The 72089-nt window shown below is 32.6% G+C and overlaps 2 protein-coding genes, 1 long non-coding RNA gene and 2 pseudogenes across 5 annotated transcripts; 1 reads left to right on the top strand and 4 right to left on the bottom strand.

Annotated features, from left to right (window-relative positions):
- Positions 1–9715: 9715 nt before the first annotated feature.
- LOC114181067 (dynein light chain LC6, flagellar outer arm-like) lies at positions 9716–13485 on the bottom strand. The gene is made up of 3 exons (XM_028067398.1): positions 13391–13485; positions 12808–13170; positions 9716–10105 (listed from the first exon to the last, which is right to left on the bottom strand). The coding sequence occupies exons 2-3, from the start codon at positions 13033–13035 to the stop codon at positions 9947–9949; spliced, it is 387 nt and encodes a 128-aa protein (XP_027923199.1). The 5' UTR covers positions 13036–13170; positions 13391–13485; the 3' UTR covers positions 9716–9946.
- An 8228-nt stretch (positions 13486–21713) lies between these two features.
- Positions 21714–32805, bottom strand: LOC114182601 (exosome complex component RRP42-like). 2 transcript variants are annotated; one of them, XM_028069498.1, is made up of 9 exons: positions 32503–32805; positions 31346–31454; positions 25108–25241; positions 24015–24071; positions 23776–23868; positions 23390–23468; positions 23149–23273; positions 22352–22495; positions 21714–22176 (listed from the first exon to the last, which is right to left on the bottom strand). In XM_028069498.1, the coding sequence occupies exons 3-9, from the start codon at positions 25231–25233 to the stop codon at positions 21940–21942; spliced, it is 861 nt and encodes a 286-aa protein (XP_027925299.1). In that variant the 5' UTR covers positions 25234–25241; positions 31346–31454; positions 32503–32805; the 3' UTR covers positions 21714–21939. The 2 variants fall into 2 exon arrangements, with proteins under 2 accessions (XP_027925299.1, XP_027925298.1); XM_028069497.1 differs by lacking the exon at positions 31346–31454.
- An 8528-nt stretch (positions 32806–41333) lies between these two features.
- LOC114180293 lies at positions 41334–42399 on the bottom strand (annotated as a pseudogene).
- A 1477-nt stretch (positions 42400–43876) lies between these two features.
- Positions 43877–46057, top strand: LOC114181315. Of its 2 annotated transcripts, XR_003603792.1 has the most exons (5): positions 43877–44491; positions 44570–44708; positions 44923–45702; positions 45802–45894; positions 46045–46057. It is a non-coding gene; the product is annotated as an uncharacterized LOC114181315 (long non-coding RNA). The 2 variants fall into 2 exon arrangements; XR_003603791.1 differs by having other exon boundaries at positions 44923–45894.
- Positions 46058–59071: 13014 nt separating this feature from the next.
- On the bottom strand, positions 59072–65708 carry LOC114181225 (annotated as a pseudogene).
- Positions 65709–72089: the final 6381 nt, after the last annotated feature.

Genomic DNA, 72089 nt, shown 5'->3' with positions numbered 1-72089 from the left:
CGTTGCCGGGGAATACGGTTAGTATTTCTTTTATTTTGATTCTGTTTTTATTTATTTATTTTATTTTATTTTATTTGTTTATTTTTATTTATTTATTTACTTATTTTACGCATATACGTTTAATATAGTTTGTTATTTTGTAGTCTCTAGTTTTCTTTTAATATATTCCAAGCAAATTTCTATTTTTGTTTTGATTAAGAATTTCTTTTAAGAAATTTTTTTGAGACTAGTTTGGAAAACTCTGTCTAGGAAAGACTTGGTATTTAAGTTGTCCACTGTGACGCACCTCTCTTTCCTGGGAGTAGACCCAACGACATCTTAACTCATTTCTTTCTTGAAATCTTTCTCCAAAACAAGACTAGGAAGAAAAAAAAAACACACAGGGAAACACTTTCAGGTGGACTTGCATAGTGCATGACTCGGGCCAATCCGGGTCAATTTTATCAACTTGATTCAGAACTTGAAAGGAACTTGCGTAAATCACGTAGGAGACTTGAACTCAGGTGTTCTACTGAAGGAGCACCATCATCATCTGAACCTACCACGGAAAGTGTACCGCTAGAATCACCTTCGGTGATTAACATATCTTTTGATCCATCACCTGAACCAGAAATTCAAGAAGATAGAATGGAAGAAAGAACAATAAGAGAGTTGGCTTCACCGGATGCAGCAATTACACAAAACATGTGCATCCAATATCCAGATGGAGAATGTGAGCTTAAGTCTGGGTTAATCCATCTTTTACCCAAATTCCATGGATTAGCAGGAGAAGACCCGTACCATCATTTGAAGGAATTTCATGTTGTTTGTTCATCCATGAGACCTACAACAGTGACAGAGGAACACATCAAGCTTAAGGCTTTTCCATTCTCATTGCAAGATGCCGCTAAGAATTGGTTATACTGCCTTCTGCCAGGATCCATCAATACATGGGAGACTCTGAAAAGATTATTTCTGGAAAAGTTTTTTCCAGCATCTAGAGTTGTTACTATTCGCAAAGATATTTATGGGATAAGGCAACAAGAAAGAGAAAGTCTTCACGAGTATTGGGAAAGATTCAAAAAGTTATGTGCTTCCTGTCCTCATCACCAAATAAACGAGCATCTCCTCATTCAATACTTTTAAGAGGGATTGAGTATCATGGATAGACAAATGATAGATGCTGCAAGTGGAGGGTCATTGGTGGACAAAACGCCAACAAATGCAAGATAATTGATTGAAACTATGGCGTCGAACCATCAACAATTTTCCACAAGGAGTAATTCTATAACTCTATTGAAGGGAACCCATGGAGTAGAAGCTTTATATGTTGCAGATCACAAGAAATTAGAAGGGAAGTTGGATGACTTAGCGGCAATGGTAAGGACCTTGACAGACTTACAGAAAAGCCTATCCCTTCTACTTTATGTGGAATTTGTGCTTCTACTAATCATCCTACAGAGGCTTGTTCTATGTTAAAAGAGACAGGGACGTTAGACAATGAACAACCTCAAGCATATGCTGCAAACATCTATGGCAATAATAGACCACCTCGGCAGCAATACAACCATGATTTGTCCTCCAACAAGTACAACCCAGATTAGAAGGAATATCCCAGCCAGAAATGGGGAAATCAACAGCCTCAACACTAACAAGTCTATGTTCCACCTCAACAGAGGCAACAACCACAACCAGCTGCAACCTCTGGTGATTCAAACATGGAAGCAATGATGAAAATGATGGCTGACATGATGAAGGGACAAATCAATGAGTTGAAATAGACAATGGAAGCAACCAATCAAAATTTGCAAAATCAGATTGGACAAATGGCAAATTAGTTAAATCAGATAAAGTCTCAACAAGGCTCAAGCAATTTGCCTGCACAAACTGTAATCAACCCGTGAAATGTAAGTGCTATTACTTTAAGATCGGGTAAGCAAATACAAGGTCTTGGGGATGCCCAAGAAGATGAAGATAAGGACAATGAAGTTGTACCTAATGATGAAAGAGGAAGATCAGATGAAGCAACACAAGCAACATCTGAAATACCTGCACCCAGTGATAACTCCAGGTTGGTATTCCCTAATACTTCCTTTGAAAATTCTTCTCCTTATTCTCCTCCTCCTCCCTATCCAAACCGTTTGAAACCAAAAACTAAAAAGATGGAGGAGTTAGACAAAGAAATCCTGAATACTTTCAAGAAAGTGGAGATAAACATCCCTTTGTTGGATGCTGTGAGACAAATTCCTAAATACGCCAAGTTTCTCAAAGAATTATGTACACATAAAAGGCGTATTATGGACAAAGAGGTAGTGAACATGGAAAGAAATGTCTCTAGCTTAATTAAGAAGCCTGTAGTCAGAATGCCGCAAAAGTGTAAGGATCCAGGTATCTTTTCTGTTCCCTGCATTATAGGAAGTACTAAGTTTGACAATGCTATGTTAGATTTAGGAGCTTCCATTAATGTAATGCCTTTATCTATTTTTACTTCACTTCATCTTGGACCTCTTAAGTCTACTGGTGTGGTCATTCAATTGGCCAACCGTAGCACAGTTAACCCTGCAGGTGTGCTAGAAGATGTGCTTGTCCGTGTGGACAAGTTAATTTTTCCTGCAGATTTCTACATCTTGGATATGAAGGATGATGAAGGAATGAGTTCAACCACAATCATCTTGGGAAGACCATTCATGATGACAGCACGTACCAAGATAGACGTGCATGCAGGATTCTTGACTATGGAGATAGGAGATGAGAAGGTGCAGTTCAACGTGCTAGAAGCCATGAAGCACCCAATTGAAGACCATTCTTTGTTTTGTATTGATTTATTGAGTAATGTAGTAAACAATTATGCTTTTGGACTTTTGGACGCTTTATCTGGTTTTTCTTCTTCTTTGGATTTTTCTTTTTCGAATGTTTCGGGCTCAATTATAGACGAAAGAGAAAATTGTAAAACAGGTGATGTTGAGGACGCGGTGTCACTATTTGATACCTCTGTGGCGTCCAAGTGTGATGCTGAGGTGGCTGAAATTACCTTAGGCAGTAAAATGTTGCCATCTATGGAACAACCACCCACTTTGGAGTTGAAACCTTTACCATCTCATTTGAAATATGTTTATCTTGAGAGGGATGGGAAACTCCCTGTTATTATATCTGCCTTGCTTACTAACGAGCAGGAACAAAAGCTATTGCAGGTTATCAAAGATCACAACCGAGCAATAGGCTGGACTTTGGCAGATATTCCTGGTATTAGTCCTTCTTTCTGCATGCACAGAATACTCTTGAAGGAGGATGCTAAGCCAGTAAGGCAACCTCAGAGGAGACTGAATCCTCAACTGATGGAGGTTGTGAAGAAGGAAGTCACCAAGTTGCTACAAGCAGGTATTATATATCCCATTTCTGACAGCACTTGGGTGAATCCTGTACATGTGGTCCCCAAGAAATCTGGGATCACCGTGGTCAAGAATGAGAAGAACGAGTTGATTCCTACTCGTATTCAGAATAGCTGGAGGGTCTGTATTGATTATAGAAGACTAAACCAGGCAACCAGGAAGGACCACTTTCCTTTACCATTCATGGACCAGATGTTAGACCGATTGGCAGGTAAGTCTCATTACTGTTTTCTTGATGGATTCTCTGGGTATTTTCAGATTTGTATTGCCCCAGAGGATCAACATAAGACTACTTTTACTTGTCCATTCGGTACATATGCTTATAGAAAAATGTCATTTGGCCTTTGCAATGCTCCTGGAACATTTCAGCGATGTATGATGAGTATTTTTACAGATTTGTTGGAGCATTGTATTGAGGTTTTTATGGATGATTTTAGTGTATATGGTTCATCTTTTGATCATTGCTTGTCTAATCTTGCTAGAGTCTTGGAGAGATGTGAAGAAACTAACCTTGTTTTAAATTTTGAAAAATGTCATTTTATGGTGGAACAAGGTATAGTTTTAGGTCACGTTGTTTCCAAGAATGGTATATCTGTAGATCCTGCTAAAATTGATATTATTTCACAATTGCCTTACCCCTCTTCTGTGAAAGAGGTTCGATCTTTTCTTGGACATGCAGGATTTTACAGGAGATTTATCAAGGACTTCAGCAAGATAGCCAACCCTCTCTCCAACTTGTTGCAAAAGGATGTAGTATTTGACTTTGGAGAGAGGTGCAAAGATGCGTTTGATACATTGAAAAAGGTGCTTACCACCTGATTGGACATTACCATTCGAGTTGATGTGTGATGCATCAAACTTTGCAGTAGGAGCGGTGCTTGCACAAAAAGATGGGAAGCTATCACATGTGATATATTATGCTTCCAGAACATTGGACACAGCGCAGGCTAACTACACTACGACTGAGAAGGAATTATTGGCTGTTGTGTTTGCCTTGGACAAATTCAGACCGTATATACTTGGTTCCAAGGTAATTGTTTATACTGATCATGCAGCATTAAAATTCCTTCTGAAGAAAGCAGATTCGAAACCAAGGTTGATCAGATGGATGCTACTGCTCCAAGAGTTTGACATTGAGATTCTAGACAGAAGTGGGGCACATAACTTAGTAATTGATCATCTTAGCAGGATTGAAAATGGAGAAGATAACATTCCTATTAAGGATGACTTTCCTGATGAAGTCCTCCTAGCATTGTTGTGAAAGGTATGTTTCCTGAACCTTGGTTTGCTGACATTGTTAATTATTTGGTTGTTTCTGCTATACCTCCTTCCTTCTCCAAATATGAAAGAATCAAGCTAAAAAGTGAGGCAAAGTACTATATCTGGGAAGACCCAATCTTATGGCGCATTGGTAGTGACCAAGTCATAAGGAGGTGTGTTCCAGATATCGAGATACCTCATGTGCTTGAGTTCTGTCATTCATCTCCTTTTGGTGGACATTATGGCACACAAAGAACAGGTAGGAAGGTGTTGGATTGTGGATTATATTGGCCTACTATCTTTAAAGATGCACAGAGGGTATATGAAAATTGTGAGCAGTGCCAAAGGGCAGCCAGATCCATTACAAGAAGGGATGAAATGCCTCAACAACCCATGCTATATTGTGAGGTATTTGATATTTGGGGTATTGATTTTATGGGTCCTTTTCCTCCTTCTTTTGGATTTTCTTATATTTTGCTTGCTGTAGACTATGTCTCCAAATGGGTGGAAGTCATAGCTACAAGGACTAATGATTCTCGAGTTGTTATGAGTTTTGTCAGGTCTAACATTTTCTGCAGATTTGGGATACCACGAGCCATCATCAGTGACTAGGGGACTCATTTCTATAATAGGCTACTTGAGAACATGTTAAAAAAGTATGGGGTGACACATCACATTGCTACACCATATCACCCCCAAACTAATGGGCAAGCAGAGATCTCTAACAGGGAGATTAAAAAGATACTAGAGAAAGTAGTGAAGCCTAGTCGAAAGGATTGGGCCACAAGATTGGATGATGCACTTTGGGCACACAGGACAGCCTACAAAACACCTATAGGTATGTCACCTTTCAGGGTGGTTTTTGGAAAGGCTTGTCATCTACCTGTGGAGATTGAACATCGGGCCTATTGGGCCGTGAAAGCATGCAACTTGGATTTGGAAGAAGCAGGAAATGAGCGAAAACTTCAGTTGCAAGAACTAGAGGAGATTAGGCTTGCAGCCTATGAAAATTCAAAGTTCTACAAAGAGAAAACCAAGAAGTTCCATGACCAAAAGCTTGTGGCTAGAAAGGATTTCAAGGTAGGCCAGAAGGTGTTACTATACAAATCCAAGCTTGGTCACATGAGTGGTAAGTTGCGTTCTACTTGGGAAGGACCATACATTGTTACAGAAGTCTTCCCTTATGGAGCAGTGGAGATCAAGGAAGAATCTTCAGCAAGAACTTTTAAAGTTAATGGGCATCGTCTTCGGATATTCAATGAAAATCAAGATATGCTGAATAAGACGATGGATGGGATGAACTTGACTTCTCCCTCATACCTTCCACCTTGAAGAGGTAAGTACACTTCATACTTTTTCTTTGCATTTTATACATATTGAATACATTGAGGACAATGCATGGATAAAGTGTGGGGGTGTGGGGAGATTTCCCCCTTTTCTGTTTTTGTTTTCTATTTGTTTTGTTTTTTCTTTTCTAATTTTGTTTTCTGTTTGTTTTTATTAAAAGAAAAAGAAAAAAAAAAGAAAAAAGTTTATGCTTTCAATAAAACATATTGACATTGGATTTTTGGATTTGATTTACTAATTGGAACGATCATAATTCTGGGAAAATAAAAGTCATGTGCTATGAATGGATTGTTTCTGTGATTTACTAATTGAGTTGATTTGAGAGTTTCTGGAATAAATCTTTTGTGAAAGAGTTTTTGACCTTGTGAGTTTTGAGCTTTATTGTAAGGATGAACTACCATGTGTCATTCCTATTTTTCTTGTGTGATTTGCTCATGTCTTGTCGGTACTCAAATGTTTAGCTTGATTCTGTTGTTTTGCATCTTAGGTGAACATGCATGATTTGATATGACTGAGGGATTTCTTGTTTTTAGCTACTTGGCCAAATAAGCTAACCATAACATTGATCCATTGGTAGCCCCTTGAGCTTAAACCTCTTTTTCTTGTTTTGAGCATATTGTTAAACCTTAAAAAGAAAAAGACCATGTTTGTCCTTACCTTAGGGAGAAAGAAGGAGCTAGTGGATTATGTTGAGATTGGTTGAGGAATAAAGTGTGGGGGTGTGTATTTCCCCCACAAAGTTGTAAAAATGGCAAAAGACAAATAATTGTTTATGATAGAGTGTTGAAATGAAAAATGATTGCTGTCTGAAAAAGAGCAACAAAGGATAAAAAAAACAAAGAGAAGTAAGGATTGTTTTTGAAACTATGCTCCATAACTTTTTCTTCCCTACTATTTCAAAAACACACAAATCCTAAAGTTTTTCCTACCTTTGCCTTGGCCTCATTATAACTGTGAAAAGTCCTCATGATTTTTGAATGCATGTTTTCTGAAAGCTGTGAATATTAGAGTCTTGCTAAGCATTGAGAGTGTTTACTTGCATGGGTATTTTGAGTGAAAACACAAGCCAAAACACTTGAGCGAATCTTGGTGAGAAAATATATATTTAACTTGAGTGTTTCTCTTTCATAGTTGATTATCTTGTAAACTCAAAAGATTAACTCATGTGTGAAAAACAGAATTTTATCCATTTTTTTGTGCATGCAACATGATTTCTAGAAGATTGATCTGTTTCCACTGGTATTCATTTCTTTAATCCACTGAAAATATGGAATAAAAGACCTCAGAATAAAGTTTTGAAATTGTTCAATTTTGTCCAGGAGTGCAAAAGGATAAGTGTGGGTGTGTGATGAGTTCAAATTTTTGCCCTCATTTAATATTTAAATTTGGGGATTTAATTGAATTTTCTGTGCTTAAAGATTGATTTAATTAGGATTTGTGATTATTGGATTTATTGAGTAAGTTTGGTAAAAGTGGCGTAAAAATTGATTTTAGTTGCATAAAATATTATTGGATATTCTAACGTTTGTTAATGCAGCTGGAATTTATTTTTGGTCAATTAATAGTGTGATTTTAAAATATTCAAAGTTACAAAATAAGTCCAAAATCAAGAAATTCTGAAAAAGAATAAATCAGGAGCTAAATGCACCCCCAATTTTTATTTGCACACTCCTTCTAAAGTGGACCACCAAAAACCTGTTCTACACCCCCAGTTTTCACTAAGTTGCACCCCTCCTACCACTTAAACTCCACTCAACCAGATCATGCCATGTGGCAATCCCCACCTTTTAATATTAGCCAACCAGAACAAGACACGTGTCATAATCCTCCACTCACCAAATTGACCACTCAGATCTTGCCACGTCATCATCTCCTCCATCTCACACATGAAACCCTAACCCTAATTTCCCTTCCACCCTCCACGGCAGCCGCCGCCGCCATCTCCTCGCCGGCCACCACCAATCTGCAGCAGACCGTGAGTTCTTCCTCGCGCCTCAGCCATGGCAGCCCTTCCACCGTCAACTCGCCGGAGTTCCGCCACCATCTTCCTCCATCAAAGCGCGAGTTCGTCTTCTTCCCTGCAACCGCGTTCCGCGAAAAATAAAAACATGCTATCTACAAAATTTGATCGTAGATAATATTATTTTTAATTAAAAAAATTATATAATTTTTACGTACAAACTTTCTTTTTGTAGGTAGCCTTTTTTAAAATAATTTTTTTTATAATATTTATTTTCTATGTTCGCTTTCGTAGGTAATCCTTTGTATGAAATATTCCTGTCAAAGTCCACCATAGTTACTTACGAAAATATTTCGTAGATATTTTTTCATAGATAATAGACAATTTTCTTGTAGTGTTTGTTTTTGCTAGAGAAAATAATTCAAATAATATTTGTAGATTTTGCAATCAAGTGAAATAAAACATAGTTAAAAACACATAAGATAATTGATTCCAAATTGTGTGTTTTTATATTAAGAGATAAAAAGATTGTTGATCATTTAAATCTAGAAAGGTTTATATCATTACAAATTGATTAAATTCATTAGAACTGGAATTAAATTGAATTTAAAGTATCTAACATCGTTTGATATAGCGTCAAACGAGGTCCTATAGATTGTCTGATATGAGACAAAAATGAACTTGACTAAGAATCCTTCAACTGCATGAACATACATGTTAAAGAGATTATATGTGATATTAATCAACATTACTTAGAGTGTTTATTATCATCACAATTGTGAAGTGGTCTTATGTAGATTAGACCATATGGTGAAATGTATTGGGTCATCATACTTAACTATATTGGATCATCTGATCTTGATAAGGAGTGACTACGAGTCCAAATAATACTTAATGGATTAGCCAAGAGTGACTATGAGCCTAAACAATAATCAAGAGATTATTGTTTGGTGAAACTCAATCTATTGATTATTGAAAAATAGTTTGCATGGTCATATATGAACCGGTATAAAAATACCTTGCGTATCTCTCATTCTTCTTATCCCTTTACATTGCATTTTACTATCATTTGAACTAACTTAAAAAGGAGATATATGATGAGGAATCATATCTGAAACACTTTAAGTTGGCAAAGTCACATAAATGCGTCTATTGAACTCCATCAAATGCAAGAGTCACTAACTAATCACTTGTAATACAGAACTATCGTCTGAGTACTTCTTATCATAGGACATTTGTGGAAAATTCAAAAAATAATAATTAAAGCACAATTCAAACCTCTCTTGATCTATTTTTTTTCCTCATCTTCACAAATATCACTCTTTATTTAAACTTTAAATCTTCTCGTCTAATACTCCTAAAATTATATTTTACTATATGACTCAAATTTACTTTTCTTTTAAATCTTTTGACTTCAAGAATCTATGTTTCTATGAATTTACATATGATTTAATGATTTGCTTAGTTCAATTCTATTTAATACTAATGGACTGCTATACTTAACTATTGTATTTTACTACAAAATTCCATAAATTTATGTAGATTTTGAGTTTGATAATCTATTAAACTCTATCGAAAGCATAAAATCCGTTTTGGTGATCTCTAAACTTCGTATAATTAGTTTCATGCCCTCCATCTACAAAGTACGTTGCTTCAACAAAAATAAATGAATGTTTAAGATCAATCCGAAGGACATGTGTGAACATTTTTCTATGTGCATGTCATCAACCATGAATATTCACCTTGATAATTCTATAAAATGTTATTGTAAGCTGAACAATATTTAAATCTAGTGACTTGCCACCACAAATTCTGCATTCAAAATGCTCTCCCACACACTACAAATCCAAACAAAATTGCATCCAAGAATACTCTCTCTTTCATGTTGAAAAGTGCATCAATTACATCACAAAATACAGTATTTAAAAGTTTCACTTAATTTTACATATCAGCCGGTTTAAAATTTAAAAAATACATCATCCGATAGAAGCATGGCTCATAGTTATAGAAGTTATGAATGCTCCAATGGTTCAACAGCTGTCTTGAAGAGAAGGATATAAACCTTATCAATGGAAAAGTACAAAAAGCCACCAAGAGAATGTGTAACATAGGAGCCAAAGCTAGTACCCACAATGCAGTGCCATGCTGGACCATATGAAGAATCAAATTCCTGAAAACCCAGTAAGTTTCTATCATTAGCCTTCTAATTTGTTCATACCAGAAAACAAAACTAAGAATTTTCACACTAAACCATACATAGCTCAAAAGGGAGAGAAAAAAAAGAAGACAATAGTTAGCCATGTTTTCCAAGTAATGACTGTTTGAAATCAGTGAAGAACCAAAAGAAAAAGAAAAGTGAAACTTTGAGAAAAAATGAAGTTCTTAACAAGATCAAGGCATGCTTGCTGTAACAGGAATAGATGAAGCAAGCATCACTCAAGAATCTTCAAATAATCAAATCTGTCACAAAAGTAATAAAAATGACACTGACAACATTGAAGGCCCTATCAATGTAATGAGGGACCAAAAATAACATTTTCATCAGAAAAACAAACCTATACCAAGCAGCCTATTTATTAATTTTACAACCAACATACCTAACACACTTTCCAATTTATAACTTTTAATATCTTTTGGCAACCTTGGAGAGTCACAGCAAAAAGAGTAATGCAATTCTTAGTGGACCACAAAGATACCAAACTCATAAGGATACCCACCTTCATTATTTAACTGAAAATGACTAAGCCTGAGGTCAACAACATCAACTATTGCACAAAATCTTTACTCATGACTGCAACAAGTACCTTTGCTGCATCTTAACATGCCCTTCCATTTTCTATGATCAGCTGTGAACAGAACATGCAATTTTATCACTTCTGACCTGAGATCTGTTTTCACTTGGATATGTATAACATATTAATTGCTATAGAACTCTCGTAGTATGAAAAATTCGTGCATTCTTGACCAAATCCAAATGCAAAAACTAGTTTTAACACGCCATTGTAACTACAACTGTGTTCTCTCCACATTACTATCTAAAGGGTACAAGCTTGATCTTTGAATCCCTTGTACAAGAGCCTCGGGAGTAGTATCACACCACAAAAGTTTGATGTTGTAGTTGGAGACCGCAAGGCTTATGAATACGAAAATAGATCCTAACATTGGACCTGCTATGTGGTCCTTTTATTAGCATCAGGCAAACATAGCAAGCTAGAAGATATTGTTGCAAGATATATCAATTATCCCATTTTAGATGGATCAAGTCACAGTCAAATCATGATACTTGGGCTGTAATATTCTTAAGTACAAAGAGTTATGCTCTGATTATCAACTATAGCTTTGACCTAGTAGTAAGCCCTCTATCTAACAATTGGTATTAGCCTCAAGCAAATATAACAGACAAACATAGCACGCTAGAAGGAATTGTTGAAGGATATAGCAATGATCTCATGCCAGATGGATCAAATCACAATCAAATAATGATACTTGGACGGTTATGTTCTTAAATATAAAGAGTTGTGCTTTGATCATCAACTATAGCTTTGACCTAGTAACAAGCGCTCGATCTAATAATTGATATCAGAATCAAAGTCACAATTAAGAAGTGGAAAAACCTTTTGGGATAAGAAGGAAAGAGAAAAACCGTTTTAGCTCAAGTCCTATACCTCAAACAATGTAAGGCCTATTTGGTTTGAGTTTTATTCTTTTCTTAACCTTTACTACTTTTCATAACTCGGGATTGAAGAGCAGGAACACTAAGAAGAGAAGAAAGAAAAAGAAAAAGGTTTTCAGGAAATGGCATCAGATCTGGAATCTTACCACATTATTTATCAATATACCCCGTTACAAGACTTCAAATTATATTAATAAGAAAAGATTCAGAAGGCAAATGGAACTGAAATTCCTAGTATTGGTGAATTATGAGCAGCAGATTAAAGTAAGGGCTTTTGCAAGCTCAGAATGTGTGGCTTTGGTGCATTTGAGAAGGAAAAGTGAGATAAAAGCAACAGAAAACTTAATGGAACCACCATAATAACTTCGAAGAATAAATAAAGCTTCAGAGACTTCCAGAGAATAATTTGGAAAGTTATTTAAGGTCAAAAATAGAACAGAAAGTCAGAAAGAATATGCAGACTGTAGGATCAAAATAAAGAGTTCAATAATCAGTTAGCAATTAGAAAAAAAATATCCCTCCAACACTAGAAGTATTCAAAAACCACTTTTTCAGCATGCTCAACAAAACACAAGCAAAAGATTACCAAACCATGTGTGCTTTCAAGATACCATTGGCAAGGATGAGAAAACAACACACACACAACAAAAATTACAATGTAAGCTGACTGAAGAAGAAATCAACTAGGCACATTCAATTGATGTTAACCCAATTGACCTAATACCAACACCCAAAATCAAAATCTGCTTAGAAATTTTGCTATATACTTAATTATGTTATCATTATTTCTTTCTAAACTATAATAAGAACTAGGCAAATCAAAGAGTCAATATCAAATAAGAGAAAACAAAAATGTAGTTCATCAAATTTGTTGGTGTGATTCTCCAATCAGAGGTACAATTTTCCCTCAGTAATGTCCATTACAAAAGGTTTGTATTAAAGAAGAGTACTTAAAATAAAGAATGAATCACCCCTAAGTTGTGTTCTATTAAACATTCAGTCACAAAAAGTCACTAATTTCACTCAGCCAAGACACTTAGAACCAATAACACCATTTTTCTAAAAGCTTCCAAATCAGACACACCATTGGAACTTTGCATCATGGCTCAAAGATCAGACCCCAAAAACAGATTTTTGAAAATTTTCCCAGAAGATACAAGAAAAGGAAAGAGTTATATAAATGTATATATCTATGTAACCTTCTTAAGGGAAAGTGCAAGTAGTTTGCTGTCAAGTTTGGTGCCAGGTAGCAGAGATTCCAAGTGGAGACGTGCATAATGGAAGGCGTGGTTCTGCAAAGGGAGAGGCATGTCACAAGCTCTGACATGAACCTTGAGACCCTCTTGTTGCTCTATGGACTTCTTCTTCTGTATCAAACTGCTCAGAAACTTGCTCCTTCTCTCTAACTCCTTCTCTGCTTCTTCCATGTGCTGTCCCTGTAACCCCTTTTGAATTTTATCTTACACTCTCATCACTCACACCACTAACCAACTCCAACCCTTTTCTCCTCTTGAGCTTTGGCTTCTCACTGTGGTCACCACTCCGAGAAAGAGAAGAAGGTACTACACAGTAGAATGGAATGAGTATAAGAAGGAAGTTTAGAAACAACAAAGTACAAAGCAAGGGTTGTTTCACTCTTTCACTACGCACAATCTCACTGTGAGATTATCAATATAAATTAATATTTGTTTATTAGAGGAACCAATTAGAGTGAGTTCTTAGATGAATGAATCAACCTTTTCAATGATTAAATTAATTAAAAGTGGGTTAGTAAAAAATTACCTTAAGAATTATAATTAGGAGATTTCGGTGGAATTGTCTCGTCGAGAGAGAAGAGGTTAGAGAGGAAGAAGACGATTTGGACTCTTAAATTATCATGTCATAACAATTAATTTTATTAAAATAATCAAATTATCTCTATTTAAACAATACAAAAACTTTTAATATAAAAAATAAATTAAAAATTAAAAATTTTATTAAACTGATATTTGATCACTTCTTAAATATAATTAATACTGATTTAACGGAAAAAGTTCACACTAAATCGATTTAACATAAGATCTAATTAAACTACAAATAATTATTAGAATCATCAATATCCAAAATATAAGGACGAATAATAATTAAATATAAGAATGAAAATTGGGGTGTTTTTTTTTATATATCCACTATTTTTATTCACATTTTTGTCTTTAATCATCTCTTAATGAACATAAACAAGAGGCTTCAACTTTTAATGAAGAACATAAAGAAGAAAAGTTGGCTAGCCATCTTTCTCAAGATGTTTGTTTGTGCACAATTAAAAATTTGATTAACTTGTTTTAACTAATTCTTCATGGATAACAAAGGAAAATTAAGTATCATAGTCACTAAATCTGGTATAATATTATCAAAGAAGAAAAAACATAACAAAATGGAAAAATGAAAATTATGATTTGAAATTGAAAGTGTCTATGTATTTATTTTTGGTTAAATGTTTTGTTATAAATGGTGTTGCCTTTGTTATACCTCCACTTGCAATGTGTAGCAATTAGCACCACAAATTATAAAAGATGTGAAGTAAAGATTACTCATTACTCAATTACACAAATTTGTATAACATCACAAAAACCAATCAATTTCACTCCTTTTTCTGTTTTACATGAGTCATTAATTGCACTTTTCATTTTCCATTAACAATGATGATAAAGTAACACTAAAGGCATTTCTATCACACTGATAATTGTTCCAAAAAGGCACTATGAAACTTGGTTCAATCTATGAAATTGATAAAGATAAACTTTAATTAATAGTGTTGTCTTGGGTGTTTTTATTAGTCACAATGGAAAATAAGTAATGATAAAAAAGGTTTGCATTTATAACATGGGATTGGCTAAATCATTTTAAAAGATAAAATAATAAATTTTACTCATTAATAAGAAATCAACTATCAATGTCACATTATTGGATTCAACATTGGTGACGGGGATATTTTATTAAAGATGATTAATAAAAAAAATTCAATTTAAATTAATAAAGTGAGTGGATATTTTTGTGTTAATAACAAAAACTTATCAATATTAGATGAATATAATAGAAAAGTTAATTTTTTTTTAAATATTTGTTTTAAATATTTAACAAATGTTCAAAAAATTTAACAGTATCTCACTAATTAAATCAGAGCAACTTCATTTGGATTTATTCACACATTCAATTATTTGCTTAATATTTTATATCTAAACATGGTATGCAAAATTCGTTTAAGGAGGAGAATTGAAAGGTAACCAATGAAATATATAGTTCATTTATATTAACAAAATAATCAAACCTCCCTAATTAATATTTCCTTATATAATGCTCTTTCAAATAACTTATATAACTGAAAAAGTTAGTGAAATTAGTTAAAAACAATACATTTCTTAGAAATTTATACTGTTGTTCTAAAATTATCTTTATCAAACTAAAATAATAGAATGAATTTTACTATATGTAAGCACACTTGTGGCATTCATTAAAAAATTATTATTTTTTATAAAATATGACAATTAATTTTAAAGATATTTTAAGAAAAGGGTTTGTAATATTTCAAAGAGAAAACAATTTAAAAAACATATATGAATAGAGAGGGAGAAAATAGTTCATTTATATTAACTATATTTATTATTTTTTTAATAAATCCTTTTACTTTAACACCTAAAAATGTGTTTTGAAGTTTGAATATAAAGAAGTTAGGGTTGATGTTTGTCTTGTAAATGTAATGTGTGCCGGTGATGAAGGTGGTCCCTTCAAATTGAGACATATAAACGCAAATTACGGAGAAAAAAAAAATAAAGTTCTGGTCCACCCAAGAATGCTCAATAATTTTATTCAACTAATTACTATTACTATTTATAAATAAAAGAATACTCTCTTTAATTAATTTTTCTTTTTTTGTAATTGAGTGCGAAATATCCCAACAAACACTCATTTTCTCTCCCTCTTACTTATATTTCTTTTATAATTATAAATTTAGTTTTTTTTTCTATAATAACTATATTAACCTTGAAAACAAGTTGTAATATATAATTGCTTAGATGTCAAAAGATTTTTTCCAAGAAAAAAATATTTAACTACTTTTAGAAATTTATATAAGAAAAATGATGGTTTAACCACCATTTTCCATGTATAATCAATTCAAAACCCTTCTATAATAGTATAATAACGGTAATATTTGAATTAAACATTAACATTTTACTAATTCATCAAGTGGTTATCGAGGAGTTATATAGGGGATATTTAGTTGTCAATACATATTTTTAGCTTATATTAATATATTTTAAAATATTTGAATTCACTGTGTTTGTTACTTATCTCAATCAATTCAAAAGAAAGTTTATAAAAATAACTTACAATCTATACAAAAATAATTATACAATTTTTCACTAATGGAAAAACGCATAAAAAATTATATACGATTTACAAATGTTTCTCTATAAAGTACTTATATTTATAACCCAATATTTTTTTATAACTCAATATTTTTTTTTTTCCTTACTTCTCGAACTAATTTTATTCTTTATGAATTAAAATCTAATAACGTCAAAAGGTTTTGTAAATAAAAACTCAAGGATATTTTATCTTCATTTTTCTTTTTATCCGTTTACATTAAAATTATAAAATTATATTTTTGAAATAACTAATTTTAAACCTGTGTTTACCTATGGTATGGTGGTGTTTATTTATATATTTATTAAAAGATACTTAAAAGGTCGAGGAAAGAAATACTAAATATTTTTAAGTTTATAATCGATTTAAATAGTTGTAAATACACATTTGATTATATTTTTCTCATTTTTGTTTAATTTAGTCCTCACTTTGGTTTCATATACAATTAGGTCTTAATTTTCATCAATTTGATCATTTTTACTAATACTGTTTAAATAACGAATATTGGGACTAAATTGAACAAAAGAAAATAACACAACCACCAACTGACACGTGGTACTAACATCGACATCTGGCACAATAGTGACTTGACACATAAAAAATTTATTTAAAATTAAAAATTAAAAAATGAAAAAAAAAACATAAGTTGACAAGTGGCATATACGGTTCACTAACGTTAACTATTTAAACAACGTTAGCAAAAAAGACCAAATTGATTGAAAATTGACGAAATTAGGACCTAATTGAACACGAAACCAAAATGAGAACCAAATTGAGCAAAAGCGAACCAAATGTGTATTTAAGCCTTTTAAATATAATCGATCTTAAAATGATTTATAGGTTTAAAAAATACGTCTATAAAAATATAAATAGTAGAGTTTGTAAGAATACAAAGGACAAAATAAGTGCAAAGATAAAGTAGACTCTCTAAAAATATAAAGGATATGTAAAATTATTAAGAGTAGACTCACTAAAAATATAAATCAATGTACGAACAGATTGGTCTAATGTATATTTTTTGACTCGTCTAATGAGTGCATTAACAAACTCATCTATTATGTTTAGTTAAACTCATCTAATCAGCATATTAACACACTTGTCTAATGTGTATGATTAGACTCGTCTGATTAGTGTATGGACACACTTATCTAATCTATATTGAAAGACTCGTCCAACTAGATAATAGATAAAGTCGTCTAATGTGTATTCATAAATTCATCTAATATGTATATGAACATATTCGTCTAACATATATTGCTTGACCTCACTAATCAATGTATAAATAAATTTGTCTAATGTGTGTTGCAAGACTCGTCTGATCAGTTATGAACATACTCGTCTAAACAATAAAATAAAAAATAAAAAATATCATAAAAAATTAATATTTGAAATATAAGTTATTCTTTAATATTTTATTAAATGACCAATTAATTAGAAATTATAAAAGGATAAATTAAGAATGAAAAAAGTAGTATAGAAATATATTTTCATTTTTAGGCAAAATAAGTTTAAAAATAAAATAAATGGATAAAAAAGTATAATATGCACATGTGGTAGAAAAAAATATAAATAAAAAATAAAATTAACAATATCAAATGACTAAAAAACTAACTTTTAGGATACTTGTTAACAAAATAAGCATGGGTAATATAGTAAATTTTCTAGTATCTTCTTTTTTGTATTATAATATAATAGATAATAGATAATAGATGATAGATAAAAAAATACTTTAAATATAATTTATTCTTTAATAATTTATTAAAAGGTTAAATATATTTTTGGTCTCTTAACTTCTAGTGAAAATTGGAATTAGTCACTCTTCGAAACTTTTACCCAATTCAGTCTCCTAACTTTAAAAATGCGTAGATTTAGTCATTCTAACCAAATTTTATTAATTTTATTTGACGTTTCAAACGTGTTTCATGATAACATTTTGAGTTATTTACATTGTTTGAAACGTCAAATAAACTTAATAAAATTTGGTTAAAAGGACTTAATGTAAAGACTTAGAAAATGGTATTTTATAAGTGACTATAGTTTAAAAATAGTGAAACTAAATTATTTTAGTATTAAAAGGTTTTAGTATAAATAATTTTGTTTTTAAAAGAGTTTCATTATTTTAAAACACATTATCTCTCTAGAAACCAATTTTTTAGAGTTCTCCAACTTCTCTCTAAGAGTTCTTCCTCTTTGGTCGTCTAATTGAAGAACCGAGACCGTATAATTGATCCTCTCGACAAGCTCTTCAATTTGGACCATCCAGTTTCTCTGTTTGTGTAAGTTAGTTTTTCTTCCTTTTTTCTCGGTCTAATATGTTTTGCCCTTACATGTAGTATTTCTTTTGGTTGGATGTGTTGCTTAAATCATTAATATGAATCTTTGTTGATCAGTGATCACAACGATATGTCTTAATCGTTCTTGTGTTGTTTCTATGTGTAGATAAAACATCCTGTGGAGTTAGAGGTGTTTGGCGTTTATAGAACTGTCTAAGCTGGATAACATGTAAGGAAGCTAATTGCATTGTTTTTAAGTTGTGTGATGATTGTACTAATTGCATGTTTGAATTACTAATTGCATGATTGTACTATTATTTACTGGCATGATTAAGTTGTGTGATGAGTTTTACCTTTTGAACTAGGGGTTAAATCCTTAAATTTACATGATTTAGGTTGTATGATAAGATTTTGAAATGTTGTATGATTAGTACTGCAAATGTGATAAAGTGAGTTGATAAATGTTATTAAATTGTAATTGGTATGTTTTGGTATCTATAATGGCTATTGAAATGTTTAGACTGGACTGTGATAACATAATTATGCAAAGTTGTTGAGTGAGAATACACTCGCTAAGCGAATCCACATTCGGAGAGCTTAGTAACTTTTTAGTTGCTGAGCGAAGATGTACTTGCTGAGCAAATCCAAAGTCAAGGAGCTTACTAATTTTGTAATCGATGATCGAGAATACACTCGCTAGGCGAATTTTGGAGGAATTTACCTCTGAGTTCCAATGATTTATTCGCTGAGAGAGTCATTCTGGTCGTTGAGCGAGTGAGGCTTTAGGCATTACTCATTGAGTGAATGGATGATCCGCTAAGCGAATACATTAGAATCTAGTAGTTATTTTCTATGCTAAATTTTGGTGTGTAATGGCAAATGTGAATTACTACTTATAAAATGATTGATTTGTATCATGAAACAAAGGTATTTTTGATGTTGTTGAAGGGTATTTCCCCGGGAGGATTGGTAATGTGTTCCACTAGGGTGTGCCTTAACAGTTAGTATTGTTTCATTTTGTGAGGCTATCCTGAACACTACTAGTTATTCATACTCATGCAGAGAATAATGGTTAGATGGTGAGAGTAGTAAGAGGTCTTGTCATAAGGATGGTTTCATTATTCTTATGATCGTAAAAGGGATTAACCTTGTGTGTGGTGGCTCGATAGAACATGCTATATCACCATAGGTGCATGGCTTCACTAGTTTAACACAAGTGCACGTATTCAGATAATGTTGAGTCTAGAAGAGTTTGGTTTATAATATGACATGTTATGTGGTTATTTTATATACTTTGAATTTAGAAAATTATATGCCTATGAACTATTTTATAAGGCATTTGTATCATTTTATTAAGCTAACTTACCTTTCTTTAGTGTTTCTCTCATCAGTAAGATTAGTGGAAGGTCTTGGGAAGCTGTAGTAAGTGGTTAGTTTGTGTATAGAGCTTGGTTGGTTTTAGTTGGTTTGTACAAATGATATATTTTTATACAATGGATTATTTGTTTTGAACACTATGATGAAACATCTTATTTTGTTAGTTTTAAGCTGCTAAAATTGGGATGTCACACTAAATCCACGCATTTGTGAAGTTGAAGGATTAAATGGAATCAAAATTTTGAAGAAGGACTAATTCTAATTTTCACCAAAAGTTAAGGGACCAAAAACATATTTAATTATTTATTAAATGGTCAACTAATTAGAAATTATAAAAGGATAGAATTAAGAATGGAAAAAATAGTATAGAAATATATTTTCATTTTTAGGAAAAATTAATGTAAAAAAAAAATAAATGGATAAAAGAGTAAAACAACCACATGTGGTAGCAAGAAAAAAAAATATAAATAAAACAGAAAATTAACAATATCAAATGACTAAAGCTCAATTCTATTGTAATTTCGTAGTGAATTACGAGGTTATCTACTATCAATCAATAGTTTTTCTCTAAATTTTCTTATTATTTTACTTAATTTTGATATTCTTTTGTTTAAGTAAATGAGTATAAACTTCACATGTAAACACTTAAAACATATGTAGTATTAAGAAAACACTTAACACTTGGAACAATATAAGTATTAATAGATTTTTACATATAGACACTTGAAACAAGTGAAGAGTTAAATGAATTAATTAATTTACGCTTTTTAAGTTAATTCAAACTTGTACAGTTGTTTGCTTAATAAAAGGTAGAAAAATAGATTAATAATGTATTCACAAATGCTTAAAATAATTGAAGTATAATTAAAATTTCACTTCTAGACACTTGGAACTAGTAAAAATCTTAAAGAATTAATAAATGGTTATTAAGATAATTTGGTATTTGTTTAGAAATTAAATGAATAATAATCGACTGATAACCTGAATTTATCTAATAATCAAATGATAACCAGAAAATTTATCTAAGAACAGGAGAATCAACATATTTTTATATTACTATTTTTCTTTATATCATCTATTGTTTACAAATCCCCTCTACTATTCTTTTAAGTTTCTAACCTTTCATGCTAGTCCTATTTCAAGTGAATTTTTTATTGAATTTGTTTGAAAACTAACCCTATCTATACTCTATTTTCATTCCTTCGTTATGCAACAGGTAACCCAATTATGAACACTAAACGATTAGTACTACAATCATATTTCAAAATTTATACCCTAAAAAACCATTTTGAAGTAAATGTATTTAGGGATGTTAAAACAGCAAAGGCCAACCCGTGTTAAAAAGAACAAGTCAAGTTGAAAATTTTAACCTATCAGTCTATTCTGGTCCAGCCTATCCTATCTATCAATTTGATAGACCAAAATACGAGTCAGCTTGACTCAGTCTGGTGGCTCGTCTTTAAAAGAATTACAAATTTCAATTTAAATAATTAAAAATATTTTTTATATTAATTTTGTAAAGGTGTAAATATATAATAGTATTGTAATTTAAATCATTAACTCTTATTAATTAAGCTTCAATTATTAGTTACAATAAAGTAATTTAATGTATAAATGTAATAATTATTTTAATTTATCTAATTAAAAACATTAACTAATCAATTAAAAGTTTAGAAAATATTTTATATAATTAAATATATCTTTAATATTCATTTATATGTATATCTAAACAAATTTTAATAATAAAAAATTTGAAAACAAATTGAAAAAGTTTAAAATAAAATAAAAAGTGACATACCAATATGATTCAATCCATTTTTGATGAGCCATTGACAAATCGGACTAAAATAGACTAAACTGACTCATTTTGCCACCTCTAAAAATTTTACCACCTCTAAATGTACCACGGTCAAAACAGACAAAATAAAACACAAACCTCAACTTTTACTTTAATCCAACTTGTTTAACAAACTCCTTCATCAGCATAAACATCTAATTTCTATACATAAATTAGTACTAAAGAAACTATAATTACATGTAAGCTAAAAGTATGAAAGCAAAAGGTGCCAAAATTAAAATATTGATCCATATCACCTAGTATTGGCATTTACATTTACCTTGCTATCACAAACTTGATTAAAATATAGCGAACCCTGTCATGTGAGTCATTAATGTCACAATGCAACTGTCACTGCTACTCAGTTACCAAGTTACAAAACTTTGTCTAAGAAAATTGAATTATACGGTACACCCTAGTTATAACTTAGTTACTGTGTGTCATGACTCCTCTTGAGCTTCTGCAGAAGCTATTTCTGAATCCAATTTGCTTATTACTTGCTCGCTTACATGCTTAGCCACAGATATCATATCAAGAATGATGCTTGGATCCAGCCCTACACCTCCACGTTTGGTTATACCACAGATGTAACCTTGCCTATTAACTGAGATTGAAACAGCAGAGCTCATCTGTGATTCCTCTTCTGATGTTGCATCCACAATATAGTGCCTCCCAACCTAGAAAACAAAGATAGTATCAAGTTATCATTAATATGATCAATCAAAGTTAACAAGTGCAAAAATGTGTTAGTCAGAATTAAACACAAGTCTTTTCAACCTGAATTAATTCTTATGATTTGGGCTTATCATGCAAAAAGCTCCAGAAAACTTGAAAAGAGTCAGGATATGTTACCTTAGTCAGTGTAACTATGACAGGGACTCCAGATGTGTCAAACTGCAGAAACTCCTCGTCACTTATGTCAACTTCTGGTTGCTCATCATTTGATGTTCCAGCAGCAACTTGAACTCTTGGAATACCCGTATTACTCAAAGCAGCCTAAATGAATGATAGATGTTAGCTGCATTGGGGCTTTTCCAGTTAATTCTCAAAACAGGTTTGATTTACCAATATCATGGTATTAAGGAAATCCTGATATTAAGGAAATCCAAATCCATATAGAAGAACTTCATGAAATTGAATTTGGATTCTCCGCTTGATTTTTCTATACTATTCTTTTGCGGTGCATATACTAATGACATTGATTTTAATGTTTTAATAGCTATTAAAAAGATTTTTAAAGTACTAACATCAGTATATTGTTAATGCTTAATAAAGAACACCAAAAAGCTCATTAGAGAATATGGACTCCATGAAATTGATCGCAAATTTGTTAGGGATATTACAAAGAATAAAGAAAACAAAATAGAAAGATGTTTGCAGTAGTAGATTAATGAAACCAATAGAAAAAGGTTTTGGGCAAACCATTTTTAACAAATGCTATGATAAGAAGGTTAAACACCCCAAAGTCAAATATCACGTCTTTAACATCAACTCTAAATTATTGTAAGTGAACTAGAAAACTTAAGACTATACATTGTTGAAAATTGACATGATATTTAGAGGGTGATCACTGAAATGCTAATTATTTTAGCCAGAAGCCGCTCATGATCATGGTTTCAAACATTTCTAGTAATCTATTCATGTTTTACCTTAATGGCAGCACCAAGAGCATCCAACAAATTTCCATCTGAACTAACAACAAGCCCATCAATGTAAAGATCCCAACAAATTTTTCCTTCGACAATAATAAGAGACAAAAGGTCAATTCCAGCACCTGAAAGGGGAAAAACAAGAGAAAAGAGCTCAACAGCTGTACTACAAAGCGACAAGAACATGGAAAGGAAAGTATATGTTAGTGAGCATAATCTTCAATCTTGGGAGAAAATAGACCTGCTCCACTTTTACCACCCAAAAGACAGTGTTGAAGAGCATTTGACAGTTCTGCTGCCAACTCATCACCCCCTCTACCCTATATACAAGCCAGAGATATGGAGTACCAAATAAAATAGTTTTTCTAAGCATTAAAAGGCATTTACAGAACAAAACTGATAAAGAGAAAAGCAATTATAAAAAACAATCAAAACACTATTCTTGATGAAAATCTAAATCTTATTAATCTAATACACTGTTTAACTTTAACTAAAATTTCTAAGGATTTACATATTTGTTTTGCTATCAATGTTCATGGTACTTAAAGATGAATAACATGAAGAAAACCACAATATATGGACGACTTCATCAAACAAAGAGAAGGAAAAAAGCAATAGAATGAAAACCTCAAAAGCTGGCTCTGCAGTTGAACTGCATTCAATATATATAGAGACTTTTCCTTTGTCAGGCAGCAATAAGCTTGGCCTTCCCAGTTCAGCCTGTACTTGTGTAGCCAATATATAATGTTTAGTAAAATAACCCATTATGTTTCCAAGCAAATCATTTATAGTATCAAACATAACAATATTACAACTTACAAGTCAATTCATACAATATAAATCTAAACATTTAAATTTTAACCAACCTTAACACTGGCAATGACATCTGTAGCACCCATCCTGATTCTTGCTGAACCATTTGCCTACAATGCAGTTAGTTTATCAAATGAAAAAATTAAAATTATTCAATGCACATCAGAATACCCTGCCAAATGGCAACTAATTAAAGTAAGCTTAAATACTCATTTGGTCTTGATTTTGGTTCAGTTTTTTTAATTTGGTCCTAGTTTTTTATTTGTGTTCAATTTGGTCCCAAATTTCATCAATTTCATTCAATTAAGTCCTTTTATATAACACCGTCTAAATTGCTAACAGAACAATGTACATGGTGAATTGTTCCTGTAACGTGGTGCATTGTAGTATGACATGTCTGTTATGTGACTTGTAGTTTCATTTTTAATTTTTAATTAAAAAAGTTCTGAAAATAAATTGGGTTTAGGGTTTATAATTGGGCATTGGGGATTTGCTTCCATTTGTGGTCTCAGGAGTTTGTGGATTTGGAGAACATTGTTGTTGTGTGAACTTGCTTTGGTGGATTGTGTGCATCTTCATCTTAGAGGTTAGCTTTCTACTTAGGGTTTTTGTTACCTTTTTGTTACCCAGGTTCTTTGCAGTTCTTGTTGTTTGCTCAACTGCAAGCTCTCTACAATCGCAAATGAGTGCTATGCCCAAAACCTAGAACCACCACTATGGCATGAATCGCAATTTCATTGTCCCCAACTATTGCAAGAGGAAAACGATGGCCCACGAGACAACTTTTCAAGTGAAGGTGGGTCGCAAGCAGATTTTTGAAGTGGGCAAAGCCCCTAATTGCTCTCTCGTATACATATGAAAACCCTAGCCTATGCATTTCAACTATGTAAGTTTAATTCCAACTAAAACTACATGTCACAGTACATCAAAACGGACACGTCAGACTACAGTGCACCACGTCACAAGAATAGTCCACCTTGTACACTGTTATGTTAGCAATTTAGAAAGTGTTAGATAAAAGGACTTAATTGAACAAAATTGACAAAATTTGAGACCAAATGAAACATAAATCTAAAACTAGGACCAAATTGAAAAAATTGAACCAAAATTAGGACCAAAAGAGTATGTAAGCCATTAAAGTATTACCTGGGGAATCACTCCAGTTTCAACAGAGATTGGTCGATATGTCAATCTTTTTCTACCATCACAACGAAGATCTTGAGCAATGCCACCCTGGATAAAATGCTTTTCTCCCAGTGATAAACCCACCATTCTTGCTCCTGCAAATGCAAGGGTTTTGAGAAATTTTATGACTAAAATTACAAAGTACAACTGTTTAAGTACAGTGTTGTTAAACTATTTCCATAGCAAGCATATTTATTCTTAGAAAGTGAATTTATGCATAACTCAATCCTACAAATTGACTTGAAATATGAGATTTTCACCTATTTACATATTACAATTTGGTCATTTATTTAGTTAATGTATGATTTCTATCACACTCCTCATGTTGAGAACTGAAATCTTGAGCTTGGGAAAGATATCTATGGATAGGGTGACACAATAGGCCCAACAGCCCTTGCTAGGATTGACTTCGATACCATCTTCAAAAGTGGATTTAGGCTTAACTCAACCTGATAAGATCAGTACTTAGAGTTATACAGAAAGAGATACTTTTTATTCAAAGAACGTCAATTCCTTACCAATGTAGTAGGGAAAATGACAAGAACTACAATTAATTACAGCAGAGGTATTTCAAGAGGCCTCACTCTCCACAAACTTTTCCGACCAAAACTAAGATATAATCACATAAACCCCCCTACATACCTAAAAAAGACTATTTATAAGGTCTGTTACAGTTATTGTTAGAAATGGGTTTTACGCCTAACTCAACCCCACAAAACCGACTTGTAAGGTGAGGTTTGCACCTCATTTATATACTATGAAATTGCCTTACCTCTAATCAATGTGGGACTTTCAACACACCCCCTTACGTCGGAGTACATCTTGTGCGTGGGACTAGAAATTAGTGGGTGGTCCATTAGTGGCCTGATATCGAGAGAAACAGAATGTCTAAGAAAGCTCGTTATGATAGACTCTAACTTGGCTCTGATACCATGTTAGAAGTGGGTTTTAAGCCTAACTCGACCCCACAAAACCGATTTGTAAGGTGAGGATTGCACCCACTTATATATTGTGAATTGGCCTTATCTCTAGTCGATGTGGAACTTCCAACACCCCCCTCACGCCGAGGTATATTCATCACGTGCGTGAGACAAGAAATTAGTGAGTGGTCCGTTAGCGATCCGATATCGGGTGGAACAGAATGTCCAAGAAAGTTCGCTAGGACAGGCTCTGTTGAGAATAAAGAAAATAGGGATTGAGATTAATCTCCCTTGTGTATAAACCACACATAGGGTAATCTAATTATAATAGAGAGAGGTACAAGTAAAAAGAGTAACTGAAAATAAAAAGATTAAATAGAAGATATTGTTTGATATTGCGGTTATCAATATCTAATAATATCTTAATAATCTCAAACAATATCTAACACTCCCTCTCAAGCTGGAGCATACAAATCGTATGTGCCAAGCTTGTTACAAATATAATCAATTCTAGGCCCTCGTAAAGACTTAGTAAAAATATTTGCTAACTGATCACTTGAGTTAACAAATTCAGTCTTGATGTCTCCAGACAAAACCTTTTCTCGAATGAAATGACAATCAATCTCAATGTGTTTGGTCCTCTCATGAAAGACAGGATTAGAGCTAATATAAAGAGCAGCCTGATTGTCACACACAAGTGTCATTTGAGTAACATCTCCAAATTGTAACTCTTGAAACAATTGCTTGAGCCAAACAAGTTCACAGGCAGCTGAGGCCATAGCTCTATATTTTGCTTCTGCACTGGATCTTGCTACAACACTCTATTTCTTACTTTTCCACGAGATCAGGTTACCACCAATGGAGACATAATACCCAGATGTAGATCTTCTATCAGAAGGAGATCCTGCCCAATCAGCATCTGAATAGCAAACAACTTTTGTATGGTTATTAGAACCATATAACAATCCTTTTCCAGGGGATCTTTTAATATACTTCAAGATACGAATGACTGCATTCCAATGATCTTCACATGGAAAATTAAGAAATTGGCTTACCACACTGACTGCAAAAGAAATGTCAGGACGAGTAACGGTAAGATAATTTAATTTTCCAACTAATCTTCTATATGCTCAGGATCAGATATAGGCTCCCCCTGATTTGGTAGAAGTTTAGTATTCGGATCCATGGGTGTATCAATAGACTTTGAACTCACCAACCCAGTTTCCTCCAGAATATCCATGGCATACTTTCTTTGAGATATAACAATACCATCATTGGACTGTGCCACCTCAATACCCAAGAAATATTTGAGTTTGCCAACATCTTTTGTCTGAAAATGGTGACAGATATGTTGTTTCAATTGAGAGATGTCATGGTTGTTACTCCCTGTAAGAATGATGTCATCAACATATACTATCAAGTAAACACATCCAACACTCGAGTGTTGATAAAAAACATAATGATCTGTTTCACACTGAGTCATACCAAATTGTTGAACAACATTGCTAAACTTTCCAAACCAGGCCCTAGGAGATTGTTTTAGGCCATATAGTGATTTGCGAAGACGACATACCATCCCAGAAGACTCCCCCTGAGCAACAAACCCAGGAGGTTGCTCCATATAGATTTCTTCTTGTAAATCACCATTGAGGAAAGCATTTTTAACATCCAGTTGATAAAGAGGCCATTGTTGAAGAGCAGCAATGGCGATAAATAAACGAACAGAAGCCATCTTTGCCACGGGGGAAAAAGTATCGCCATAATCCAGACCAAAAGTTTGAGTATAACCTTTGGCCACAAGACGAGCTTTGAGGCGATCAATAATACCATCAGGTCCAACTTTGATAGCAAACACCCACCTGCAACCAACAACAGATTTCCCAGACAGTAACGAGACCAAATCCCAAGTTCCACTGTTATGAAGAGCACTTAGTTCATCCGTCATGGCCTGACGCCAACCAGGATGGGCTAAAGCTTCACGAACAGTTTTTGGAGTGGTCACAGAAGAAAGAGAGGAAAGACATGTATAAAAAGGTAATGACAAGCGATGATAACTCAAAGCAATATAATGGGGAGAGGGATTACGGGTAGAACGCATACCTTTTCGGAGGGCAATGGGAAGGTCAGACTCAGGTGTTAGAGCCAGAGGAGACAGAGTAGTTGGCACTTGAGTGGAGTCACATGGTGGTAGTTGTGATCGGTTTCAACGACTATAAACCTGAAGAGGTGGTGGAGAAGCGGACTGTGGAGCAGGAACCGATGGTGAAGAAGACACAGTAAGAGGGTCACAAACAAGAGGAACATTAAAGGTATTAGAAGAGGTGTCAGGACTACATGGAGGTAGAGGTGAAGTTTGACTCTTAAAATAAAGGGAGAACTCATCAAAGGTGACATCTGCAGACACAAAATAACGATTAAGAAAAGGAGAAAAACATTTGTATCCTTTTTGTGATCTTGTAAACCCTAAGAAAACACATTTATGTGATCTAGGAGAAAGCTTGTCAAGACCAGGACTGAAATTATGAACAAAACATGTAGACCCGAAAACTCTTAGAGGTAAGGGATGAAGAGGGTCATGAGGAAATAAAATGGAATGAGGTATGTTATTCTTTAAAACCAAAGAAGGCATGCAATTAATGAGATAACAGGCAGTAAGAATAGCATCACCCCAAAATGTTCAGGAACTGCTCCATGAATTAAAAGAGTGCGAGTGGTTTCAATAAGATGTCTATTTTTACGTTCAGCTACACCATTTTGTTGAGGGGTATAAGCACAAGAAGTTTGATGTAGAATACCGTGAGAAGCCATAAATTGTTTAAAAGAATGAAAAAGATATTCACGGCCATTATCACTGTGCAAAACTCTAATAGAAACATCGAACTGAGTTTTAATTTCATGAAAAAAAGATTGAAAGATATGAAATAATTCCGAACGATGTTTCATTAAAAATAACCAAGTACATCTAGAATAATCATCAATAAAAGTAACAAAATATTGAAAACCTAAAGTAGACTTAACGCGGCTAGGACCCCAAATGTCAGAGTGAACCAAGGCAAAAGGGGATGAAGCACCACGTGTGACACTACGAGGAAAGGAAGTACGACTATGTTTGCCTAATTGGCATGACTCACACACCAAATGAGATAACTTGGACAAGGCAGGGACAAGCTGCTGTAACTTAGCAAGGCTTGGATGACCTAACTGAGCATGAAGAAGAGAGGGAGACTCCATAACTGCACCACCTTGTGTAGAAGGACGGAGATGATAAAGACCATGAGACTCACATCCTGTGCCAATCACCTGTTTCGAACTCCGGTCCTGTAAACACACAGAATTGTGGGTAAAAGAAACAACACAATCAAGAGAACGAGTTAGATGACTGATGGCCAACAGGTTAAAAGGAGACCCAGGGACATAAAGAACATTATCAATGGTTAAAGAAGGGAAAAGTTTAACAGTGCCAACACCATGAGATGAGACTCTAGAACCATCAGCCAGTGTAACAGAAGGTAAATGATTAGGAGAGGATAAAGAAGAGAACAAAGATTTGTTACCAGTAATATGATCAGTGGCTCCTGAATCAAACACCCAAGGACCAAGAGAAGAAGATCGAGTCAAACCAACAAAAGATGTACCTATGTGAGCGATAGATGCAGTGGAACTAGAAGACTCATGATCCTTATACCATTTGAGAAATTTGTTGAATATAGCAAGTGTATCAGGTGAAACAGAAGGAGGATCCCCAGTAGAGGAAGGTGGGGAAAGGTTGGTCAGAACAGCTGCATCAGAGCGAGGAGGACGTCCATGCAATGCATAACACCTGTCAATCTTGTGACTTGGCTTGCCACAATGTTCACACTCATGTAATGCATAACACTTGTCAATCTTGTGACCGAGCTTGCCACAATGGTCACACTTAGGACGCCCTTTTCCCTGTTTGCGAGGGCGAGTCCGGCGGAGGTCCGGCAGTAGTCCGACGGAGGTACGACGGCAGTCCGGCGGAGGTCCAGCGACGGCAGAGGCAGAGGCAGAGGCAACAGTGACGAAAAGAAAAGATACCTTAAGCTCTACATGTTGAGAATAAAGAAAATAGGGATTGAGATTAATCTCCCTTGTGTATAAACCACACATAGGGTAATCTATTTATAATAGAGAGAGGTACAAGTAAAAAGAGTAACTGAAAATAAATAGATTAAATAGAAGATATTGTTTGATATTGTGGTTATCAATATCTAACAATATCTTAATAATATCAAACAATATATAACAGGCTCTAACCTGGCTCTGATACCATGTTAGAAGTGGGTTTTAGGCCTAACTCAACCTCACAAAACGGGCTTGTAAGATGAGGATTGCACCCATTTATATATTGTGAATTGACTTTATCTCCAGTCGATGTAGGACTTCCAACAGTTATAAAGCATAATTGTCCTAACTGCCTTGTTTTTTCCTTCTACAAGAAACAATGTCAAATCTATCAATACCCCCTCTATGAAGTTTCGCCTTGTCCTCAAAATGAAATTCAGGAAACTTTGTTGATGCAAGTAGGAGGTAAGGCCTGGATAGCAGTAGCTGGTTGGACTGCTCTTTTAAAGAGAGAAACATGAAATACTAGATGGATTCTGATGTAAGCGGCAGATCCAACTTGTATGCCACCAACCCGATTCGCTCAACAATCTTGTAAGGTAAGACTTCGTGCAATTCCCTTGCAATGGAGATAGCCTAGGGTGCTTTGATCTATGCCAGCATTAGTTGAACTACTTGGAAAGATAAAACACATTAAGTGTTCCTATTTCCCACACTTAGACAAAGTCCCTTCCTATACATAGTTGATTAAAAAGGACATACAGTTATGTGTTCTAACAGCGACTTCCTAATCCAAGAATTAGGATTACTTGACAAAACACATGTTATTGGTCTCCAACCTTAAATTAAAACAACGATTTAGAGTTTGTGTGGGGAAAGAGAAAGAAATAGAAATACAGATAAAGAGAGGAAGAGAGAAGAAAACAAAAATAGAGTATAAAAGGAAAAAAAGAAGAGAGAAACACAGATCAAAAAATTGTGCACTGCCCTTCTGTTACTATCATTCAGTCTCAGTCTACATTCAGTATGTCTAAAATACTACAGTCCTGCCTTACTAATTGGCAGATATCCAACAGTTATTAACTAACAGAAGGACTAACTAACTAACATTCTTTTCTTATTTATATTTACACATCGCATAAACATCACATAACCAATCAAATAGATCCCAAACAGATCCGATACCAAGGTACCTGAGTTATGAGCAGCACTGGTATGTTACATTACAAGCACTCGCAATACAGAATAAACTATTTACAGAGCCTGATCTTCCTTCAAAACGTTAATTTTAAATTAGAATCCCTGAAACCAATCATCATAATATTAAGAACAATGCATTTAAAGACCAAAACGGCTTTCCTAAGTCTAACCTCAAGAACAAAATTGGGTGTTAGCCAACCGACAGCAGAAAAAACAACGAAAAAGAGAAACCACCTTGAGAAAATCATAACTAATAACAGCAAATATAAGCATTAACAACACAAGGTTGTGGTCACAGCCTCACAGGCATCAAAATTAACAAAAAAAAAAATGTATAACATTTAGCATGCATTACACAGCATCAAACACTATAACTAAGCCCAATAAATGACATCTAATGAGTATAACATATTTCACATTGACTAAAACAGTCTAAGTGTCTAATGAGATTATAATGCTAGAGCTGAAAGCCCCATATAACAAACGAGTTTCATAGGACCTAAGATAATAAATCCAGCCCATTGAGAATCCAAAAGTAATGGACCAACAAGGCAATGCAAAGGGAAATATCCCAAAAGCAAATAAGCAAAAGAATCAAACACTTTCTGGTTTTATATCTAACGGTGTGATCTTACAATCAAATTTACGAGTGTATTCAATGGCATGACAATAGGATTTGGCACCTCTAGTTAGTTGAAAAACTGCCCCTTCTATGAAACACATGCCTCAGGTACTCTCTGGTTCAGGTACCTATCTAAGTAGTTAAAAGAGCCAAAATACTTCAGAAAGTAACTACTTGACGAGCTTTGAGACAGCTATTCAACTGAATCTAATGGTTATTCTATCATTGAACACGTTGTCCAAAATGAACTTAGGGCCTAAGTTTGATATAATCCCCATACAATACAATTTCCAAAAAGAAAATTAAATCTAGAAACACCAAGAACCACCACACCATGAACTTTTCATCCCCAGGTAACAGTAACTGACAATATGTCTACGTAAAATTGATATCAACTAAGAAAAACCCAGTTGATGAAAAATTGAAAATGGGAACTTAATTAACGAAGCAATTAAAAGTTTGAAGGGCCGTAACAACATGAGAAAGAGAAACCAAAGCAAGTGGCAACAGAGTTGAGGAAGCTCTTACCTTTCGTGTTGAAATATGAAAATTTGGGGTTTCTATGCAAATGGATAAGAAGTTAGAAAAGTGACAAGAAACGGCAAGATAACACAGCAAAGTGAGGCGCGCCAAGGTCACGGCCACTGCAGCTTTGCCTTTGGAAGGGTAATCACGCGTCTCTACTAAGTAGGGTAAGAAGCAGCTTCTATCCTTTTTTTTTATTATTTTTTTTTAAGCTTGCCACGAAAAACATATACCTCTACCAAGGATAGGTGACTATGGAGACGGAATGGTTTTCTCTAAGATAGATTCGAGAAATGGATGCCATCAAATCCTTCTGAAGTCTGAATATGTTGTCATGCTATTTTTTTTTTACCTTAAATTTATAATTAATACAAATTTCATAATTTAAAATAAAAGTTTATTTTTATTTTATTGAAGATCTCTATAAACAACAAAAAATATTATTTTACAAACATAATTTATCAAAGAAGAAATATATGAGATTAAAATATTATTTTTAATATCTCTGCATCAATCACGAATTAGTACTTACTTCCTCGACACATGTACAATCATTCCAGAAAACAAATGTGGTTACAGATGTCTTGGTGCATATGTCTTTAATGAGGATTAAGGAGTTAAAATTGGTGGTGACTTGAACTTGAATGTGGAGTTTCGGGTGAACAACATTAGATGTAGTCATCTGACTATATCTAATGTCTTTCTTAAGCAGGTTAAGGAGAAATAATATTTAGATCCTAGTTTGAAGTGAACAATGGGCCTTATAGGGACTAACCAAGTTAAGGATTTCATGTTGAGGATAGATGGAGTTTTGAGATTTAAAGGTAGAGAGTGTATATCCAATGATATGGAGTTAAAGAGGTTAGTGATGGATGAAGGGCATAAAAGTACTCTAAGCATGCATCCTGGCATGACTAAGATGTATCATGATCTTAAATAGTCTTTTTGGTAGCCTAGAATGAAGAGAGATGTGGCTTAATATGTTGTAGCATGTTTAACTTGTTAGAAGGCTAAAGTACAACATCAAAGACTTAGAGGCATGTTGACCCAATTGAAGATTCCAGTATGGAAGTGAGATAACATCACTATGGACTTTGTTACTCACTTACCATGTACTTTAAAGAAACATGATTCTATTTGGGCCATTATGGATAGATTAACAAAGACTTGGAGGCATGTTGACCTAATTGAAGATTCAAGTATGGAAGTGAGATAGCATCGCTATGGACTTTGTTACTCACTCACCATGTACTTAAGAAACATGATTCTATTTGGGCCATTATGGATAGATTGACAAAGACTACACATTTCTTACCTATAGATTTAAGGATTTCTATTCAAAGTTGGCTCAAATCTACATCAACGAGATAGTTAGATTACATGGTGTACCTTCCGACATTGTATTAGATTGAGATCCTAGATTCACTTCTAGGTTTTGGAAAACGCTCTAAGAAGCTATGGGAAACAAACTCAGACTCTGTTCAACATATCATCCTCAAACTAACGGTTAGTCAAAGAGAACTATTCAATCATTATAGGATTTACTTCGGACTTGCGTGTTAGAACATTTAGGGAGTTCATACGTGATTCTACCTTTGATGGAATTCCTTTACAACAACAATTATAAGGCAAGTATATGAATGACCCCATATAAGGCCTTATATGGGAGAAATTGCAGAACAAATATGCGTAAGTTCCAATATGATGTTGGTTGGACCTAAATTGATACAACAAATGAATTAGAAAGTTAGAATGATTCAAGAAATGTTAAAGACTTCTTTGAGTATACAAAACTCCTATGTAAATCAAAGGAAACGATGTAAGACCCGAGAAATTTAAATAATTAAATAAATAATTATTTAATAAATGCGGATAGTAGGAGCCTTTATGACATTTAATGCAAATTGTTATGATGTGAAAAAGTACTAACTCAAATGATTGAGAGTACTTAATTGTGTGAGAGGACTTGGATTTGAGTCTTATGTATGCTAATTGTATGTTATTTTAAAATATGCATTATTTTAATGTTATGATTGAATGTGAGTAGTGATAATGTAATCCTAAAATTATAGGAATTATCATAAAAGATGAATTGGTTGAATTGGTTGTGCATTGACTTTGTAATTGAGTGGTTGTGGGTTTAAACCTTGTTAAGAATGAAATTAAACTTTCTTTTTGCCAAATTTTATTTTGACATGAATGTGAAAAGGCAGAGGAACCCTAGCTGCCAAGAAAGGCAGCCTAGTGGGCTGAGAAACACTAGGTTAATGATCATTGAATAGCCATTAAGCATTATTTTTATTTAATTTTCATTTTGGTGGAGTAAAGGGTGATTAAGGTGGTAGTAATTTAGAGAGAGAAGGAATTAGAGGAGAGTGAGGTACTACAATTCGTGTGAGTCATTGGGCAAAGACTTTTCCAAAGAATTTGTGCTGCGTTGTAGAGAGAATTTAGGGTGGAAGCCATTGTTGGAGTGGAAGCAAAGGCTAAGAGTTTTGGTTAAGGACACCCACCAAATTCGAATTTGAGCAAGGAATCCAGGTAAAGGGAGCTGCTTCGCATGTTTTAAATCATATACAATGTAATGTGTCTGGTATGAACCAAATTGCATGAACACCCTCTCTAATTACGCTATTTTTTGTAGTTTCTAGTTTTATGCCCAAAAATTGCTTGGCGGTAAAGCCCGAGCTGCCAAGCGACACATCATACATTGCCTATATTTCTGCATTTTGATATGAATCGCCTGGCGGCAATGAATATCTGCTAGGCAGAGCGACACTGTTCGCATTTCTCTTGGCTTGTAGATTGGTGCAAGAGTCATTGCGACTTCTGAATGTGTTTTTTTTTTTGTGAATTATGTTGTGTGATTAATATTATAAAAATTATGGAATTGAGATCTAATGATGCTTTGAAAACGTTCCGTATGATTAACCATGGATAGAGGTGGGGTTTTGGAAGGGAAGAGCCGAAACTTGAATTGTCACAACTCAATGGATGTACGAGTTATTGAGAATAATATCATTGGACGTTGGGTTGATAAATTATGTGTGAATTATCGTGTTCTGTTGCAGTTGGCGTCTGGATCAAATTTTGGACATTTTGGATGCATCGTAAGTACAACAACCTGGAGATTTACCCAGGTTCCAATGTACCTCCTGGTGGCACCCAGTTTGATGCTAGACGATGACTGGTACAAAGGCAAATTTTGTGTCTGGAATTGGCTGGTCGCGATGGAGATTTTTGTGAGTGGATTGGAACAAAAATTAGGACAATAAAACTGGTAGAGATTAGGGCACTTGAATTCCTTGTGATTGAGACAATGTGAGAAGTAGGATATTGTATCTTATTAGAAGTAAATTGGTATGAAGTTTGATTCTGCATTGGTGGTCTAACTTGTAGGAGATAAGGTGTGAAATGTAGTGTATCATTTAGGAAGTGTTGAGAATTTAGATGCCTTAAGGTGGGAATGGGTAATTTTGATCTATGAGTGGAAGGATGGAGCTAAATAGAGGGGATAAGTACATGTTACTGAAATGCATAGAATTGACAGTAGGAATTGTGATCAGAGTTGGTGTTGTTGGGTTTGGTACGTGGTGATGACTTAATGGTGTTATTTTGTCAGTTTGGGTGTCATTTGATAAACATGGGTTGTAGGTATATAAGATTGAAAGCTAAGGGAGATGTTCATGTGTCTGGAGTTGGGCAATGATTTATGGATATGTGACAAGGGATTGAGATGAATTGGACTAAGTATAATCTATTTTGCGTGCCAAAATAATAGCTGGTACGCTATTGGTATAGCGCATGGCAGTTTGCTAATGCCCGCTAGGAGATAGGACCAGCGAGGGGGTCCTTGCACCGCATGGCGCCTAGCGGCAAGGTATTCTCTGCTAGGCGATAGACACTGAAATAGTGGTCTAGAAGAGGCCTGGCGCTTGGCGGCGAGGGTGCCCCGCCAGGCGGTCTGCACGTTCATTTCGCTTGGTGGTGCTTAGGTTGCGCCAGGCGATAATGTTGTATATATTTGGCTTGTGTGTGTTGTTTGCACGCATTGATGCAGACTTGGATAAGGAGATGTTGTGCCATGAGCGGGTAGGTTCATGGATGGTGGTGAACACGTGATGATATGAGCGGGGAGGTTCATTTCCTTTTACTCCGTGTAGGGATACGAGCGGGTAGGTTCGTATGTTCTGTGCTCACACTTGAGAGATGCTCGTACGTAGCTAGTGGATCACGTGTGTTGGACTACAGGCGGGTAGGTCCGTAGAGCAGGACTACGAGCGGAAAAGTTCGTAGAGCAGGACTACGAGTGAGGAGGTTCGTAGAGACAAGACCACGAGTGGGCAGGTTCGTGTGAGCATCATAAATCCTGAGTCCAAGGTTAACTATTTGTGTGAAATGAAGGTAGAAAAGCCTTGGGATATTAAGGTCTTGGCCAAGAACTAAATAGAATAAAACAATGGGATGTATTTTGATTTATATTAACATATGTGTTAATTGTTTATAAGCTCACCCTTTCTGTTTGTGTTTGGCGATGATTGTGTGATTCGTTACACGGGAGCAGATGATATTACAGGTGATGCTGGTGATGCATAGAGACGGAGAGAGAGCTAGCTTGGGGACTCTTGAACTAAGGATTTTATTTATGATTTTCTTTTATTTTGTCGAACTTTGGAAACTTGTAATAAGATTTATTACTCCAGTTTTATTTAAATTTTTGGCGCATTGGATAATATTTAAAATTTTCTCGTGTTTGGGATTAATAAAATTTACGATGTTGATTTTAAATTTTTATTTATTATTTTAATCAAGTAATTCCAGTAGGGATGTTACAAAAGACCCCTGGAGTTGTCAATAGGCGACCATGTTTTAATTTGAGTTTCACCTTTTACTAAAGTGGCAAGAGCGCTTAAATCTAAGAAGTTGACCTAAAGTTCATTGGACCCTATCAAATCTTTCAAAGGATAGGTCCAGTGGCTTGTGAACTTGCTTTACCTCATCGTCTAGCCAACATTCATAACATTTTCATGTCTCACAAGGAAGTATATACAAGAAACATTTGTTTAAGTTCGCATTTTGATCTGAGAGTTTAATGTAGACTTAATTAGAATGCGGATTTATAGAATTTTAAGAGTCATATTATTATTGAGAATTTGTAGGGATTGTAAAAATACGAGAGATATAAAATATATGATAAATATAAAAGATATGCTAAAGGAGAAACTTGTTATTTTATTTTATTCATATATTTTCTTTATATATATATATGTAACATAATATAAGTGATATTTATAAAAATAAAGTCACAAAATGATTGATCCAAAAATTTTGAAAATTTTCTCTTTTCAAATGTAGATTTATATAGGATGCAGACTTAAATAAGTGCGATGATAAGTGAATTTTTAGTGTACTTGACCTCGTCCTAAAGCTCGATTCTTTACATGTGAAAGAAAACTTATCTTTTGAAAAAAAGTCACTTAGAATTGTGGATTCTCAATTGAAACAACTTCGTGGAGAGAAATTAATATGGTTAAGGTGTTATGGAAACTTAACTCTAGAACTCCACTTGAGAAATAAAGGAAGAGATACAAGAATCTCATCCTGGGTTTTCCTTAATAATTTAATTTTTGAGGACGAAAAATTTCATTCTTGAGGAGAATTGTAACCCGTGTTCGAGTATTGTACCCGGTACCCAAACATTGTTTCACTTTGCCACATATTTCAAAAGGAATAATTAAAATAATAATAAAATAATATAATTATTGCATTTTAGGTAGAAGAAGGAAGAGATGAATGATTTCATGTACAATGTTTGCACCGTGATTGCACAACAATAGTAAAGTAATAAAATAATATAAGTAAAGGAATAAAGGAATGAGAAAGCAAGAGAAGACGATGCATATTCATTTCTTTTATAAGCCTTAATTTCACTGCAAACTTCTCCTCTCTTCTTCTTCATTTATCATCCTTTTAAAAATATAATTACATGACACTGAAATTAAGGAAATAAGAAATATTTTGTACCAATCAATTTTCATATTAGAGTACGTTTCTCTTTACCCCATTAGTCTTTCTTCTTTGATTTAAATAGTGTTTTAGTCATCAATCTTGTTAGGGACATTTGAAAAGAGTGACTCTCTTAATTCAATCTACCTTATATTGTTTTTTGTTTCTGTTTAGGCACTTTGTAATAGGTTTCTAGTGAAGATAACTAGGTCAATAGTTAGCAAAAGTTGACCTCAAAGTTATAGATATTTTGAGATAATGGAAGTTAGTAAAAATATAGAAATCCTACTACTAAATTTTAGTGATAATGATGTTGTGATATTGAATGTTGTGGTGAAATAAATTGATTGTGTTATGATTATTTCGATACTTTTAGCTTAATCTAAAATTTCATAAACATAAATAAATATAGTCGAAGTGATTTAAATATTATGTTTATTTAATTTAATTATAGTCTTAATTATGTTTTAAGTTCTTGATAACTTGAGAAATTTCAATTGAGTATTTTATGGTTTGTTAAGTACTCAATAAATTTAGTTTTTTCAATTGAGTTTCCATTGTTACTTTTTTGTGTTCATAATATGACGTGGTTATTAAGAGGATGACATAATTATTATTTTGTCATGTTATCTTGCTGACTTGTCACCACATGTCATTTTATCATTTTAAAATTTTATAATTATACTTTTATATTTATGATTTTATAATTTTATTATTGTATAATTTTATATTTTTATTATTTTAATTCAAAATTGTATAATTATAAAATTACGATTTTATTATTTGAATAAAAATTAAAAATATATCATAATTTTATATTTTATAAAATCATAATAATTTTATTTTTGAGAAATTCTTATAAACTTCTATCTTGGAGAGACCGTTAATTGAATTGCGTATCAAAAACAATGTTTCGAAAGTTGGTTTTATATTTCTGTAATGCTGGAAATTGAGCTCTATTAAAGCTAATGTTGATAAGTAATAATAAATACTTTAACGAAATGTTAGTTTCAAGGAAAATTTTTATTGTATTGATATGTGAGAAAATATAAGTATCATATTTAAGTTTTTAAATAATATTTTCAAAAAACAACGATTTTAAAAATATACATTTATGTTAGTTTCTAATTTAGTGGATTTGTGGTAGCGCAAAAACTTAATATTGAAATTTGTTCTTAAAATAAAAGTCTTAATGCATAACAATATCATTAATTAATAATTTTTTCAATAAAAATAATACATTACTTTTTATATCCATAAAATTCATACGAACTTTCTCAAATATATTTTTATTTAACCAAATAGATATTTAGTTGTTTATGAGAGAAAAAAAAATCTTGCATTAAAACTTTGGACAATTATAATTTTATTATTTTAATTCAAAATTGTATAATTATAAAATTATGATTTTATTATTTGAATAAAATTTGAAAATATATTGTAATTTTATATTTTACAAAATCATAATTTTATAATTATCTAATTTTGAATTAAAATATTAAAATTATTAAATTATAAAAATATAAAATCATACAATTAAAAAATTATAAATTATATTATGAAATTATTACATTTTAAAATAAAAATAATAGTAAAATGACGTGTAACGACTACAGAGCAAGTGATATGACAAGATAATAATTACGTCAACCACTTAATAGTCCTATCACCAAGTTAACAGAAATAAATTAACAGCAGGACCTTGGACTCAATTGAAAAAATCAACTTTATTGAGTACTCAATATACTACAAAAAATGTATCAAGAACTCAATTAAAAGTTCCCAAATTTATCATGGACTTAAAGTATAATTAAGCCTTAATTATATGAATAAAATATATGGTTGCGTGAATATTCTTGATGAAGTAATTCCTATGAGAGAGAGAGAGTTTTACATTGATGTGATGTATGATAGTGTATTGAGAGGGATTGTGTGGAGACCATTCTGACTCTGCTAGTATTGTACTTATGTAAAGAAAAATATCTAGTTTTGAGAGTTAGAGATTCTTGCAATTTGGAACTATGATATGAAAAGGATCAAAACTTGCAAACTTTTCAAACTAAAGAGAAACAAGGTGATAGTAATGATAAAATTAGTTTCTTAAGTTCTTATACTTTACATCTTTGAAGTAATTGAAGTCCCATGATACATATATGCTTGAAGTTCATGTCTAGTCTTTGCATGGAATGTTTTTCTTAGTGATATCAATTATTGGAACTTCGAAAATGCTACATTAAGGTTACATAGTATTATGCAGTTACATACACCTGAGTGTTTTTTTTTAGACAATTTGGTTTTGAATTACAAAATTAATGTAATCTTTTAAAAATTCTGACTTTGAACAAGTCCTGTGAAACTGACACAAGTTCTAACAAAAAAGTTGTTCTAATTTAACAAAGTTTTACTGGAATTGACTTGAAATCATACTAAAGTTCCATGACTTTTGTCTTTTTGCATAAAATCATGAGACACTTTATTTAAAAACTTTATTTAAGCGTTATTTTTTTATTAGTCAAAGCAAATAATAAGGAAGTTGTAATCTATGCTAACTTTCTTTAGCTTCACCTATGACAAAAAGCATTTCCACGACTTGAACACAGTTGCAAATGATAAAGGAAGTCTTTAACACTTTCACGGCACATTCAAATTAACATTGATGAAGTCGTGTCATACTGAGACAACTTTGCTTAGACTGATAAAAAAAATTATGCTTAAACAAAGTTGTCTTAACATGCAATGTATTTTAGACTGGAATGACATCATTATAAAGTCATGCCAACCAATACAAAAATAATTGACTAAGATCTAAGAGAAAAAGTTATACAATGGATTTTATTTTATAATTTTGATGACAAAGCACTAGCACAATGTCATCACCAAGACAACTTATACAACTAGAGAACAATGGGTGCAAGAACAATTTACAGTTTTCTGCGAACATCTTCCAAGTTTTCATTAAAGTGACGCTCATAATACACACACATAAGATCAGTGCACTGCATGCCAACACGAATAACCCAGGGGAAGTAATGCTGATAGAACAATTTCCTCTACTTTCCACTGAATCTAGCGGTGCCCCCTACAACTGACAACAGGTACATAGGAAGACCCATCTGCTCAAACTCAATAACCTTCAACGCTGTCTCCCCAATCAAGTTAGTAGGAAGGTCAAAAAGGGTATGCCAAAAGTCACGCACTTCACGAACTCTCATTGCTACATAGGCCAATTCATCTGTATCCATGAACCGCACAGGAGGTCGATCATCTGGTGAAAAGTTCCTAGATCCCATAAACCTGGCATAGGCAACACCGAATGTGTTTTCTGGCAGGTCCCAAAATGACCCACATTTGCAGAAACAACACGAGGGCGCTCCAATAACACACCCTATAAATTACAATTATAAAACAAAATGGTTGCTTGTTGCTGTGGCATAATTGTATGCCTCAACATCCTTAATTGTTGTTATGATAACAAAGATAATGATTGTTAATTATAAGTGATAGTTGTTTATATAATCATTTTTATCAATGAGTAAGACCAAGGGCCACCCATCACCTGATCCTTAACTCTTTGTTATCTGAAGAACAAATAAACTATGGTTGTTGCTAGTACTAGCTATAGAGAGCATCCAATAAAAAGCAAATAGAATAAATCAACATCCAAAACAACATGGGCAAGGAGAATATCCACATTAACCAAAAAGATTAGAATAAAATAAAGTAGCTCACCTTCCCTTTAGGGAAACTCTTCATCCTCTAAAGATCTTTCTCAAAAGCAAGCTTTCCATTGCCGAACCCATTGCCACAGTAGCCTGCTGCCATGTCTTCAACCGGATTCTACTACCTTCTATCATTGTAGATAACTAACCAAAACTACCCTTGCCAATATGATTCCATACATCACTATTTGTCAGAAAAGAAACCAATTTTATCAATTTTTTATTCAACAAAAAGCTATGAGAAAACGCGAACAAATCAAGGGGAAGGGAAAGAAATAAAATATCGGTGTAACAGATAATGAGGCTAGCATAAATAAAGAGAATGAAGTGGTTATTTGTAATGGCCACGTGTTAACAAATGAAAAGGGGAAGGACATGCGCAAAAGTGATAGAGCCCGGAAAGAGAATACAAAATGGAAGACTATGTGTAGAGGGCATTATGCGATATGAAAATCCTCTCCTCTGATTATTCTCTCTAAACTTTCCCCTGACCTTCCTATTTCCTTTCTCAATCTGACTCTATTACTCACAATCACCAACCTTCTATGCTTCAATGCAGGTATGGCATTGAAGAGGAGCGAATCATAATTTTGCGGTTAATAAACATTTGAATTTCATTGTGTTGCTGGTTATACTTTGAATTGTTGAATTCTAAGACGTTGATTGCAGAGATAAATTTCAGAGTTATCCTAACTCTGTTCCCAATTCTGGTGTATTGTTTGAAGTTACTGTTTCATTGAAATTTTATCTATGATTGAGACTGATTGTTGCAATGGGTGTTATTGAAGATCATGAAACCCTAGTAGTAACCGAAATCAAAGGGAAGTGGACCTAAGAAAATGTGAGTGTAATGGAAAACCATGAAGCTTGAGAAGCTAGTCGCGAGAAAGAAGCAGTGAGGAAGAAGCAACGAGGGCACAAATGACTAAGTTTGGAAGCGAAGCACGAACCATTTCTTATTACTTTGTGGGAATCACTGTTTCAAACAAAAAAATATCGGCTTTTGCTCTTGATGAATGATAAACATTCAAATTAACCTTGGCAAGAGGAATAAATAAGGAATCGACACCCTTAGTATAGAACTAATCATAGGAAACAACAAAACCATAAAACATCAAACAACATAATATCAATTAGCAAATCTAAAACTTTTTACCCGAAAAAAAATGTCAATGTAAACATTTTCAGCGCAATAAATCAAAGACAATCATCTTTAATCAAATTAATCGGAAAAGGAGCACAGACAAAAGGAACAAGAAAAAGTGAAAACACAAATTATGGAGGGAGAATAGCTTGGAAGTAAAGAGTCGAAAATTTTCACCTGGAAGAAGAACCGGTAAGAGGGGAAAAAATGTTTGGGGAGTGAAGAAAATTGTCTCGCCCTGCAAAATAAATAATTAGTTTGGTCGTCAATTACAAATTTACAATTAAAAATACCAAATTATTAAAGGAATACACTTGTATTTTTTTTCTTTTAAACATTATTTTTAAAAGAAACATTTTTCCTACTTTATCCAATGTTTTTACTTCGTATAAAATAAGAGTAAGTATACTTTAACCTGGTAAAAGTTACCTATTTTTAACTAAGTAAGGTGGCAGCTAAGGTGTAATTTCGTTTTTCATTTATAATTATATTGGAATAATGCGGTGGAAAATTGAATGAGGGGTGAAAGGAAAGGGTGCAGGGCGCGTGATATGGAGAGAAAACTAGGTTTTGGCTTTCGTTGCTCGCTCGTATCAATGGAAGTGTGATTTATTCCGCCATTCACTTCTTGTTTTGCTTGTCCCATTCCATGCGAAACTCAATCCCTAGTTTTTCTACTGCCATTCGCAAAGTTCTTTCCTGGCCTTTTTAGCCCCTTAGGACCTGGGTCTCTTTGTTTCCTGTGAGTGGTTAGCCTTGACCAATAGTAGGGGCAATCACCAAGGTTGGTTTGTCTCTCGTTTTTTGCAGCCAGCAAAACTGCGATTATTTTTGATAAGATTCCAGCCACCGCTAACGGCACAACAACGTTTGAGAGAGCAGCATGTGTAGCGACAATAAGGGTTTCCTTCTAGCGACGACAAGTGCTTCCTTCCTCTCGCGACAAGAGCTTCCTTCCATCGACGATAAGGGTTTTCTAACCGCGGCGACGAGGCTTTCCTTCCAACGATGGACAAGGACTTGTCCAAGTGGGGTTCATGGCGGAGTTGTTCGCAAAGTGTAGCTGTAGATTGAAGCCCACGACCCATTTTCCCACAGTAACACACATTTAAACTTTCAAGATGTAATCTTTAGCCTTCGAAACTAGTGTGTAAAAAAATTATTACCTTTTGCTAATTATATTTTGTGTATTTTGGAACAGGTTGTGTTGAGAATTAAGCCTGAAAATTTCAACGAAAAAGAGGGGGATTGGAAAATTACAGAGGTTTCTTCTGATGCCTTGTGTATTAGGGACATAAAGTTCATGTTTGATGAAGTTTTTTGATGCCAACTCCAATCAGGTAGGAACTTAATTTCATTGTTTGATTGGGATTGATGTTTTTAATCTTAAAGTATCTCTCTTGATTTAAGAAAAAAAATAGTAATTTGAAATTATATCAGTTTGTTGTAATAATGAGGAAAAGGAAAATTATTTTATTCAATGTTCTTGCTGTTTGGTTTTCTTTTAAGAGAACATCAATCTTGAATTTGATTTACGAGCTGTTCTATGTTCAGGAAGATGTTTTCAGTCAGTGGGTGTTCCTTTGGTTAGAAACGTCTTAGTTGGTTACAACATTACTATTCTGTCATTTAGCCAGGTACATTTGGTTGCTTATTTTTAAACTTTCCTAGTGACAAAACAAGTGTCACTTTTTGATGGAATATTGAGGATTACTTTTCCTTTATCACCTATGTTGTGCTTCTTTACTAGTCTAGGAGTAGTAGTTATGCTTCTTTACTAGTCTAGAGTAGTAGAAAGATTTACACAATGTGAGGTTGACTAAGAAATATATATAAAATTCATCATTAATGTAAATTTGTATATATGATTAAAAAATAAGATATATAATTATGTCACACATAGGTGGGGTAATCAAATATTAATGAACATCATGGTTAAACAAGGTTTATCTATTCATTAACTTTTGTTTTAATTATTTTTATGGCAAATGAAATCATACAAGTAGTCACCATGATAGAAAGTGTTGACCATTATGGAAATTGCATCGAAACCATATATATATATATATATATATATTAAATTTTGAATGATTGAGTTTGGATTACAGTATAGGGAAGGCTTGTTTTTTATGAGCAACAATTTAACTATCAATATCGTTCATTTTTTGAGTTAAATCAGAACTTAAGTTTCCTTTATAAAGCTTCTCAAAACAGTAATGAGTTGGTCGATTAATGTTGGTAATGTGTTTCTTCCTTTTATTTGGTTGTGCTCTAAAACAAATATAAAACGAACGAATTGGCGATTTACTCAATCCTATCCAACAAAACCTTGAGGTAGGCATATGCTTCCGTCATTTTGGTACAAGTTTTCATGAATTTATTGTTTCTCGTTTCTGCTCTACATGCTTGTTACCTTTGTCAAAATTATTACAGATGAAGGATGATTCAAGAAATGCTCCTTATATTAAAAATTTCATTGAGGAATACGTCACTAATTATGATTATGTGGCACAAATTTTGATTAAGGTAGGGAATCATGGAAGGCTATATTGTTGAAATCTATATGTAATTTATGAGAAGCTAAAAGCTTTAGTTTTGTTAGCTGATACTTTTGGATTAACTATTGTATGCATTTTCCCATTAATGACAATGATCTTTATTGGTTGTATGTTGCAGGGCCTTTCAAGAGGAAAAAAGGGAGTTGTTTGGTCTCAAAAAATGATTCTGGTAAACCTTGTAGGAACACTGGTTTTCTCTACTCTCATTGTCAACACTAAAGCATGACAACACTATGCGTTCTTGCATAGGGCTATGTGCGGTTATAGTGTTAAGAAATAGAATTGTTTATGTTAACCTTAGGTGCTTGGTTCATAGTGAACCATATAAGTCTTTTGTTATAAATTTTTAATTTGAAAAACTTGATGTACTTAAATCTATATTTATTCCTAAACGTGTCCAATCTACGCATAAAATCATGTAACATACTTTTGAAGTGTTCATAATACTTCAATTGAAGGAAGACAATCATTTTCAACTAACAACCTTTAGTTTATTTTTCTATATTTATTTTTAGTGTTAGGTAGGTACATTGTTACTTCTACTTTGTTTAAAAGAAAACGTAACAAGGATCTTATTTTCATTGTTTTGATTGTGAGTGTCAAAATATACAATTTAATATCATTTTTTATATGCATAAATAAATATCCACAAAGCATACATAAGAGCTGATATGAAAAATGTAATTAAATTGTAATTAAAAGACCTTATATAAAAAAAAGGAACACTATCAAAATCAATTGTCTTTATGTGTATAATTATGTGTCTTTATCAATGTGAAATTTTGTAAAAGTAACATCTCATTGAATTTTTGAGAAAACCATCGGCTGAAATTAAAAAAAACATTAAAAAACTTAGGTAAGAAAGGAAGACATTTAAAAATAAATTGTCTTAATGTGTACAAATATATGTCTTTCACCCAATGGTATAAACAGTGTCATTAGATTTTTTTACCAAAATGGGTCTCATTGACTTATGAAAAATAAACAATTGCACAAGAAATTGTCTTTACATGTACAATGTCATGGTATGTGTTCCCACAACATTAAATAGTCACTCCCAATATGCTATTAATTTTGATTAGTTGCATGATGAACTCAAGTAACAAACGTAAGTGTCTTTTTGTGGATAAACATATGTCTTTTTTTTCTATAAGATTTTGTACACATTGGCTGTACTAATTCAATTAAGTATTAGTTGACTGTCAATTAAGTATTAGTTGGTGGACAAACTCAACGTCCATTGATACTACAAAAGCACATTTGAAAGGCTACCTCCATACCATATTATCTTTATACCACAATATGTCTTTCTTTGTACAAACATCTGTTTTTTTATAAGATTTTATACACATGGTCGTTCTCATTCAATTGAGTATTTCCAATAGCACTAATTTTGGTTACTCCCAATATAATATTAGTTTTTATCAGTTGCTTGACCAACTAAACATCCACTAATACCACAAAAGCACATTTGAAAGGCTGCCTCCATACCACACCATTGTATCAGTAACAAACGTAAGTGTCTTTGTATGTATCAACATCTGTCTTTTTCTAAGTAAGATTTTGTACACACGATCGTACTTATTCAATTAATTATTTCCAATCACACTAATTCGTTACTCTCAATTTGTTATTAATTTTTATTTGTTGCTTTGCCAACTCATCCGTTCAGTGCCATCACAAAAGCACATTGTAAATACTTACTCAATACTGCAGTTCTAGTGAAAGATGTAAGTATTTTTCTGTGAACAATTACCTATTTTTTTCGTAAAATTTTGTCCGTGTGATCGTGCTTATTCATAGTTCTCATAACAGTAAATAGTCAACCCCAAGCATGCAATCAAACAAAAGCAACTGATTTTAAATAATGTTATATATTGAAAATGTTTATTAAAAATTAAAATATAAAATCATACTAGTGGTTGACTATTCAAACATATATAATAAAATTCAAATAAAAATTTTCTCTTAAACCAATTAGAAGTAACATTGTACTCAAGCTAACACTAATAAACACAAAAAACACTTAATTGAATAAGAACAAAACACTTAATTGAATAAGAACGATCATATATACAAAATTTTATTTAGAAAAAGACATATAATTGTACACAGAAAAAAAATACTTAATTGAATAAGACCAAAATACTTAATTGAATATGAACGACCATATGTACAAAATTGTATTTTAAAAAAGACATATAATTGTACATAGAAAAACACTTAATTGAATAAGAACAACAATATGTAAATTTTATTTAGAAAAAGACATATAGTTGCACACAAGAAAACACTTATGTCTTTCACTGGTATGTGGTGTTGACTAAAGCTTTAAAATGTGCTTTTATGGTGACAACGAACGGTGGAGTTGGTGAAACAACTCATGAAAATTAATAGTATATTGAGAGTAACCAATCAGTGTTATTAGAAATATTTCATTGAATAAGCATGACCATATGTACAGAAAGACAATTATGTTTGTCATTGTTACCATTTACTGTTTTAGAGCCTACTTAATTTTGGTAGTTCCCACACGCGTAATTCTCATACACAAAATGGTCTAACAGTAACAAACTTAAATGTCTTTATCTGTACAACAATTATACTTAGATCTATACAAGTATACTTAAATGTCTTTCTCTATACAAGTATATGTCTTTTTATGTATAGGACTTTGCACATTGGTTAAATTATGAAAAAAAATTATAAAACTCTAAAAAAATATATACTAGTATACAAATAAAAATGAACAAAATGAAAAAAAAAATTAATTAACTAGGGAAAATTTTCAAAGTGCTGAAAAGATAAAAGATCCAAAAATATAGAAAATATTGAAAGTCATTCTGAAATCGTAATACAATTTTACGTTTAAACCTAATTCTAATTTGTTTACTTCCACCACTTGATCGTGAGATGGTGCACCACTTTACATATCTACATATTTAATGAATAAAGAATATAAGTAATTGAAATTCAAATAAATTAAGATTAATTTATGTTAATATGTATAAATTTAAACTATAAAAATATTCAAATGTACGATTAAAATTATGCATAGGGACTAAAAGATAAAATTGGTACAATTATAAAAATCAAATAAATAATTAAATATAATAAGAAAGCAAATGGATTACTATAATCATCCTGCAATTTTATTCAATGATGGGTGTTGGTTAGTAAATGGAGTCCAACCAATTAATCTATACCCATTCACTTTTCAAAAGCAAAATCTTATGCCTCGTAGTATCTTTGGATGATAATCATAAATAATTAAATTTTTTAGTATTTTAATATTTACCATATCATCAAGATTAAATATATCTTTACCTCTTTCGGGAAAAAGTAAAGACATACTTTGGAACCATTTACTACTTAAGAAATGGATTTAGTAATATGTTTTCCAATCAACAGTTAACATTTGTTCCATTATAAGGATTGGATTCATTCTAACTAGTACATTATGTTTTTCAGACCATCAAGTACAATCCATGGAATGTAAAAACTTGACTAATAATCATTAAGGTAGAAGTTATGCTAAGTACCAGTTTAGTTTAAATTTGAGGATATTTAAATAATTAGTCATAATGACATAAGTACTAATATTCTTGAATGATATAGTTATTTCATACATAAACCACATGAAAGTAATGTAGAATGTAAACAACATTAGAAGCCCCATAAAACAATATTAATGCTCGAAGCAATCCACCACCTAAAGTTATATATATGGTTAATACATAAGTTAAATATAGATAAATGTGTTTAAGATAGATGACTAGTCACAAGAACTTGAAACTTGTAAACATATAATAAACTTGATTACCTTGATCCCCTAACAACAACAATGACAAAAAATGAAAGATGGTAACAAACCATTAAAAACGAAGGCCATATGATGCTGCACCTTGACGTGGACCCATCCTTTTCTCCAAAAAGTGTCATCTAAGACATCCAACAACCTATTCAAACTAGAAGTCAGATCATAACAAAGTGTTGGTATTGCACAGCGGAATGAAAACAATGGTCAAAAAATCAAGAGGGGTGAATTGGATTTTTATAAGTCTTAACAGGTTTTAAAATTTTTTCTCAAAATTTAATTGATTAACTTAAAATCACAGTTACTTTAAATGCAAGTGCAGATAAATAAAGAGTTTAAGGGAAGAAGATGCACATTGATATTTATACTGGTTCGGATCAAAAGACCCTACGTCTAGTTGTTAATCTCTTAAACAAAGAGATTAACTCAATCACTATAATAATCATATTACAACAGATTGTATAAGAGTAAGGATTAGAAAACGCCTCTCTTAAACAATCACAAGAGATGAACAAAACTCCCTCTGAATCACACAGAGGATGACCAGCTTTCCTAGCAACATCATAACACTCAATCTTCTAAGAACTCACTTAGAAAAAGTTATCACTCACTCACACTAGGTTTTTCAAAGCTATCTTTAAGAATCTCACAGAGCAACACTTTGCAGTCACAACACAAGAACTCTGAATCTTAAAAAAAGGTATTTTTGAAGTTGAACTGCAGTTCCTTAAATAGGGTTTTCGAAAATTAGGTTAAAAATTGAAACGTCATGTTCCAACTGTCAAGGATAATCAATTATCACTAAGAATAATCGATTATTCCAGTAAGTTTCCTGAAAAAACAAATTTTGAACAGGATAATCGATTATTTCAGGAGATAATCGATTATTCCAGTAGGATTTCGAAAATTAGGTTAAAAATTGCAACGTCATGTTCCAACTGCCAAGGATAATCGATTATCACTAAGAATAATCGATTATTCTAGTAGGTTTTCGAAAAATACAAGTTTTAGTTTTTCTAAAAATAAGAGACTTTAGAGAGACGAATGCAATGCTGCTGATTCTAAGTTTAATTAAACTATTCTACAATACACTTATTTTATTTTACAAGATAACATTTGCATATTTAAACACTTTGTCTTTCTTCTTGCTTGATCATCATTCAAAATCACTAGACTTCCTTCTTTTTGCCAACAATCTCCCCCTTTTTGATGATGATCAAAATATATTTAAAGTACCTGTTGCTACCTGTAATTTAGAGACTTACAAAGAGAATGGTTAAGATAAAATAATGTCTTCATTTAAACTTATTCTGCCCCTTTTTGATCATTTGAGAAAAGGGTAAAGTTCCCCCTAAATGGAATAATCCTTGATGTCATATAGGAAGAAATAAAACACTTAATCATTCATTGATTCATAAATTAAAAGAGAGTACAAGCAGTGGTAAAAACATAAGTTAGAAATCCTCCCCCTAAAATTCTGCACTCATGTCATCATCATGAGTGAATTCCTCATCAAACTTATGTTCTAGATGGGAGATTCTAGTATCAATTCCCCTAATTAGTCCAACAACCTCTTCATGACAAGAGTTAGAAAGAAGAAATAATTCTTCTAGTCTTTTGTTCATGTTTGCTATGTTGTCTTCTATAGAGAAGGATGAGCCAGCACCACTTGAAGATCCAACATTTTGTGCAGTAGGGGGTATGGGATCAGTAGGAGGAAGTTCTTCATCTTCAGCTTTATAATTGGGCATGTCATCTCTATGGACATAGGTATCACCAAGAGGAACAAGCTTTAGCTATTTGAGAGAACTTTCAACAATCTCATTTGCACGTATGGTACTTGGACAAAGCTCCCCGGTGGTGTCAACTCCCTTGTATTCACAAATCCTTGAAATTAAGAGAGAATATGGGAGACGATATTGTGGGTACCTCTTGGCTTTAAGCATAGTGTCAAGGATTAAACTAGACCATTTTATCGGAACACGATTTAGAATCCCATACATTATGAGAAGGTCAGCCTCTGAGCACTGAGCATGATTGGTTCCTCTAGGACACAAAATCCAAACAATTAAATAATGGATGAGTCTTTCATCCATTTTGAGTCCTCCAGCTAATAATTGTCTCCCAACATCCTGTGTTAGATTGCGTAAGAAGGATTGATAGGCTAAGATTCGATTGAAGCCAACAATCCCATTGAGAATTGATTCTGTAGCATCATTGATGGGAAATTTTGCCACATTTTCCCAAATATCATTATCAATGATAATGTCCACTCCTTTCACCTTTGATAAAGCAACTTCATCTCTGATCTTGAGATTGTAGTAGAAAACTGGTACAAGATCGAGATAGTATTTCCCTTGCATTTCTACAAACGGTCTCTACAAACGGTCTGATGCCTTGGAAATTAAAGAGAGTAGGAAACTCAAAACCTGTAGCTTTGAATTTTCGAGAATTGATGTACTTGGGAGAGATGATTGCTTTGTTTTTCCAAATTTAAACGAATTCATCCCTTCGATCTTCATTAGAGACCCAACTTTCAATGGATGCAGATCTGATAGAAGGTTGAGTTAGACGTGGAGCAGTTCGTCTACGTGTAGGGATCTTTTTGCGAGAAGATTATGCCATGGCACTGATTTTTAAGAACAAAAGATGACACTGAAGGGGTCTTTAGGGTTTCAAAAAGAGGGCAAATGAGGAGAGGCTTACTTTTCTGCATGAATAGTTGAAATTGGGGTTCACAATTTATAGAGAGTAGGCTACCAACAGCTAAAGTGAGAGAATCAAAGCAAATCTAGCTATTACAATGACTAGCTTTTGAAATTTTTTTACTTAACGTCGTGCAATAATCGATTATCTTGAGTGATAATCGATTATTGTTTCATGATATGAATTCCAGAAAATATTGGTATAAGTAGATAATCGATTATTGTGAGTAATAATTGATTATTCCAGAATGATTTTGAGTATTTTGGTCAAGGTCATGATAATCGATTATCCTACTTGATAATCGATTATTCCAGAAGTTTGGAACCTATTTAGGGAGAAGATAATCGATTATCCTGAGTGATAATCGATTATTGAGCGTTGTTTTACAAAAATATGAAAAGCGAAGTTTGTTGCTTTTTCAAGAGACTTCTAATATTCCTAAATCTCTCCTAAGCTCATAAAACCTGTCTTTGGCTAAAGGTTTTGTCAAGATGTCTGCCAATTGATGCTTGGTGTCTACATATTCTATCACACAATTGCCTTTACTTATGTGATCCCTTAAGAAATGGTGTCAAATTTCTATGTGTTTTGTCCTACAATGGATTATGGGATTCTTAGTTAAGTTGATGGCACTAGTATTGTCACACTTTAGAGGTATATGATTTAGATAGATATTGTAATCCTCTAATTGTTGCTTCATCCATAAGATTTGGACACAACAATTGCCAGCAACAATGCATTCGACCTTTGTAGTTGACAAAGCCACACAGGTTTGTTTCTTAGAGTGCCAAGAAACTAATGAGCTTCCTAATAGGTGACAAGTACCACTGGTACTTTTTCTATCTATTTTACAGCCACCATAATCAGCATCAAAGTACCCTATTAAACTAAGTGAGGCCCCAGAAGGATACCAAAGTCCAAAAGATATAGTTCCTTTAAGATATTTTAAAATTCTTTTTAATGCTATAAGATGTGATTCCTTAGACTGGCTTGATATCTAGCACAAACACATACAAATTGCATAATATCAGGTCTACTTGTAGTAAGGTATAAAAGAGACCCTATCATACCTCTAAACATAGTTTGATTTACCTCAATACCTAATTCATCTTTATCCAAATAGCAGGAAGTTGCCATAGGAGTACTTGTTGCTTTAGCATTATCCATTTCAAATTTTTAAGTACTTCCTTACAATATTTAGATTGAGATATGAATGTCCCTTTTTCCATTTGCTTAATTTGCAAACCAAGGAAGAAGGTTAATTCTCCCATCATTGACATTTCAAAATCACCCTGCATTATGCTTGCAAAACCTTCACATAGAGATTTATTAGTTGATCCAAAAATTATATCATCAACATAAACTTGAACCAATAAAATGTGTTCACCTACCCTTTTAATAAACAGAGTTGAGTCTATTTTACCTCTTTCAAAATCATTTTCGAGCAAAAATGTGCTTAAGTGTTCATACCAAGATCTAGGTGCTTTCTTTAAACCATAAAGTGCCTTTTTCAATTTATAAATGTGATTTGAAAATTTATAATCCTCAAAACCAGGAGGTTGTTCAACGTACACATCTTCTTTGATAAAACCATTTAGAAAGACATTTTTGACATCCATTTGATATAATTTAAATTTTATAATAGAGGCATAAGCAAGAAGTAAGCGTATAGCTTCTAACCTTGCAATAGGGGCATATGTTTCATCATAGTCTATATCTTCTTCTTGTCGATATCCCTTTGTCACAAGGCTAGCTTTATTCTTAGTAATATTTCCATCCTCATCCATCTTATTTCTGAAAATCCATCTTTTCCCAATCACTTGAAGTGATTCATTTCTTGGAATCAACTCCCATACTTCATTTCTTTCAAATTAATTGAGCTCCTCTTGCATTGCAATGCACCATTGATCATCTTGAAGAGCTTCTTGAACATTCTTTGGTTCAATCTGTGAAACAAAAGCAACATTCATACAAAAATTAATCATATTTCTAGTGATTACCCCTTTTGAAATATCACCAATGATATTGTCTAGAGATAGTCCTCTTGGCGACTTCCAATATTTTTCATGATCTTCAGATTGAGGAGGTGGATTCTCATTTAAATAAATTTCATCAAGGGCCTCCTGAATATATTCTTTATCACCTGTAATTTGCTTATTTGACTCAAGAGGGTTCTCTTCAAGGTCTACGACTTCATCAAAGACAACATGTAGGGATTCTTCAACATTCAAAGTTCTTCGATTAAAAACTTTATATGCTTTACTCGTGAGGGAATATCCTAGAAATATTGTCTTATCAGCTTTAGAATCAAATTTTCCTAATTTTTTTTCCATTATTTAAAACAAAACATGTGCATCCAAAAATTTTAAGATGAGCAACATTTGGCTTTCTACCTTTAAATAATTCATAAGGAGTAATTTTTAAAATAGGCCTAATAAGCATTCTATTTAAAACATAACATGTAGTACTTACAGCATCAGCCCAAAAATACTTAGGAACATTATATTCATTTAGCATTGTTCTAGCTAGTTCCTCTAAAGACCTATTTTTCCTCTCTACAACTTCATTCTGTTGAGGTGTCCTAGGTGTAAAGAAATTATGCAGAATTTCATTTTCATCACAAAAATTTTCAAATGACTCATTTTGAAATTCCCCACCATGATCACTTCTTATAATCTTGATTTTCAAATATTTTTCATTTTGAACTAATTTTGCAAATTTTTTAAATGCTTTAAAGGCTTCATTTTTTAAAGTAAGAAAGAATGTCCAAGTAAACCTAGAGTAATCATCAACAATAACAAGAGCATAATAATTTCCACCATAACTCTTAATCCTAGAGGGACCAAATAAATCCATATGCAAAAGCTCTAATGGCTTTGAAGTAGATAAAATGTTTTTGAATGAAAGGATGATCTTACTTGTTTTCCTTTTTGACAAGCAGCACATATTTTATCTTTTTCAAACTTTATTTTTGGTAAACCAACTACTAAATCCTTAAAATCAATTTATTCAAGTGTTTCATGTGAATATGAGCATCCCTTTTATGCCATAACTAAGGATTTTCTTCTTTTGCAACAAGACATGTTATATTACTAGATGATGCATAATCAAGATCAATTAAATAGATATTGTTATGTCTCATACCTTTCAGAACAATTTCCTTAGAATTATTTTGGTGGATAGTGCAGTAATCCCTTTCAAAGATAATTTTGAGACCTTTGTCGCATAGCTGACTAATCCTGAGGAGATTGTGCTTCAGTCCTTCTACAAGTAGCACATCCTTGATCTCCAAGGTATCCCCTCCCCCAATATCTCCAATTCCAATTATTTTCCCTTTGTTGTTATCTCCATATGTAACAAATCCTTGATCCTTTCTTTTGAGATTCTTGATCTTCCTTTTATCACTCGTCATGTGTCTTGAGCATCCATTGTCAAGGTACCACATTGATTTTCTGGATTTGGAAGTTAACTATAAAAAAAAAAAAAATCTTTAGGTCCCCATTAACTTTATTGGGTCCTTGAGGTTAGAGAGATATACTAATTATCTAACAATAGACATCCAAGTATACTTCCCATTTGGAACATCATAATGTTTAATATTGCATTTATTTGATGTATGCCCATTTTTCATGCAATAAAAACAAGTAGCTATACAAGTATTTTTAGAGTGAGTGGTTCCTTTTTCTACCTGCACTTTGTGAGTCCTTTTAATTTTATTTTTAGGAACATATTTTTTTCTACTTAAATTCTTTTTCTCAAAAACATGTTTTTCAAAAGATTTATTTTCTAAAGCATCTTTAAGTTGATTTTCTAAAATCATTAAATCATTGTTGCAAGATTCTGTGACTCCGTGATAGCCGTCACCTTTGGCTGCCAAGTCATATTCAAGGATTTAAGAATTTTTATGTTAAGTTCATCAGTATCAAAGGTTTTACCTAGCCCACTGAGATGGTTGACGATGTGTGTGAACCGCTTCTGCACATCATAAATGGTTTTTCCCTGCTGCATCTGAAACATTTCATATTCTTGTATCAAGGAGTTCTTTCTAGCCCGTTTGACATCAGTTCCTACATGAGTCACTCGAAGGATTTCCCACATCTCGCGTGCACTGGTGCAGACAGAAATTTTGTAGAACTCATCAAGAGTTAAAGCAAATGATATAATGTTTCTGGCTTTAACATCATATTGAGCTCGTCGATTTTCATCAGCAGTCCATTGAGCAAAAGGCTTTGGTTCTTGCACGTCATTAACAATGTTAACAGGAACAAATGGTCCATTCAAAACAACATCCTAAATACCCCTATCAACTGATTCTAAAAATATTTGCATTTTGAGTTTCCAAAAAGGATAGTTTTCACCAGTGAAAAGTGGAGGTCTATTGATAGACGCACCTTCAACAAAAGTTTGGTTTGACCCTACCATTTTCGAAGAATTTGAATAACTATCAAAGCAAGCTCTGATACCAATTGTTGGTATCGCGCAGCGAAATAACTAAACAATGGTCAAAAAACCAAGAGGGGGTGAATTGAAATTTTATAAGTCTTAACAGGTTTTAAAATTATTTTCTCAAAATTTAATTGATTAACTTAAAATCATAGTTACTTTAAATGCAAGTACAAATAAATAAAGAATTTAAGGGAAGAAGATGCACACTGATATTTACACTGGTTCAGATCAAAAGACCCTACGTCCAATTGTTAATCTCTTAAACAAAGAGATCACTATAATAATCAGATTATAAACAGACTATAAAAGAGTAAGGATTAGAAAACACCTCTCTTGAACAACCACAAGAGATGAACAAAAACTCCCCCTAAGTCACACCGAGGATGACCAACTTTCCTAGCAACAACACATCACTCAATCTTCTAAGAACTTACTTAGAAAAAAGTTATCGCTCACTCACACTAGGCTTTTCAAAGCTACTTTTAAGAATCTCACAGCAACACTTTGCAGTCACAACACAAGAATTCTGAATCTTAAAAAGGTTGTTTGAAGTTTGGAAATTAAGTTCTATTAAAAGAGATTTTTGAAAGTTAAGTTAGAAATGAAGAGTTTAACTAAAACTACCAAGGATAATCGATTACCACTTAAGATAATCGATTATTCCAATGCAAAAAATATTTTGCAGTGTTAATCGATTACCCAAAATGGCAATCGATTATCGTGTACATATTTGAACAAATAATTTTATAATTGCCAGTAGCAATCGATTACCAGAAATGATAATTGATTATTTCGAGTCGTTTTTCAAGAACCAAGTTATAACTGCCAGTGATAATCGATTACTACTTGTGGTAATCGATTATCTTAAGTGGATTTTTGAAAAATAGAATTTTTGAGTTGGTAATGGATCATTATAAGTTGGTAATCGATTACCATACTGATTTTTGCGAAAACTTAGTTTTTCTCAGAGGAGTTGCGAGCTGACTGTTATTCTAACAATCTTACACCTAACTAGAAAAAGTTAAGTCTATTATAATAAGAACTTTAAACATAAAATATATTGTCTTCAATATCTTCAAGTATTTTCTTCAACATCTTTATCATCATCCAAATCTATTAATCAATCTTCTTTTTTGTCAACATAGTTTACCCTAGTGTGTTTTTGTTGTGGTGTTGGTATTCGCCTCCTCCCAACTTGAAAACCAAACGCACACTAGTTGGAATGATAGGAGTAAATTTGAAAGAGTAAAAAAGGAGGAAAATGAGGAGAAAGAGTATGAAAAGTAAAATTGTTTGAATTTAAGAAGAGTAGTTGGATTTGAATTGAAAGTTTATAGTTAATATCACTGAAAAAAATTAATTATATATTTTAAGATAATAATATATAAAAATGTAAAACTAATTAAATGTAAAATAGTTTTTTTAAAATATAAATTAATTTTCTTTAAACTAAATAAAAAATTATATATTTTAAAATAATATATAAAATTAATTATTTTATTTGATTATTGTACGTCTTCCTACAATTCTTTGTAAAGTTAAAACGAAAATGAATATATTAATGTTATCTCGATTTTTCTGTAAATTCTTTTTTTATTTATGCTCTTTTCTATCACATCTATCATATATGATAATGTTATACCTAAAAATCATTTTTATATATACTATTTTTTACCTTTTGCGTAGAAGCACGTAAACAAGGTAATAATCACACATTCCCTTGTTTACAACAAAATCAAAAAGCACAAACTCAGTTATAAAAGTATAAAACTTTTGGGTACTTAACATAATAAAAATTTAAACTTAATTAGAAATACTAAAATTTATAAGAATCTTAAAACTTAAAAGCTTATTTATTTATTTACCAGTAATTAGATAAAATCTTCTGGACGTCAAATTTCAGGTAGATTTCATTTAAATCAAATCAAAATCAATTAGGATAAACTTTCCAAATCAGAATCAATCAGGATAAAGTTGGTGTGTTTAGTTCGGTGTTAGAAAATTGATTCCAGAATCAATTTTCCAAAACAGAAGCAAGAATTAATTTCTCATTCAACGTGATTTTCTTATCTTTAATTGATTTTGGAAACCAAACATATACTAATTATGCGTTAGAAAATGAATTTTTTAATTAATTCTACATCAATTTGACGCAATACTAAACACGCACTTTAGCTGTTTGGAAGTCCATTCTAAGCAAATGGCAAAATTGAAAGTATAAAATATAATATGCAAAACGTGCAACTAATATACATACACTCTTCCTTCATGATGCAGTAAAGTCAAGAAGCTCTTCTTTTGCTAAGTATAAAATAAATCAACCTAATTGTCTCCTTCTGTCGCCATTTTCCGTTTATGTGACCTCTTTCTTTTCCTGCTTCTCTTCACTTCATTATCTCCTTTCGTTTCCTGTTGTATAGGAGTAACCATTAATGAACTTGTAACAAACATGCGGGAAAAAATGTTCATTTTCAGAAATTGCTGAATATTGCTCGCAGAACCAAAACACAATTAAATAGGAATTATATTTGCTAAATTGTTTTATATTTTTTTATGTACAAAAGAATAGCATAAATTATATGGTTTTAATATGAATGGCTGTGATACACCAGCACAAACTAAAGTCATGTAATGGTTGATGGAAAATCTTTACACGAGTTAAAGCAAAATTAAATCCAAGATTTACAAACCAAGTGTTTATGCGCTCATATTAAAACAAAAAAAAAAAAAATAGAAACTGCAAACTCTACCTTAGAAGGACCAATATTTTGACTTTTACTTTTCTTCTTGCAAGAAAGTGGGTTTGGACCCTGCAAAGTTTGAAAGCACCGTTACAAAAATACAAGGAATACTAAATGGAAATCATAAACTACTAAAAGTAATAAATATAGTATAAGAATATTTCCCAGTTATTAACATAAATAACTACTTTGGTCATCAATCTTTCTTAAAACAATGTCACCAAGATTTCCTGTTAATTAATGCCTGCATATTATCAAACTTTCCACAAATAACTTAATGCTTGAGAACACTTTGTTTTTCATTTACAAGAAATATGTCATGAAGGTGACAGGCCTAATATACGTGATAAAACCACATAATTAAACACAACGAAAATAATAGATGAAATCTTGACCATATGTTTTATTAGGACAGTGTGATTAGACTTTTTTTTCTAAATGAAAAAATACAAATAGCAGAATGTCATTATGAACCTGATTGAATTTTATTCTAATTACAATGCTCATCAAGCACATAACATAATTCAATAAAAATATATTTTCATGATGATAAACAAATCAATTCATTGCATTATTAATGTGGGAAAATAATAGGATTCTAAAAACTAAGCAAAACTTTGTTTATTTTATTCCAAAGCCTCGCATGATAATAAAAATTGAAATTAGGAAATAGATAAAACACAAGCTTAAATTATAACCTTAGCTCTTTTTCTCTTGAACTGAGGTTTATCTTGGACTGTTATCCGATTCCTTGCAAAAGTATTCGTCTCTACCGCCTGAACATTTATGGTCTGATCTCCTGAATCCACATTTTCCATTGTTTCAGTAATGGAATTTTTAGGTTCCTCAGTCTATTCATCACCCTATCCTTCAATATCTTGTACTCTTTTTCAGTCATATGCAACCGTTCTTCTTCAGAAGTTTTGACATATTGCCGTTGAAATGCAGATGGGGATTCAAGAAAAAGAGCATTCCGCAGACCATATATGAGAGGCACACCAGGTACCTGATACAAGCATGTTAGTAAGAATAGTATGTCAGAACGTGCAATTCTGCGCAGCACTATAAAAGCTTACTTTATACAAAATAACCAGAGTTAAAAATTCTTTTTCTTTTGTTGAGAATATCACACAGAAGGAGTGCATAAAAATCATACTTATCATTTACAAGAAAAATAGGAACCAAATGAAACAAAGTTAAAAATCAGAAATGAAAAAACATTACATAGATGCCAAGGCATAAGATGTTAAAGAAATTTCTATGTAACCATTTTAATTAGAAATAGCTATACCAAATAACCAGAGTTTTCAATTTACAGGAGAAGTGCATAAAAATAATATATGATGCAAACCTCTTGCAGCTTTTTTCGGAGGTCAGTGTCCTGACTAGCAACAAAGAAATGCTCAGAATTTTTTTCTCCAACAGCCTCCTTGATGCATGCATCTGCACCCACACATTTATCATGCTCACATCTGCAAATTGGTTGGAGTAAATATCAAAGTAATGACTATTTTGACATAATACCAACGCTCAAAATATAGAAATAACATCAAGTACTAATCCTGACCAGTTTAGGACAAACTTAAAATACACAAAAATACACCGCGGTCAAAGAGTGTAATTTACAATAGTATTCTTCTGTATTCAAATTTTCATAAAAGCACCGCATCAATTATTTGTCTTATGGACTAAAGTTGGGTATTTAGTTTGACACTTTGAAGAGGGTGGTCAACATCCGAAGTCTCAGTTTTTGAAAGAAAGACCTAGATTGGTAATGGAATATGGCCTCCAAAGTAAATTTTAGGTATAGAGCAGTAAGCTGGCTCATTCGGCCTCCCAGTTTTGATGGTTAGAGATAGACAGTAAAGAAGCCTTCCCTTTTTGTCTGACAAAATAACACAACTGGTAGCATCTGCTGGTGAGCCAGAGGTGTTAAAGGTCAGGTTGGGGCTTCGATTCCCACTGACAACAACCCACCCAGTATGAATGGACGGAGAAGGGTGAAGGGTTGGGGTGTATTGGGCTGCGGATGCTGGTAACATCTGTCTCACTGAGAGGGTGTTAAAGGTCAGGTCTGGGGTTCGACCCCGTCTGACAACAACCCACCTTAGTATGAATGGACGGAGAAAAGGTGAGGGGTTGGGGTGTATTGGGCTGCAGACCTGACAGGCTCTCGGGGAGAGAGATGTTAAATAGGGTTTCAAAGGGAAGGGTGACCAGTTGGTTGTGGAAACAAATCCAAACACAGCCTCTTTACATATGCAAGAGAAAAGCTGCGTACAACTACCCTTTGACATTATGGTACTTTGGTTAATTAGTTAGGTATGGAAGGATAAGGACGAAATACTATGAAATTGACATTAACTTCAATGATGTGATATATTCCAATGCAATGATATGACCACTAGTCCTAGAACACTAAAGGAAACAAAACATGAAATACAGAAACAAAGTCACCAATTCTAAGAGAAATGAGAAAATGGGAAAGTAATTCTAAAGGATAACCTAAGATAGTATAATATAATATATTTCAATACATTCTAATATAATCGAATAAAAATTTAAGTAGTCGAGTCTTCCATCAACATGACTTACAAGTGTAAAATAGTTTAGTCACTCCAGTCCAGTCATTGTTCAGTGTATTTAATCCAAGGGTCCAGCATGTTCCAGACACATATCTAATCTAAAATTACATCTTTGTTTAGTAACCCCTTTGCAAAACAAGCATAAATCCAAATGGTTCCAGTTACTTTGATTCGATTGTCATTCATTTTGTAAGAAATATATTCATTGAAACAGTAAAGCTAATAAAACAATGAATCTCACATCATATGTGCTCGAACAGTGAGGTAATTACCTAGCAACTATAAGTTTATGAGCGTTCTCCAGAGTCTCAGAATATGAGCTACCAAGTCGCTTCAACTCAGCCAGAACACACCTGCATCATGTCCATGAAAAACCCCAACGGGAAATAAAAAAAACAAAAAGAAAACATCCAGAAAAACAATTATATTTCATATCAACTAGAAATAAATTTAGCCTAAACACACACAAATGAGAGTAACCTGGTTGTGTAGAGTTTGACAGAAGCACCAAGGATATTGCCAAGTGCAATGTCAGCTGGGGTTATTCGATTCACAAGGAGGTGATGCACAAATGTTCCATCGCATAAAACCTTGTAAGGCTTCCGAACACCAAAGCATGTAGTGTAAAATGTCAAAGTTTTTCTATGTCTCTTCTGCTTTTTCAATTTCATCTGCAACAACGCACAACAACAAAATCAAATCACATTGCAGAAACGTGAATTATCTCAGATACTAGACCATTAGTTTTGTAAGATTGAATGAAAGAAAAAAAAAATCAAAGGTTAATAAGCAAAAGGCATCATAAAAGCAAAATTAATGTGGATGTAAACAAATCTCAAAACAAATTGGCTCGTGAGATTCAGGAAGAAGTGTGAAGAAAGAACTTCGATGGAAACCCATTTCAATTTGAGAGAGAAGAGGGAGCTGACACTAGAGTGTGAGTTGTAAAGACGCCAAAATAAATGAACTAGGATACTGGAATGGAAATAGTTGGAAATGGAACCATGATGAAAGCCTAAATTATTCTGTTCAGTCAACTTATGCCAGTCATCAAAACTAGTTATTTGAAGACCATTGGCACCAACAAAACCGTTTGTATTACAATAGCTAGCCATGAACCAAACACCACATATAGTCTTAAACTAACAGAAATCATCATGTGGCAACATTACATATGAGCAACAATAATCGGAATAATAGCAACAAGAGCAAATAGGTCTAAGCTACTTGTTCTCACACAAATATGTCCATTTACCTTCCATCTAGAATTAATATTAAACTGTATAGAAAAAAGGACCAACCCTTAATTTTCTTGTAAAAGAATTCCTCTGGTTTCTCTTGCTCTTATGTCTATCAATGTTGACCTTTTCCTCTGGACTATAAGGACAGCTATTACTACTTTCTTTCTATGATCAAGCTACACACTGCATGCCAAATCCACTGCTCAGTGTTAGAACAACTAAAACAAATAAAGCCAAAACATCACACCAAAGATAAACATATATAAATAAAATTCACGAACTTCTTTTGAGGCCTAGCTTAGCCCATTTAATAAAATTCTTGATCATGGCAATTGCAAGTACCATAATTCTTGATCAAATAGCAGTATATGATAGGCAAAATATATTGATGTTTCTGTTAGAGGATCCATGATGACAAAGGATGTAGCTGAAACAACTTCAATCATAGAGTCCTTAGTAGCAAGTGACCCCCAAGTACACCATGATAGGAGCCAACCAACCAGGAGAGGAATTCTGGAGTTAGACACACGAAGTGCCATTTTAGCTCAGAATAAGCTGATTTCACAACAGATGGAAGAAATCAAAAAGTAAATGTCTAAGAGTGCAAGTTGTTTTAACAAGATGTCTATTCTTGAGTTCAACCATCCCATTTTGTTGAGGTGTATAAGCCAATGAACATATGAATGTAATATAAATGTAAATTTCTTAATGAACATATGATATTTAAGATTCCTTAACTTTTACTATATGCTCCATGTATAACGTGACTTCAGGTCCAGAAAAAAAAAATACTAGAGAACAAACTATAATGGGTTAATTGAACAAAAGAAGGTACCACAATTTTGTTGAGGTGTATAAGCAAATGAACAAATGAATGTAATATAAATGTAAATTTCTCAATGACCATATGATATTTAGGAGTCCTTAACTTTTACTATATGCTCTGTGTATAATGTGACTTCGGTCCAGGAAAAATACTAGAGGAGAAACTTTTATGGGTTAATTGAAACAAAAGAAGAAAACACGGCACTGCCAGGTACCCCTATGTCCACCTTCTAATTCAAAGTTCAGAAGTTTCTTCCAAATTGTAATCATTATACATGCAGATTAATATGCAGGACCAGGGCAAGACAATAATCCACTTTGGAATTAAGAACTAAACTTCAAGTAACTATCATACTGTAAACAAGTTCTTCATTTACATGTTTAAAAAATACAGTAAAATCAACCTAAGATAAGTATACATATCATTCTTGTTGAAATAGATGTACCTGATTAGAGAACCTTGAGCCAATGGTCTATTATGCAGAATTAGTGAGTTGGTCTCTCTGCGTGCACCCTTTTCAATGACCTTCAATCTGTAACATTGATAAGCTTAGGATTAGGATATTTTGATATAAACTGAAAAATCAAACCAATTCGATTCCTAACCAAAATCGTCCCTAACACAAAGGGTTAACACATGAAAGCATCTAAAATTAATCTTCTAATCAATTTCTAGATTTGATACTTCTATTTCTTCATACTAAAATTCTACAGCAAAAACATATTCTATTTTAAACAGAGGTGGTGCTGTCATGGTGCAGTGCCGTTCATATCATCAGATTTAACTATTATTCCTATATTTTATTCATATATACAGGAAAGAGATGGCCTTTGATGTGATACAAGAAATGAAGACAAGATGTGATTGGAAGCAACACTGCCAACCTCTTCTACTAAGGCAAGGTACATGCTATGTAACACTCGCCAACAACAAAGCACCATATAAGCAAATGGTTCCACCCAGTTGAAAGTGGTAGAAGGAGAAGAATATTGAGAGCAACACAGAAACGGGCTTTCCTGAATAAAGGGATTGAAAGAGAGGGTGAAACCAATGACCTTGACACTGTTGATTTCTTTCTCATTACAATGGATCCTTTGAAAGAACCACCATTGATCACCTTTAATACCTATTTCGTCAAGTTTAACTCCTAATTGAATCGTAAAAATGATGGCGTCGAAGACATTGAATCGCAAAAATTAAAAGATAGAGGGAAAGGAAGAAGATGATGGTGCCGGCTGTGAAGTACCTTGATTATGTTCCCCGGCGGTGAAAATGATGGTGCCGGCGGTGTCGTCGCCGATGAAGATAGTGAACACTCTCTGTTGTGCGTTTGGACAGAGTGGTTGAGACAATGATAAGAAAGAAATACTTACACGATGTTTGGACAAAAACTCCATGGATTCAAAAGAATGGCCGCACGCACCTAGGTTATTTTCACTATTAAACTTTAATCCCTGTGCTTATATTTAATTTCTCCATTTATCGTTGAAAATTTATTTTATTTTTAAATATTCAACTCATTTTTATCTATAAATTTAAATTTGGTTCAAATGTTTTATAAAATTTGTTTTACAGTTTTAGCTTTTAAGTATTTAATTTTTATACTTGAATGTTTTTACACATATGATAGATAATTTATTACGTTAAAGGAATAAAATTGTTAAAAAAATTAAGAATCCAAATAATAAATTTTGTAAAATACAAAAAATTGCAATTAAGTATTTACATCTTGTTATGAATTTCTTAATTATATTTTCATTTTATAACACCTCATTTTAACTTAACTACATATCTTCATCGAGCATTTTTTTTATCTTGATATATACTAGGCTTAAATAATAATTTTGTCCTAATTTTTGTTCGGGTTTTTCAATTTGTTCAAATTTTTTATTTTGTTTTTAATTTAGTTATAATATTCGTCAATTTTATTTAATTTGGTCATTTTTGCTAACACCGTTAAAATAGTTAACGAATTGTGAATCGTAACTACCACATGTTTTTAATTTTTTTAATTAAAAAAATATTTTTAAAAGTGTCCACGTGTCAAGTTCATATCATCAAGTTCATATCATGCCAAGTGTCATTTTGTAAATTTTTAAATTTTAAATTTTAAATTTGTTTTTAATTTTAAATTTTTTTACTTAAAAAAAAATCCACGTGTGAAACCAATATCATACCACGTGTCATCGTCCTGAAGATTTCAAAGTATTGTTGGTTTCCAATAATACTACAAGAAAAACAACAATAAGCATTGCAGGAAAACACTCTCAAATGGTTAAAAATCGTCTCTTACATGTGTTAAAGTGTCTGATTCGCATGAGAATATCCTTATAAGAATATCGCGATCGTGTACGTGGATTTAACTCTCGTAATATTTTATTTTTTAAAATAATATATGTTCTAGCGTGTGCACAACTTCAACTAACACAACAAAACAAAAACCAAAGCAAAGCGTATCCACCAACACCCGCAAGCCCCTACACTAGTAAAGTGTTGTGACTTGGTTTCTATCCAAACGCCACTACATTAGTTTTATCAAAGGAAACAAAGAAGGTGAGTGTGTTCGAGATCTGTCATAAGAATTTGCCTGATATCAAGGGTTTATAACACTTTACAATCATGAGAATGTTTTATCTCTGGTAGGTTAAGATAGATGAGAAAGATGGGAAAAACTAACTTTTGGACTGTGTTGACACATGATTTCACCTCCACCAAGCACTCTTGAGCTTCACCACCACACGTTCAGACGAAAACCTTCAACACACATTACAAGGCCTCTTAAATAGTTAAGATTTTCAACTTATGAGCCAATTAAGCAAAGAAATAATAGAGCATTTGGGAAGATGGCTTACCAAATTTGTAATATTTTCATCTAACAACTCAAAAGGGTTTTGGAAAATAGGAAAATGTGATAATCTTCACAATTCGAGTTTCTTCGGGTCGTCCACCCTTAGCTCGCAAATACAATCCTCTTTCTTCGCAACTTCCACCGAAATTTCTAAGACTTTCCACGACCCAAACCATACCTCAATCACAAAGGAGGGTATATTAAATGGTAAAATAGGATTTGGGAGGACGATGCTTACTGAAACGAAAACAAAAATGCATGAGTGAGCTGCGAGATTTGATGGAGGCAAATGGAAACTGGTTTCTCTTCTTCGTGAGAGGAAAAAATGTGCAACAACGGAGTGGAGGGAGCTGCCACTTTGTGAATGGGAGTAAGAAGGAAAACGAAAAGGTTAATTCTAACTTTACTCTTTTCCTCTATTTTTTTTACAACAAACATTTAGTATACGTGTAAGCATATCAATAGCCACTTTTGTTATTTTTTTTCTATTTCTTAACTACTAGTGAGGGCTAAGCTCACTCTAATTGAGTTTTTTATTTTTCCAATTGTTATAGCCCTCTATTGAAAGGACCTTTTTCTTTCCTATTCAAAAGTTAAATCTAGAGTACGGTCATCCCATCCCTTTAAAAAATTAAGCATAGTTGAGTTTTTTAATTTTTCATTTCTCTTTTTCAGAGAAAAAACTTTAACTTCTACTCTTTCTCTTTATTTTTTTAATAATGTTTCACTATAAGTGTAAGCATTGTAATAGTCACATTTTATTCTGTAGTTAATCTTTGTGTCGATCAAGCCCTCTCTTCATGGGACTTTTTTTCTTTTTCATTCAAAAATTAAATATAGAGTATTGGTCAACCCATTTTTTTTTTTGGAAAATTAACAATTTTCTTCATATCTTTTTTTTATTATTTAATAATTGGTTTCTATACGTGGGTCTAGCCCTCTCTTTTGAGAATTATTTTTTTTATTGTTATATTATTTGTTTAATTTTTATTCAACAAGTTCGTGTATTGAGCCATCTCTTGCTTTTTATCCTATGATTTTAAATTTTTCTTTTATTTTAATTATATTGTATTGACGAGTCACTATGTTATTAATATCCCATCTCCAATGCTCGTTATTCAATATAATTACTTCTTTATAATTATTTTTGTTTGAAAAAATTTAATAAATGTTGGAGAGTGGGATAAACCTACTCTAGAATTCTAATTGTTATTTCTCTTTCTAACTCTAGCTTGACTGACAATTTTAGCTTCCATATTTTTTGACCATCACAAATATTTCCTGGCCTTTTGGCTTGATTCTTGTAGTGTAAGTTCCGATGGATATAAGCTATCAAACAAATATCTTTTGACAAAATTATATTAAGTATCTCTCCCTAATAACAAAGAACACATTTTAAACACTTTTAATCTACATATAAAACCTTTATTTTAATGGATCATTAGTGAAGCCAATGTGCATCCTTCAATAGTAGTTCTCAAGCTTCATAATTTGATTATGACTTGATTTACCTAACCTTTGTCATGGGACAATTGATGTTACATATAACAATTTTCCTTTTAGCTATTGTCTTTTAGAAATAGAACTCATGACATTGACTCTAATATCAATTATTGATTCCAGCTTACCATTAGCTTAAAAGTTATAGTTGATAATAGAATACAACTTTTATCATTTTGATATCATGAAACAATTAATGTCACCTACAACAAAACTTAACGTCACAATCAACTTGTTGAAGTTCACACTCTCTTTGTCTTATTTGTTCAACACCTAACTTAATAATGTGTTTGGATGACATACTTTAATAGAGTAATTCATTTGTGGTAAATTTGAAATTCTTTGAAGTGAAACAATTTACTTGGAAGAGGAAATTAAAATGTAAGAATCTTAAGAAAGTATTTTAAACAACCAGAATAATAAAATTTAAAATTCACTAAAAAAAATAAAAAAATTGAAATTTCACAACTAATGTCTCCCTCTTTCTACTTGTTATACACACATACATATTAAAAAAAACTAATTGTGTCAATATAGTTTGAATTTTTAAATTTGACTATTTTTTTTTATAAACTTTAATTTTGAAATACATATTTTTTAAATGAAATGTTATCTTAAAAGAGAAATCAATTACTCTATCCAAATAAGAAAATTGAAATGTAAGATATTTTAATTACTTTATCCAAACAAAATATTTAGAAAATGAAGAGAAGTTAATTACAAGTAATTCAAATATCAAACATTTAAATTTCTTGAAATTATTGAATATGCACTAAGTAGTTGACAAAATGTCACAATAAAATGGAAATATGAATTATGCATGTATGAATGATGGAACACATCTATTTACCCAAAATTACCTTAAATATGAATGCAAAACTAACTAAAAACTCAAAAAGCACAAAAATCACAGTTCAAAACCTATTTGGCAGTAGAAACTACATATGCACGTTCAACACTTTTGCAACAACTTGTTCTAGCTACTCTAAAATATAAATTTGAATAAATTTACCAATTGAATATGCAAACAAGTTTAAAATGATCCTTATTAACTACTAGAATGGAGAATTTAACAAAAGCAACGAGTGAAGTAAAATTCCTAATTCTAACCTAGCTTAGAGAACTAGTGAGAACTAGAAATGAAAATCTAAACCTAAATTGAGTTCACAAGCATAATTCTAAGGCAGAATCAAATGCAAATGAGTAATTAAAAATCTTCTTATGCAAGTTTCCTTCAATAAATAGGCAACTTGACTGAAAGCTTCACTACATATATCTTGACAACGTAAAACTCTTATAAATAGAAACCTCCCCCTCAAGTGAACTAACTGTACAATCCCATTATAGCACCTAAAATACTAGTTGAAAAGATGAATTACACATTCAATTTAGAAATCAAAGCTGAATTATACTAATCATATTAAACTACAAAAAAATTAACCAAAAGACAAATTAAAATCTACCCTAGAATTAAGAACCAAATTTGACTTATATTATTTACTGAGTAAGAAATTAACCAAAATAAGAATTAAACTAAAATTATATCTAAAAACACTCTATTAACACAAATTTGTAAAAAGAAACAAATTTATTCTAGAAACTAAATGTGTCTTAAAAACAAAGAATTAAACACAAAACACAACCCAAAAAGATGTAGTTAGCTTATAAAAACTTAACCAAATTGAGACTTTATAAACCAAATTTGTCCTAAAAACAATAAATTAGACATTAAACAACAACACAATTAGCTTAGAAAATTATGAACAATTAAATTCATCACACCACTAGACTTGAGCCTTTGCACTCTTAAGCAAACATAAAAGAAAAAGAATAAAGAAAACAGACCAACTAACAAAAACTGGATTCAAAAATCTGCTCACAATTCTACAAAGAAAAACCAATCTACCTTCATAGTTCAAAACTTTAAATGACAAAAGAATAAAATAATATAATCTTCAAATATTACAACCAGAGAAAAACAACTCAAATCAATAAAATCAAATAGCAAACAACCCAAATCAACATCTAAACCAGAATTGACCTCACCAAGGTAGTGTTTAAATCTCTTTTAGGCATTTTCATAAACACTTTTCGTTTTCATATCTTTGCATCATTTTAGGTATTTTTACAGTATAGAATAGATTCCATATCATTTCTTAACACAATCAATGCATGCATATCTCATTTTCATGCGTTCATAATATAGAAATATGCATTATGCCTATATTTGAGTGTAGTTGTAAATATAGCTTCATGCATTCATTGTGAGTTTTTTTTTTTTTGCTGTTTTTAGAAAGTGGATTAAGTATAGTATAGTTATTTTGAAAGTTCATATATTGTTTCATAGTTTAGTTGCTTTTGATTTGCTGTTGCCAGATTAATTGCTTTTGATGTTGTTTCAAGTTAAAATGATTTGTTATTTCATAGTCTTTTAAAAATTCTATCCATCTCCTTTGTCACATATTTAACTCTTTTTAATCGAATAAGTATTTTAGGCTCTTATGATCACTAAAGACATAAAATCTGGTCTTATAGAGGTAGTGTCTCCAAATTTTTAATGCACAGACTATCGCTGCTAACTCTAGATCATGTGTTGGATTATTTACTTCATGGGGTCTTAAGTGCCTTGAAGCATATGCAAGAAATTTTTGTTCTTGCATAAATACATAACATAATCTTTGTCCCAATGCATCACAATAAAATTTAAACTTCTTCTCTAGATTGGGGAGGATTAAAACTGGTGCAAAAGTTAATCTTCTTTTTAGTTCTTTAAAACTAGCTTCACAATCATCATTCCATTTGAAATCTTGTTCATTTCGGGTTAACTTGGTTAGTGGTAAAGTCAAACAAGAAAAGCCTTTTATGAACTTTCGATAGTATCCAGCTAATCCTAAGAAACTACAAATTTTTGTGGGAGTTGTTGGTCGTTCCCATCGTGTTACTACTTCAACCTTTGATGGGTCCACCCGTATTCCTTCACTTGAAACAATGTTCCCCAAGAATTGAACTTGACTTAACCAAAATTCATACTTCAATAACATAGCAAATAATTTCCTTTCCTTTAGGATTTGAAATATAATCCTCAAATGATTTGAATGCTCTTTGGGGCTTTTTGAATAGATAAGGATGTCATCGATAAATACCACCACAAACTTGTCAAAAAATTGGTGAAAAAATTGATTCATGTAGTCCATGAATACTACAGGAGGATTGGTTACCCAAAAGGAATAACTAAATACTCATAGTGACCATAATGAGGTTCTAAATGCAGTCTTTGGAATATCTTCTTTTCGCACCCGAATTTGGTGATATCCTTATCCATGGGATCGTCAATTCTTAGCAACGAGTATTTGTTCTTGATAGTCACTTTATTGAGTTGATGATAATCAATGCATATTTGCATACTACCATCTTTCTTTTTCACCAATAGTATTGGTGCTCCCCAGGGAACAC

This window comes from Vigna unguiculata, chromosome 4, assembly GCF_004118075.2.
Source record: "Vigna unguiculata cultivar IT97K-499-35 chromosome 4, ASM411807v1, whole genome shotgun sequence".
In the NCBI taxonomy this organism is placed as follows: Eukaryota; Viridiplantae; Streptophyta; class Magnoliopsida; order Fabales; family Fabaceae; genus Vigna; species Vigna unguiculata.
Note: the sequence above shows the minus strand (reverse complement) of the source record. Positions and strands in the feature narration are given on the sequence as shown.

Coding starts and splice junctions, on each gene's coding strand:
- LOC114182601 (XM_028069498.1), bottom strand. CDS start 25,233: ATGGTGGGTTTATCACTGGGAGAAAAGCATTTTATCCAGGGTGGCATT. Junction 23,869..24,014: donor ATGTCATTGCCAGTGTTAAG/GTTGGTTAAAAT, acceptor ACACAAGTACAG/GCTGAACTGGGAAGGCCAAG. Junction 22,177..22,351: donor TCATAGTTACACTGACTAAG/GTAACATATCCT, acceptor TTTGTTTTCTAG/GTTGGGAGGCACTATATTGT.
- LOC114181067 (XM_028067398.1), bottom strand. CDS start 13,035: ATGGAAGAAGCAGAGAAGGAGTTAGAGAGAAGGAGCAAGTTTCTGAGC. Junction 10,106..12,807: donor TTGCACTTTCCCTTAAGAAG/GTTACATAGATA, acceptor CTGGGTTTTCAG/GAATTTGATTCTTCATATGG.